At 37.2% G+C, this 72,089-nt stretch overlaps 1 protein-coding gene and 3 pseudogenes across 3 annotated transcripts; all 4 read right to left on the bottom strand.

Annotated features, from left to right (window-relative positions):
* Positions 1 to 25,908: 25,908 nt before the first annotated feature.
* On the bottom strand, positions 25,909 to 26,418 carry LOC149172686 (glucan endo-1,3-beta-glucosidase 9 pseudogene; annotated as a pseudogene).
* A 7-nt stretch (positions 26,419 to 26,425) lies between these two features.
* On the bottom strand, positions 26,426 to 27,316 carry LOC149172685 (UTP--glucose-1-phosphate uridylyltransferase pseudogene; annotated as a pseudogene).
* An 8-nt stretch (positions 27,317 to 27,324) lies between these two features.
* LOC149172684 (putative protein phosphatase 2C 11 pseudogene) lies at positions 27,325 to 28,263 on the bottom strand (annotated as a pseudogene).
* A 17,250-nt stretch (positions 28,264 to 45,513) lies between these two features.
* Positions 45,514 to 62,327, bottom strand: LOC149172683 (uncharacterized). 3 transcript variants are annotated; one of them, XM_089424408.1, is made up of 7 exons: positions 61,975 to 62,327; positions 48,827 to 48,911; positions 48,341 to 48,412; positions 47,583 to 47,834; positions 47,267 to 47,465; positions 46,810 to 47,079; positions 45,514 to 46,708 (listed from the first exon to the last, which is right to left on the bottom strand). In XM_089424408.1, exons 4-7 carry the CDS (start codon positions 47,782 to 47,784, stop codon positions 45,841 to 45,843), a joined length of 1,539 nt encoding a protein of 512 aa, XP_089280534.1. In that variant the 5' UTR covers positions 47,785 to 47,834; positions 48,341 to 48,412; positions 48,827 to 48,911; positions 61,975 to 62,327; the 3' UTR covers positions 45,514 to 45,840. The 3 variants fall into 3 exon arrangements, with proteins under 3 accessions (XP_089280534.1, XP_089280533.1, XP_089280532.1); XM_089424407.1 differs by lacking the exon at positions 48,827 to 48,911; XM_089424406.1 differs by lacking the exons at positions 48,341 to 48,412; positions 48,827 to 48,911 and having other exon boundaries at positions 61,975 to 62,326.
* Between the last annotated feature and the right edge of the window lie 9,762 nt (positions 62,328 to 72,089).

Raw genomic sequence — 72,089 nt, 5'->3', positions numbered from 1 at the left:
AACAATAAGACCTGAACCAATCATATTGCAGATAAATAATTTTAAATATTAATAAAAAATAATAAAATTCAATTTATATTTTTAAATTATAGAAACAAATTTAGTCTAAAACAAAATAATATAAAATAGAACGAAAAAATAATACTTAATAGCATGCCTAATAAACAAAATATAAATAATAAACTTCATTAATTTTTCCATCTAACATTAAAACTAACCTTAATCTAAATTAAACATAATCATAGTTAAATTATTATTTTTCTTAAAACATCCTTGTCATCATAATGAAAGTCCTAGATGAGTTATTCCAACTACCCTACTTGCTGGTTCTGGCGGTGATAATGGTTACACTGTTTTCGGATAAAAGATACCTTGTGATCAATGGTGGCCGATGGATGATTTGCGGTGACATGGATTGGAAACACTTACATTAGTACGAGATTTGTGATAGAGTCACACAGTATCAATGCATTCATATATATTCCTTCCAAGAATGCAAAACATAATTTGCGTGATTTTACAGGTGTGAATTTTAACTCATATTTGGAGACTTACCTATGGACAATCTCTGTTCTAAACTAATAATCAAAATTCATAATGGTATTAGGGAACTATAGAATACCCAGCAATAACTCCAAACCATTGACAAAATTGTGAAAATAGAGACAATAGGGACAATTATATAATGTTGATATTCGTAGATAAGTTTCTAGTATTCTAACTAGAGATAAGAGTCAAACTAGTTTAGGGGTGCCTCAAGAATTTATTGCATATGGACGCCATCTTAAGAAGTTGCTTGAATTAAAGAAGGTGAATCATTTATTAATTTTTATTTTTATTTTTTTCGTTTTCTATTGAGATTGGGACAAGGTAAATTATTAAACAAAGATTATTAGACATCTTCTTAATCACCATGGCTGAGGAGGTTCTATGCAGACAAGCAGCTTAAAACCATAGGGCCTTCATTTCATAGGATATATATATATATATATATATATATATATATATAGTGAATAATAGAATATAGGTAGATGTATATAAATAGTTTGTGTGAATAATAGAATATAGGTAATGGACACCTATAATACTAGATCCGTTCACAATTTCAAATTATTTCTCCAACTTCTTTTCCAAAATCCAAACTTGGTTTTGTTTTATATAGGTGGAATTCAAATAAGCATCCCTGTAACACAGTCAATCTACAAAATAGGGTATGACATTGTTGTGCAAAAGAGGGAATGACACCGTTGTGCAATGAGGCGCCTAGTACCATTAAGAAAATCAAAAGCTAATAAACCTTGTCATACTTATCATGCTAAGGTAGGAAAACCTTTGCAAGAAATATGAAATGTTGGGGATATCACCATAGCCAAGTTCCACTGGCTGCCGACACTTTTTCGCCAAGACCCACGATCAATATTTAGGTGTTTTCACACTAATTAAGGTTTAGGCAATGAGCTGGGAACAAATTGCAAGTGCATCACAAGTTGATTGATGTAGGCAGCTACTACTTTCACTGACACTATCCTTCAAACCATGATATTTAACACATTTATTCATAGATAAGCCTATGCCACAAGTTTTAAAGCTTTGGAAATAATACAATTGATTATGATAAAACCCTATACCATAGGTTTCAAATATTTTAAAAAATGCGGTGTTTTGAACATTTCATTGAACCTTTCATTCAAGCTCTTTCAGTGTAAGACTAGAAGTTCTGAAGTGCCCTCAATGGGTTAATTTCTTTCCAATGTGATGTGAAAAGGAAATAATGTTAGCATGTTTCAAAACATTTAGCTTCCATTCTTGATCGATTCTTGATCCGCGAATCTTGGTGAAACATCATGCACAATCAATTCTTTCAACCAACCTTCATTCTTGGGCTGTCATCACTCCCACGCTTCCGTATGTTGTTATGAACGCCCAAGCACATCATATTATCTATTGTCATCTCATGTACACTCTAACTTAGATCTGAAATGTGCACCAGTCAAAGCAGACATCCATATTGAAGCTTCCTATGCACCTCACTTGCCCGTGTGTCCTATCATTCATAGTGCATCAACATGCGTCAGAGATACTCGGCGTTCTCTTGTTTCTTCATCTTATGAGTTATCTCCTCTATCGACACAAGGCAATGAGGTTGTCCATAATGAAAATAGTCTCAACACACAGGACTCTTCCCACTCGTCATCATCTTGTGTGTTTCATGAGGACAGCTCATCAAGTCAGCTTGCTGAAAATTTTGATGAAGCCTGTGACAGAGATTGTTGTCATCCTAAGAGCAATTTTAAAATCAGTAACAACAGCCATCCTCAAGCCATGCATGATCTGGTTCACATCTCAAAATGCAAATTTTCAATTCTGGAAAGTTTGGGGACGTGCTAGGCAGTCGAGGCCCTTCAACATCCATTGATGGTTATGTCAGGACCTCGCGACTTTGATAAGCCTATAAAACCAAATCAGATCTCATTTCTGATGCACAATCTCTCTATCTACATGGTTTCACTTGACGTGAATCCCCGTGTAAAGAATATTTACTATTTTGGGTATGATATTTCAAAATTTCATATTTTCTCTAATGATCAAATCCACAAGTTCGTTACAGCATGTCCACCTTCATGCAACTCTCTTACATCCAATTCAGGTTGGGAGTGTCCATCCCTCATGCAGCCATGGGACAACGAAATTGATCATCTCAAAGAGTATCTTTATCCAGAATCATACTTATCGGATGTTCTCTCTCGTAATCAACTCCTTTGTCTTTTTACAAATTTTGCACGTCAAATTTTCCCACTCATCACACTAGCAATCTACCAATGTGATGACAATCACACAACCTATCGCGCAAATCAAGTTACTCTCATTTCACCAAATCCCAACTAGTTTCACACATTCATAGTGCTGGCATCCTTTCTACATTTCTGTGATGACCATGATTCCTGTGCACTTTTTCACCAGTTGCAGGTGGGTGTTCTATCGTGTCTAGTGAAAAACGAACTTGGTTCCCTCATTCAGAGTGTTTTTAGGATTGTTCAAAAATTTTCTTTGTTCATGTCAAACTGGGAATCTGGCATCTCGATCGACTGGTCTGATTTTTCTTCTATCTTGGGTGGTTATCATGTAGTTTATCATTTTCCCAACATTACATCCAATGACAGTTGCTTCGCACACTATGACATCTTTATTCTTAGACTTCTGTCAAGCAACTGAGGCACTTCAGCCTGCGTTGATGGCTATGGCAAGCCCTCACTATCTTGACATGACCAACAAGGATGACCAGATCTATCTATCCGTATCAGATTCCCATCATGATCCCCTATCTTGAAATCGAGAATCCATCTTCTCAAATATCACGAATCTTCCAAAACGTCCATCACGAATTTTATGATCCAATCGCTGAATGGTTGGAACAATCTTACTTGGCGAGTCATGTTGCAAGTAACAAGCTTCAGTCCTTCCTCACACTCTATAATAAACTTGGTGTAGAACAACACACACTCGCAAGAGGCCTCTAAGGTTTGTTGAAAAACGGTAGTCATGGAAGAGGTAAGCATGTGGGTTGGGTGGTTGTGACACATTCTTCCGCCCACAGGCGATACCTTCTCTCTCATGTGCAAGTTTGTCAAGTTTTTTCATTTTCTGTTGCACACTATTTTTTATTTGTTTTAATCGCTCATATCTTTGTGACTATAGGTCGTTTGTGCCTATGGTAGCTTCATTGGAAATTTCATTTCACGTAACCCCAACCGTTTAGCGTAGGAGTAGGAGTAGTGTTTGCTTTTTTGCTTGTCTTTGCTTTGTGGCTTGCATGTTTGTTTGCCTGCTTACTTGGTTTAGTTTGTGTGCTTGTTTGCTTGGCTTGCTTGTTGTTTTGTTGGCTTTGCTCACTATTTTTGTTTTGTTTTGTTCTATTTTCTTAGTATCATGCTATTTTTGGTTTTTCAAATAAGTGTTTCCCTTTACTGAGTTATGGCTTTTGAATGAGTATGCGGCTGAGATCTAAGAGTCTTGTGACATTGTAGCACTTGGCTAGTCTTGTGTTTGTCTTCTTTGTGCTTGGTTGTAACCTTCAGCTAATGAAGTCTTGATAGGAAATACAAGGCATGTACAAGGGGAGCTTGGGTCCAACCATGAACCTATGTCTACACTGGGAAATCCCATGCCTGTACTCAACCTTCTGCACTACGTGTTTAAGCTCATCCAACTAGTAGAAATGGAGAAGGGGAAAATATAAATGAGAAAACTTATTTCAAAGGTATTACATGCTTCTCTGAAGGAAGAACCTATTCTACTCTCAATAAGTTGGGATCCCTCTTCCACCCCAAAAATAAATAAGTGCCTATGCGCAGTCCTCTTGAAAAAAATAAAAAGGGGAAAGAAGAGAAAAGAATCCTACGTAGAGAGTTAAAGCATGCAAATCCATCGGAGCACTGACCAGGCTCACTAGAAGTGGAGCAATGCATGTGTTCTTGCGTGACTCCACCGAGGTACTGTCCAGGCCTGCTGGCAGCGAAGCAATAACAAAGATGAAAACTTATACTCTAAAAATTTTCAACTTGAAACATTGTGATCAAGCTGAAACTTTTGTTGTGTTTGACTAAGTTGGTGAAAGGCGAACCACGTCTATCCATGGGGTAAGTGGGGAAGCCAAAGTAACCCACACAATGATTCAATACCCCCTGAAAAACCAAGGCCCTATGTTGTCAATGTACCAAAACAAAGAAGTTGGAGTTCTACTATTATGTCGCCAAGTATTATAGCAACTGCAACACCCTCCAAAATTTTGGCTCGCATCTAATTTCGGAGCCTCCCTTGAGTTTTTACTTGAGCATCATCTTGAGTCTTTGTACCCACCTTTCTTGACCATTCAATGGACAACTTTTGCATGTTGGGAACAATGTCTCGCTGGCGACCATGTTCTGGTCATGCAAAATGTCTTAGATTCGTGTGTACTTGTTCTATTCGCTATGTAAACATCCACCGTGCTCACACACAAAGTTGTATGCACTATCGCACAAGCATCGTTGCGGTCATCCAACGATCAATCACAAGTGTCATGCTTGTCGATCGCACTGTCAGTCGGTCATGTTAAGCATGTGCGTCTTGATGTTTTGAGGCGTCTTGTCGTAAATTCATGTGAGTGTGTGTTTTCAAGGTCGCATATGCACCATTTCACTCACTCACACACTTATTCATTTTTGCTGAAATTATGACGACCAGATCACCCTCTCACAACCAAACCATCACCCCATCATCGACTTGATCGACTATCACCAGAATAGCGCAAAAGCACCAAGCAAGCCATTTCAAGCTACGCTGCCCACAAGCTAATCAATCAACCCTCCTGTTGGTCAACAAGAGAGTTTGACCGGGCGGTTAGCCTAGGACTGAATCCCCTCAAAAATTGCACATAGGTTGCAGACAATTCCCACTCCAGACAGACACCCAGTGCACGTCCCTGTCTTCCTCATAAAATTGCGCATTTTTCCCATCCAACCACTAGTCAGCTTGCTCACTGCTCACCCAAACAATTGCAAAGATTTTATGAGCAAGCCCTCTATAGCCCAACAATCCTCTCAGCTCATAAATTGTGCAGAGGTGGTCAGCAGGTCAACCTCCCATCAACTGCAAATTTTTTCCCGCCAACAACTCCTGACTGCCTACTACCAGCTCCGTCCAGGAACTGCGCAGTTTTGCTGCCAAGATCCTGCAGCCCGCTGACAGCTCCCTCCAGGAACTACGTAGTTTTTGTTTCGAAGCTCCTACTGCCTGCTCACTCCAGAAATTATGCAGATCCTACCTGCCTAGTCCTTATACAACCCACACTGCTTCTCCTAAAAATTGCGTAGATTTGTCCTCCAGCCAAGCCAGATCCCATGGAGAATCACTGCCGATTCAAAATACTTGTCTTCATCTCCTAGTGACTTCTACGCAATTTTCATCAGCAGTGCCTAGATCCTGCATCCCAGCTCAAAACTTGCCTCGTGCAGTTTCGTAACCTTGTCCTCTCTCTCGGTCACCTACATCCGAAAATGATCATGCATCATAGTAAAATAGGAGGTTTATGGATTTGATGTCGCCTTGTCATGAGTGACTGCAGATATAGGTACATGAATAGACATGACACGAGAACGGATGGGATGAACAAGGAGAGTACATGCAAAAGGACATGTCCATGAAAGGACGAGAAAACGATGCATGTGAGGATATGTGTTCGTGAATGAATGACCATGCGAAGTTGTCTTCGTGGACAAACGAACACACGAAGATGTGTTCGTGGATGAATGCATGGATGAACATGCAAGGATGAGTTCACAGATAGATGAAGGGACGAACATGCATTTTCGTGAACGGATGAAAAAATGATCCATGCAAGGAGATGTGTTAGAAAACGAATGACCATGTGAAGATGTGTTTGTGGGCGGATGGACATGCGAAGATGTGTTTACGGATGGATGGACAGACGAATAGACCAACATGAAATTTTTGTGAATGGACAAACATGTCAAGCATGCCAAAGTACAAGCAAGGAGCAACGTGTGAATGCAACATCAAGCGAACCCAATGACCATTGAAGACTCTGCACACCTTTCCATGCGAAGGTGAAGTTGTGATACACCATGAGGACATCCATCACTCAGCAGCACTGCAGCTCGACATGCACACCAACAGTAGCATGAACGTACTAGTACTATCATGTCGAGTCGTGTCATGAGTCATGTCAACCACATCACTACTGTGGGCCATACTGTGTCAATCAATGTAATGTAACGTGGAAGTCCAAGAGACCCACTTGTAATCTGAAGAGTCATGTAAAGTTGAAAAGTCATGAAAGTCAAACAATCATGAGGGAAGTCGAACAGTCACAAGGGTCAATTTTACCCTTGGCTATAAATAGCCCTCATTTGTACATGTAAAGGACTTTACACCTTGGTTCCTCCCACATAGCCTTGAGAGTTTGTAATATTTTCTTTGAGGAGTGATTAGTGGCTCCAACGTCCCACCTATGGGGTTAGTGATGTTTTGTGTATCGATGTGTCTTGGAACTTTCGCTTAATTCAGAAGCTTGTTAACAGGCCAACACATTTTCATGCATGTGTTGTAACTGTTTGTAAGATTCATCTTGAACACTTGTAATACATGTTCCTTTAACCTGTGTTAAACATTTGAACTCATTCAGTTGTTCTAATACATCTATTAATGAAAATGTTTTGTATAAGTTGTTAACGTTGTCCTGCCCGTGTTGGTTACCTCCCCAGACATCAAATAGAACCTTTCATGTAAAATTGCCGTAACGACCATTGCGCTCGTGTGGATTTACCCGTTGAGTGTTGCACATGCTATATTCTCTTGTGTGTTGTGACTGCTGAATCCGTGTGGATTTATCCTCCAGAAGATGCGCACATCTTGTTATGTTGTATGTTTCTTACAGAGATGGGACTTCCTCCCATCTGACTTGAGACTCACTCCCACCCTCTCTCTTTGCGGTGAAAGAACCTTGACACAAGTAACACTAGTAGTCACCAGGCACGCGAACCTCGTTGTTCGAAGACAAAGCGGACCACTCTCACGTGTTGACAAGTAAGAGCTAAGGCATATCTTTAAGATAATGGAAATCAGGCCATCGTACTGAATGGTACTCCTAGACCAAACGGTGTGAGTTTTAGTTGGGACTTCATACCGGGGAGATCCCCTGATGTTCGCGGGTCTAGCACCATTTTGGTGCTAGAAGGAGGGCCAGATGACAAGCTGAGCCCATACATCTGGGTTAAATATATTACCTAATGAATCATACAGAATTCATGCTCCCAGGGTGTTCCTCTCATTTCTCCCTTAATCAGTTATCAATCCCCGATGAGCTTCTTGATCACTTTTCCTTGTTAAAGTTTGACGGTGAGGACAGAACGTCTGTAGCTGAGCACATGTCTGCAAATCTCATGAAATCAATAGTGATGAGCTTGTTTGCGTACTCTTCTTCCTTTCCCGTGAAGTTCGTGCTAATTGGTGGTGTCATACCCTGCCACTTGCTTCCGTCCATTCCCTTCTCACTTTCCTCAAGGAGCTCTATCAAGCCTTCGATGAGTGTGACCACCAAGATGTCTATGAAATAATTTTTCATTTAAGAATGAATCCTGGTGAATCAGTTGAGGACTTTGCTACCTGCTTCCTTCACCTCTATCATGAAATTCCTGAATGGTTTGTGGACCTTGACTTCATGAGCCAAGAGATGAAACGCTTGTTTCATGTCTCCCGAAACGGTGAACCTCCTAATCTCCCTTCTTCCTCGACTCTTACGGATCACGAGACACCTCATGTCTCGAAGAGGGTGCCCCCACGCAACAACCACAAAGCTAATAAATCAAAGTAGCGGGTATGCCCTCGTAGCAGTTGTAAAGCTGAGAAATTTGTGCATCATGTACCCCCTTGCAGAGGTTGAAAAGATGAAAAATATGTGTAGCCTGTTCCCAACCCATCTGCTTCATTGTCTCCTGCCCCAACGGAGGAAATTCCAGAATGGCTAAGAAAGCCTATGGTGAAAACTCATCCCTCCATTTCACAAGAGGACATCACCAATCATAACCCAAGTATTGAGTCTAATCTTCATCTCTTCCATCCTCCATCATCTACAAGCCATGACTCCTTGCACCATGACTCGCTTGAGCAATCTACTTCACAAGCTAGTTGTGTGAATTCTCTTGATTCTCGAGCTACTAGCTCAAGTTGCAGTCATGTGCAAGGCAGTCTCATCATACAAGCAGAGGAGCAAGATGGTGAAAACACAATAAATTCCTCTCAAAACATTGAGCTTCCATTCTTGATCGATTCGTGATCCACGAATCTTGGTGAAACATCATGCACAATCAATTCTTTCGATCAACCTCTAGTTTTTGGTTGTCATCACTCCCACACTTCTGTATGTTGTGATGAATGCCCAAGCACATCATATGATCTACTATCATCTCATGTACACTCTAACTCAGATTTGGAATGCGCACCGGTCAAATCAGACATCCATATCAAATCTTCCTCTGCACCATGTGTCCTATCATTCACAATGCATCAACATGCATTGGAGATACTCCACATTCTCTTGCTTCTTGATCTTATGAGTTATCTCCTCAATTGACATAAGGCAATGATGTTTTCCATGATGAAAATAGTCTCAACAAACACGAACATTCCCACTCGTCATCATCTTGTGTTTACATGAAGACAACTCATCAAGTCAGCTCCCAGAAATTTTGATGAAGCCTGTGACAGAGATGGTTGTCATCCTAAGAGAATTTTTAAAATTAGTAACAACATCCATCATCAAGCCATGCAGGATCTGGTTCACATCTCATAAATGCAATTTTTCAATTCTAGAAAGTTCTGGGACGTGCCAGGGAGTCGAGGCACTTCAACATCTATTGATGGTTATGTTAGGACCTTGCGACTCTGGTAAGCTCGCAAAACCAAATCAGATCTCGTTTCTGATGCATAATCCATCTATCTGCATGGTTGCACTCGACGTGGATCTCCATGTAAAGAATATTTACTATTTTGGGTATTATATTTCAAAATTTCAGATTTTCGCTAATGATCGAATCCACGAGACCTTTATGGCATGTTTGTTTTCATGCACCTCTCTTACATCCAATTTGGGTTGGGAGTTTCTGTCCCTCATGCAATCATGGGACAACGAAGTTGATCATCTCAAAGACTATCTTTATCCGAAAGCATACTTATCGTATGTTCTCTCTTATAATAAACTCCTTTGTCTTTTTGCAAATTTTGCACATCAAATCTACCCACTCATCACACCAACAATCTCCCTATGTGATGATGAGCGCACAACCTATCGCGTGAATCAAGTTACTCTCATTTCACCACACCCCAACTCGTTTCACACATTCATAGTGCTGGAATCCTTTCTACATTTTTGTGATGACCATGATGCTTGCGCACTTTTTCACCAGCTGCGGGTGGGTGCTCTATCATGTCTAGTGCACATCAAACTTGGTTCCCTCATTCAAAGCATTTGCATGATTATTCAAAAATTTTCTTTGTTCATTGCAAACTGGGAATCTGGCATCTCAACCGACTAGTCTGATTTTACTTCTATCTTGGGTGGTTGTCATGCAGTTTATCATTTTCCCAACATTACATCCAATGACAGTCGCTTCTCACACTATGATATTCACCGTGTAACATATTTATTCTTAGACTTATTTCAAGCAAGTGAGGCACTTCGGCCTGCGCTGATGGTTATGGAAATCCCTCACTATCTTGACATGACCGACGAGGATGACCATATCTATCTATCTGTATTAGATTCCCATCATTATCCCCTCTCTCTAATCAAGAATCCATCTTCTCAAAGATCACAAATCTTTCAAAATAGCCATCATGAATTTTATGATCCAACTGCTGAATGGCTGGAACAATCTTACTTGGAAATTTGTGTTTCAGGTAACAAGCTTCAGTCCTTCCTCACACTCACTAAGAAACTTGGTGCAGAACAACACACACTCGCAAGAGGCCTCTGAGGTTTGTTGAAAAACGGTAGTCACGAAAGAGGTAAGCATGTGTGTTGGGTGGTTGTGAAAAATTCTTCTGCCAACAAGCAAGACCTTCTCTCTCATGTGCAAGTTTTTCAGGTTTTTTCATTTTCTCTTGCACACTATTTTTTATCCTTTTTAATCACTCGTATCTTTGTGAATGCAGGTTGGGTATGCCTACGGTGGCTTCACTGGAAATTTCATTACACGTAACTGATGAGCCCCAGAAATGGGTAGTTATATGGGCTCATTTGGCCTCCTAACTCAGCCTAACCCACCATTCTCATTAGTTTATTGCATGTTTTTTATTATATTTATGCTAATAGAGTGAATTGGGTTAGTCATTATGCCATGAAGTCTAATGTGTTCTTTATGCATATTTTCAGTCAATTTTGGGACAAAGTCAAAGGATTAATGAGCATTTGGTAGCCAATATTCGAGGAAAACAAGGGAGAGGATTTGTAGGAGGGTGACCCCCTCATTTAGGACTCCCTACCTCAAATCCTCCTTTAGGAAACTCGGAGCACAAGCAACCACATTGATGCATCAAATGGGCAACTGAGCAAGTGAAGAAGAACTGTTGTCTATCTCTAGTCTTGGGAGCCGAGCCTCCTTGATTTTAGGAGGGCTATTGGAGGTTCCAGTTGTATAAATAGGAGGGCTTAGGTGCTCAGTAGTTTAGTTGGTTGTTAGTCAAATTTTCACACTTTTGTTTCAGTTCTTGCTTAGCTCATTTTCGAGCTTACTCTTGTGAATAGTTTATGTAATGTGACTATTATTTTTTATAATGGAGATGAAATATTTTCTGAGCCAGCACTGATTTCTTTCAGAGGGCTGAATCTCTTGGGTTAGGGCCCAACCCAAGCTACCCAACACCTCTTTCTTTGTACTTATATGTTTTTGCTTCAGTTCATGAATTAATTTCTGTTAGATAGATTCATTTTTCCCTTGGTTAGAATAGGTTGCTTTTGTTGGTTTACATAGCTGTTTCCATTTCAGTTGCTGAAGTAGGTTAAATAGTGGTAAGAGAAAGATACAAAAAGGCCATCAACAGAGCCTGACCTCCTTTCCTCCTTTGGGGACCATGAATTGAGGTCAAGATTTGCTTGCTGCCATAAAAACACAGTTTTGCTTCTTCCATGCAATTTCTAGTGTTACAGTTTGATTCAAAGGTTAATTTTTTGCTTCAGATCCATTTTTCCATACTCATTTATGTTTCTGCAATAAATCTCTTTCTATGCTTTCCTATTCAGATAGCACTGTTCAACATTTTATTTTTCTAGGTCAGAATTTAGGTTAACATAAGAGATACTTCTATTCTTTTGGTACAACTAGTTCTTTTCTTGCTCAATTTCAGTATTTTGACTTGCAACTCTCTTACAACACACCTTTGCTCATGGTACATCAATAAAGTAGCCATCATCATCTCTTTTCTCACAAGTTTCACAAATCATTCACAACCCTTCATGAATCTGCCCTAATTTCTGCATTCTTCTCATAAGCTTCCCTCTTGTCTCTTGAACAAATCCAACCATCATTTTATTTCCTAATCATCCTTGATGAGCTTCAGACACCTTGACACCTCCCTCTAATCTTCAGCTACCCTTTCCCACCATTTTTCCACCTTTAAAACCTCTAAAAACAGCTCTCAGCATCCTCCTGTAGATCCTCTTGCAGATCCCCTACAACCTCCTGTAGAATTTCTTGAAAGTGACTTTTTGAAGTGCAATTGTAGAGGAAGTCTCCAGAAGGTTACTAGAGGCTTCATAGGACTCCCCCATACCTTCCTACACCTTTGCAAACCCCAAGGTCGCCTTCCATCACCGCCAAATCTCTGCCACAACCACAAACAGATAAATTACAAGCATAGTAATTTCACATAAAATACATAAAAGACCCAAAAAGATGTTTTTTCTCATTTCCTTTCAGAAGTAGCTTGAATAGATGTAGTTTCCCTTCTTAGTAGTCAATGGCACTCATTTCTATGTTTTTCTGCAAAAGTAGGGTTGGTTGGAAGAATTAGGGTTTGCTAGGGTTTGCATTACACTCCTTTAGTTGATTTCTGTGTGACCGACCTGACCTTTCTCCGAGTTAAGAATATAGAGTTCAGCCCAGAAAGAACCTTGAAAATCAACTCATCCCTATCCACCTCCCAGGAGAAGGAACTGTGTAGTTTATTGAGAACCCATTTGGATGCCTTTGCCTGGAGCTATAAGGAGATGAAGGGAGTGCACCCTTCAATTTGTACTCATCACATTTACATTAAGGAAGATTGCAAACCAGTCAAGCAGCCTCAAAGGAGGATGAATCTAGCCCTTAAAGACATTGTCAAGGAAGAATTGCAAAAGTTACTGGATGTAGGATTGATCTACCCCATCTCTAACAATGAATGGGTCTCTCCTTTGGTGCTAGTGCCAAAGAAAAATGGTAAGTGGAGAATCTGTGTCGATTATCGGGAACTGAACAAGGCCACCAAGAAGGAAAATTTTCCTTTGCCTTTCATAGATCAAGTGTTATATGGTCTGGTGGGGAAGAAGATTTTCTCCTTCCTAGACGGGTTCAGCGGGTACAACCAAATCCAAATCAGCCCGGAAGACCAAGATAAGACCACTTTCACTTGTCCTTGGGGTACCTTTGCATATCAGGTCCTTCCTTTTGGTTTGTGCAATGCTCCCACCACTTTCCAGAGAGCAGTATTGAGTATATTCTCTGAACTAGTTCATGATGCAATGGAAATATATATGGATGATTTTATTCCTTATGGTTCTAACTTTCAGGAAGCTTTATCTAACCTAGGAAAAGTTTTGGACAAATGTATTGAAATGAACCTGTCCCTCAGTCCGGAAAAATGTGAATTCTTGATGACTGAAGGGACTGTGCTAGGTCATGCAATCTCTCAGCAAGGATTACAGGTGGACCCCAACAAAATTTCCATCATCCAAAGGGTCCCACCTCCTCAAAAGGTAAGAGATGTCCAAAGTTTCCTAGGTTTAGCAGGATATTATAGAAGATTCATTAAAGATTTTAGTAAGCTATCCTCTCCATTTTTTGGTATTTTGGGGAAAGATGTCAAGTTCATATGGACTGACAACTGTCAAGAAGCCCTAGATACCTTGAAAAGTAAACTTGTGACTGCCCCAATTTTGAGAGGTCCAAATTGGGCCCTACCTTTCCACATTCATACAGATGCCTCGAACAAAGCGATAGGAGCAGCCTTAGGGAAAGTTGATGAGAAGCTACCTTATGCCATATACTTTATAAGTAAAAACTTGTCAAAGGCAGAGTTAAACTACACTGTAACCGAGAAGGAACTCCTAGCTTTAGTCCATTCCTTAAATAAATTTAGACATTACATCATAGGCTATTAGACCTTCGTACACACTAATCATGTTGCAATTAGGTATTTAATTAACAAACCAAATGTAAATTCTCGCATCATTAGGTGGTTGCTTTTATTGCAACAATTTGATTTAACCATTGTTGATAAGCCTGGTAAGGAAAATGTTGTTGCTGACTTTTTGTCTACAGTAAATATGCCTGCAGGTGGGGAAGGAATAGTAGATGATCAAATGCCAGATGAACACCTATTTTCTATCTCAGTACTCTCTCCATGGTTTTCTGACATAGCAAATTACTTGGTTTCAACACAATTCCCACCACACCTATCCTCAAAGGAGAATAGCAAGGTCATGAGGAAAAGTGCCCCTTTCACTTGGGTTGGGGGAAATCTCTTCAAACTTGGCCCAAATCAGATTTTGAGATGATGTGTTAGGGAGGAATAAGTTTTTGACATTCTCCTGACCTATCATGATGGGCCTTGTGGAGGCCATTTTGCAGCAAAGAGGATAACCTTCAAAATTCTACAAGCAAGATACTATTGGCCCACTCTTCATCAAGATGTGAGGAGATATATCAGTCAATGTGATCGGTGCTAGAGGATGGGGAAACCTACTCCAAAGGATGAGATGCCCCTGCAACTTCAAGTGACTTTTGAGCCATTTGAGAAGTGGGGTATGGACTTTGTGGGTCCTATCAACCCTCCTTCAAACCAGAAACAATACATCATTGTGTGCACTGATTATCTGACAAAATGGGCAGAGACAAAGGCAATCAAGGTAGAAACGGAAGAAAACGTAGCTGAGTTTTTAAGAGAGAACATATTGTATAAGTTCGGGTATCCAAGAGAACTTGTTACAGATCAAGGCAGTCAATTCACTTCCAATCTGATTGAAGACCTGCTCACACATCATAAAATCAAGCACAGGACCTCAACCCCATACCATCCACAAGCCAATGGACAGGTGGAAGTCACCAATAGAGCTTTAGAGGGAATTTTGATTAAGGTAGTGAGAAGCAACAGGGAAGATTGGGAAGATTGATTGGTTGAGGCCACCTGGGCCTACAACACCACATGGAAGACCACCACAGGGTTCACACCCTATGAGCTGGTCTATGGGAAGAAGGCTTCACTATCAATAGAATTTGAATACAATACACTAAGGATGGCAGCTCAGCTGGACCTAGATCTCAGCCATGCATAAAGAGAAAGGTTACTCCAGCTAAATGGATTGGATGAACAAAGATTGCAGACCCTTCTCCACACAGAATTAATCTAGCTTCAGAGGAAGATATGGCATGACAAAAACATCAAGGAGAAGCAATTCCAATAAGGAGATTGGGCACTGTTGTATGACTCAAGATATAAATATTTCAAGGGCAAATTGAGGACAAGATGGGTGGGACCCTACATAGTAGAAAAGTGCAATGACAATGGTTCAGTTTTGATCAAGACCATCGATGAGGAAGCCATCCCCATGCTTCTCAATGGGCATAGGTTGAAAATCTACAAAAAGCCCCTCTCCAAGCAAGAATTTATTGAAGATCTAAGTAAAACAGTGTTGGTAGTGGAGCAAGTCTCTACCTCCACTCCACCCACTCAATAAAATAATAATAATAATAATAATAATAATAATAATAATAATAATAATAATAATAATAATAATAATAATAAGGACTCCAGTGAAGACCTATATGAGGCACTTGAGTCCCATCGTTAGGCTAAAAGCTTCTTTTGAGGTGGCCCAGTGATGACATAAACAAAAAAAACAAAGAGAATAAAGATCCCTTGGAGGTGCCTAGGGCAGGCAGGTAGGGTAAAAAACTCCTAGAGATGCCTTAGTTGTCTTTTCAAAAAAAAGAAAGAGAGAAAAACAGAAAAAGAAATTTGACTTTTTGAGTGCATTGCAGGTCGCAAATGGACCCTAGAAAGCAAGGGGACGTGCCACCAAGCCTATTACGCATCCTCTAGACTCTTCTCCATCGTCTCTGCTTTTTTTCCATCTCTCGATGTTTTTTCTAAAGACTGTGCATCTTACAGGAAGACCTGTGTGTTCTACAGGAGGCTCCTATAGAAATCACAGAGAGCTCGAAATAAAGCTAGAAAAATGATTTAAGAGCTGGGAATTTTCACAGAAAGCCTGTAGGCCATCCTACAACCATCCACCATCCTAACCCTCCATCCCACACCTGCACCATCTCATTTCCAATTATTTCTCTCCTTCCTGCAAATAAAGCACAGAAACCTATTTCTCAAAAACAAATTCGAGGAAATAAAAAAAAAACACCGATACAACTCACCTATAGCCTACCAGATGCTTCTCCATTACCATCAGATTCTTCAAGAAGCCTCCTCACAGCCCCTTGCATAAGCCTTAGCTAAAAATTTTAGGGGGAGAAGCAGCTACAGGATCTCTTGTAGGACTCCTGTAGCAGCTGATCCCCTTAAAAATCAAGCTCCAATAGCGGAATAGGTGTAGCCACAAGTATGCAGAAGATGTCTGAAGCAAGATCCAACAAAGAAGCACATGTACAAAGCAACTGAGCCACATATCAAGAAGCCACAAGCATATGGCAGTAGGAATACAGATATGCAGCACTAGAGTCTGAGCATGCAGCAGCAGCAAAGCCATGTAGCACTGTATCACGAACATTTCGACTTGTAGGTAAGTGTCTAAGCCCATTCCTCTATTGCATCTGTATGATTCGAAACTGCATAAACAAATGGAATGGTTGGGATTAAACCAGAAAGGTGGCCAGTTAACTGGCCACCCTCGTCTAGTTCGATCGTGCTCATCCGGAGATCACACTACACGTGTGTCTAGTCAACTCACGAAAAAATCTAAAAAGACAGGTAGTGGCGGATGTTTTGAACTCCAGTGCCAATGATGGGAAGTGATTGTGGGCAGGAAGCATAAAGTCTCATGATGACACTGTAGTGGGGACCAACGGTCCGAATAATGGTGATGTACCCTTTTCGTGACCTCACCTCATCACCGGAAACCTCTCCCGTAAGCATAAGTACGCTCTCTCGAGCTTATTCACCACCTTTGTTTCCATTTTTATTGTCGTACCCTCGACTGCAGTGAGCTCCCTACCACCTCCAGAGCATCGAAACCATCACTCTATGTCATTTTCAGAACTCCTCCGCTTATCGAGTTCTACAGGAGCAGTAACAAGTCCTACAAGAGCCCTTTTTATAAGAGGACCAGTAAGCAGTCTTGCAGAGAAAAAAAAAAACAAAAACAAAAAAAAACAAAAAAAAAAAACAAAAAAAAAAAAACAAAAAACAAAAAAAAACAAAAAACAAAAAACAAAAAAAAAAAAAACAAAAAACAAAAAACAAAAAAACAAAAAACAAAAAAACAAAAAAAAACAAAAAAAAAACAAAAACAAAAACAAAAACAAAACAAAAAAAAAAAACAAAAAACAAAAAACAAAAAGCAAAAAGCAAGAAACAAAAAACAAAAACAAAACAAAACAACGGGATTTTCATCCAAATTCAGGCTTGAAGAGGTAGGCTCGGTGAAAATCCACTTTTCATTTTCATATATACGAGGGGTGATGTGATTTTAAGAAGGAATTGAGCCTAAAAAGGAAGAGGAATTGCATTCAAAAGCTCTATCTGCTTCTTAAGAAAAAACACAGTTTTTGTCTGTTCTCTGTTTCTGAAGTATTGTCTCCTTCTCCACCTTGGTACTCACATATACAAGGAGTGATGCAATTTTAAGGAGAATTAAGCCTAAAAGAAAGAGAAATTGCATTAAAAGTCTGTCTGTTTCTTAAAGAGAAATATAGTTTTTTTTCCTCTGTTTCCTGGTTTTCGAAAATTGTTGTCTCCTTCTCTGCCTGAGACATTCCAAAGAGTCTAAACATAATGATAGGAGCATTTATGCGGAAGGAACCTCTAAACTCAACCAAGCTACCTGAACACCCTGAGGTAGTAGCCCTTTTTACCAGAGCCAATTAGATGCCATTCTTTGAAAAACTTCATGGGTATGGTGAAGAAATAATGCAAGAGTTTTCCCTGTCCTTGATACCTCACTCAAAAACCCATGCCACTGTTAGTTTCAGGGGTCTCACCAAGGAAATCACCCCAGAGTTCATCAGTAGGGTTACCAATCTCCCACTTGGACTACCTTGGAGCAAGGAGGAAAAACCACTGGGTAAAGTTGGCAAGAAAACCTTCTTCTAGCTAGATGAGCATCTTGTAGAGGACAAAAATGGCATCAGGAGAAAAAGCATACCTTACCCTTGGGATGAGGTCAGTTATCAGATTATCAAATGCATCTCTTGTGAAGGAAGGTACAGCATAGTTTATGGGTACCATTTCAGACTTTTGCATGAGTTAAGATATGGCATGGATCTTCCTGCACCCCAAAAACTCAATATTCCCTATTTTCTCCTCCAGTCCCTAATAGATTACAGCATCAAATTGAGGGCAGGAGTTCCAAACAAATTGGCTCACCATGGGCTAATTAAACTGCTGGTGGAAGAGGCCCTCCGCACCTTCACAATACCTATAGCCTGGGAGATTTTTAGAAATATGACAAGGGAAGATGATGTAAAAGCCCTCACATATGACCTTAGTCCATCTGAAAGTGAGGGAGAAGAACAAAAAGGGGAAGATGAGGAGGAAACCAGAGAAGAGGAAGAGAAAACACAAACAGAGAAAGAGGAACCTGAAACAGGGAAGGAAGAAACCCAAACAAAGGAAGAAAAACATGAAACAGAGAAGGATAAGACCATAACAGAGAAGAAGAAGGAACCTAGGACAGGAGGAAAAAGGACTAAAACAAAAAGGAAAAAGACTAAATCAGTGAAGACAAAGACTACAGCAGAGAGGGCAGAAACTAAACAAGAAGAGGAGGAAATTAAAACAAGGATAGAAGAAACAAAACTTGCAGAGGCAGAAAAGACAAAAGAAAAAGAAACAGAAGCAAAGAAGGCAGAAGTGTCTCCTGAAACACTGGAAAGGGAGGCAACAGCTATTCTTGCTACACTCAGCACCCCAGTTAAGCCCAAACCAAAGAGAAAAAGGCAACCATCCATGTATTTCAAGGCTCGAAAAAGCACCAGGATAAAAATAGGGAAGCCACAACCACCCTCAAAAGAGCCTATCACCATTGAAGATTCTCCTACTACCAAAAAGGAGGAATCTCCATCCAAAACCCCCATCACCTATGAAAGAGGAAGCCCTAGATCTTCCACTTGGAAGGAAAGGATAAAACTATAGGACTCTAAAACTGTCCTACAGGAGGCACAGAGCGCTCTACAGGAGACCTTGACAAAGCCACAAGAGTCTGAGAAACTGGAGAAAAGGGAAGAAGAACAAACCAAGGGGAAGGATGAAACAGTAGGGATACCATAACCTGACCCACAACCTATTTTAGGGTCTTATTACAACCATTAGGAAGAAGGGAAAATCATCCCACAAAAGTTTGCAGTCCCTCTTTTCTTTGAGCTGGAAAAAGAAAGGGTTTTTCCCACAAATGGATTCAAATTGCAAAGTCCAAAGGGGTGGAAGACATTGGCCACATGGCGAGAAAGCTTAGAGAGATGGGCAGAGAGTTGGCCATTGTAAAACATGCAGAAGCAATCAAAAGATCTCACTTGGAAGTAGAGAATGAAATGTTAAGAAAACAACTGCAAGAAAAGGAAACCCTGGTAGAAACTAAAATGTTGAGAAAACAACTGCAAGAAAGGGAAACCCAGTTAGCATGCATGTCCAACTGGGCTATGGAGGCACTTTAGTGCAGGTAGCCAGCCAAATCATATGGAGTATACCTCAAAGATTAGTGGCTCCAGTTCCAGATCAAGACTCTGGCCCAGAGAGGCACCATACCTTTTAGGATTATGGAAAATTCATGGATCTATGTGACCACAGTTCAACAGAGGACAAGGTGAAGTTGGCAGAGTTTTATTTACATAACATGGCCCTTACTGATATGAACCTATGGGACACAATGCTGGGTTAGGATACTTGCAGCTGATGGCCATGGCATCTTGGATGAGTCATGAGGAGAAAAGGGCAACAGAAATCAAGAAGTTAATGGCAAAAGAGATAAATGAACCCTTAATGATCCGAGCTAAGCCAGTAGACCCCATGGCTCTCATCAGTGCCCACCAACACCTTGCAGATAATCCTCAAAGTGTCCCTAAGTATATCAATGAGCAGGCCCAGGCTATTGGACATTTTGAGGACATGGAGAGATTGTTTGGAGATGACTGCATTCATGCCTGCATGAGAAGGTGGAACACATTGCCACACAGCCTACAGATCACGGAGTATCACTCCCCAAATAGGATGAGAGAATCCTTGAGGAGAGTGCCACGGTATAAGCACTCTATGCAAAGTTTGAAGGCCAATTGGATTGGCCTCAAATTCAGTCCTCCACTGCTGCCAGGACTACTGGAGGGTGTAAAAGAAGAAGAAGAACAAAAACAGTGGGAAGAGGTGGATGGAAAGGCAAGATTCCATGATAAGGAGGAGGATATCACATCAGAAGCATGGGATGTCAGGGAATCCATTAAGGCCATCAAGGATGAGGAGATAGACTAGTTGCTTAGAGGATGAGCAACCCATTCAGTAGGGGGTGATGATGAGCCCCATAAGGGCTCATTTGGCCTCCTAACTCAGCTTAATCCACCATTCTTATTAGTTTATTGCATTTTTTTTATTATATTTATGCTAATAGAGTGAATTGGGTTAGTCATTATGCCATGAAGTCTAATGTGTGCTTTATGCAGATTTTTGGTCAATTTTGGGACAAAGTCAAAAGATTAATGAGCATTTGACAGCCAATATTCAAGGAAAACAAGGGATATGATTTGTAGGACGGTGTCCCCCTCATTTATGACTCCCTACCTCAAATCCTCCATTAGGAAACTCAGAGCACAAGTAGCCACATTGATGCATCAAAGGGGCAGTCGAGCAAGTGAAGAAGAACTGTTGTCTATCTCTAGTCTTGGGAGTTGAGCCTCCTTGATTTTAGGAGAGTTGTTGGAGGCTCCAATTGTATAAATAGGAGGGCTTAGGTGCTCAGTACTTTAGTTGGTTGTTAGTCAAATTTTTTCACTTTTGTTGCAGTTCTTGCTCAACTCATTTTCGAGCTTACTCTTGTGAACAGTTTATGTAATGTGACTATTATTTTTGATGATGGAGATGAAATATTTTCTAAGCCAGCACTGATTTCTTTCAGAGGGCTGAAGCTCTTGGGTTAGGGCCCAAACCAAGCTGCCCAACACCTCTTGCTTTGTACTTATATGTTTTTGCTTCAGTTCATGAATTAATTTCTGTTAGCTTCATTTCCTTTCAGAAGTAGCTTGAATAGATGTAATTTACCTTCTCAGTAGTCAATGGCACTCATTTCATCAGTTTTCATCTATTTTTCTTCAAAATTAGGGTTGGTTGGAAGAATTAGGGTTTGTTAGGGTTTGCATTACACTCCAGTCTTTTTTTCTCTTTCTGCAAGTAGAATAGCCTCTTTAGAGTTAGCTTTCTTTCATCATAGCTAAAAGCTTCTTCTGAGAATTCATAGAAGTTGGCTTAAGCTCCTAGTGAACTTGCGCCAGGTGACCAAGTGACAGCTTGTAGTAAGAGCTAGTACTTGTGCATACCTCACCGTCGCTTCCAAGTTTGCTACGAACTACCGGGTTGATAAAAGTAAAGTAGGAAGCCCCAGGAGTTGCAACATTCTTGCTACAATACTGGTGCTCACCAGTAACCCCAACCGTTTAGCGTAGGATTAGGAGTAGTGTTTTCTTTTTTGCTTGTCTTTGCTTTGTGGTTTGCATTGTTTTCCATGGGGTAAGTGGTGAAAGGCGAACCACGTCTATCCATGGGGTAAGTGGGGAAGCCAAAGTAACTCCCATAGCGATTCAATACTCCTGAAAAATTAAGGCCCTGTGCTATCAATGTACCAAAACAACGAAGCTGGAGTTTTATTAGTGTGTCGCCAAGTATTGTAGCGGCTGGAACACCCTCCAAAATTTTGGCCTGCATCCAATTTCGAAGGCTCCCTTGAGTTTTTACCTGATACTTTCAAGCACTCGGGCTCACCCCGTGGGCTCATGTTGAGTCTTTGCACCCACCTTGCTTGACCATTCAAAGGACAAATTTTGTATGTTGGTAACAATGTCTTGCTTGCGACCATGTTCTGGTCATGCACAAGGTCTTCGCTTCATGTGTACATGTTTTGTTTGCTATGTAAACATTCGTCGTGCTTACACATGAAGTTGTATGAATTGTCGTGCAAGTGTCATCATGGTCGTCCAATGATCGATCGCAAGCATCGTGTTTGTCGCTTGCACTGTCAGTCAGTCATGTTGAGCATGTGTGTCTTGATTTTTTGAGGCATCTTGTCGTCAAGTCATGTGAGTGTGTGTTTGCAAGGTCGCGTATGCACCATTTCACTCGCTCACACACTTAGTGATTTTTGCTGAAATTCTGACAACCAAATCACCCTCTCACAGTTGGACCATCACCCCATCATCGACTCGATTGACTGTCACCAGAACAATGCAGAAGCACCCATCAAGCCATTTCAAGATGCACTTCCTACAAGCTCATCAATCAACCCTCCTTCTGGTCAACCAGAGAGTTTGACCAGGCAGTCAGCCCGAGACTAACTCCCCTCAAAAATTGCGCAGAGGCTACAGACTATGCCTACTCCGCTGACTGAGAAAATTTCATAGGTAGGCCGGACAGACACCCAGTGCCCGTCTCTGTTTGCCTCAGAAAATTGCGCAATTTTCCCATCCAATCACCAGTCAGCCGGTTGGCTACTCACCCAGAAAACTGTGTATATTTCATGAGCAAGCCCTTTGTAGCCCAACAGTTTGCTCAGCTCAGAAACTGTGCAGAGGTGGTCAGAAGGTTAGCCTCCCGGCAACTGTGAAGGTTTTCTAGCCAGAAGCTCCCAACAGCCCACTATCAGCTCCCTCTAGGATTTGCACAGTTTTTCTTCCAAGCTCCTGCAACCTGCTACCAGCTCCCTCCAGTAACTACACAGTTTTTGCTACCAATATCCCGTTGCCTTCTCACTCCAAAAATTGCACAGATCCTGCCTACCCAATCCTCCTGCAGCTCACACTTCTTCTCCCAAAAATTGTGCAGATTTGTCCTCTAGCTGAGCCAGATCCCATGGAGAGTCATTGTCGATCCACAATGCTCATCTTTGTCTCCCAGTGACTTCTACACAATTTTCATCAGCAATCCCCGGAGCTCGCATCCCAGCTCGAAAATTTCCTTACACAATTTCATAACCTTGTCCTCTCTCTCGGTCACCTGCATCTGAAAATGATCATGCATCATGGTAGACTAGGAGGTTTATGGATTTGATGTCGCATCATCATGAGTGACTACAGGTACAGGTACATGAATAGACATGACATGAAAATAGATGGGATGAACAAGGAGAGTACATGCAAAAGGACATGTTCGCGAACAGATGAACAAATGATGCATGCGAGGAGATGTGTTCACAAACGGATGAACAAATGATGCACATGAGGAGATGTGTTCACAAACGGATGAACAAATGATGCATGCGGGGAGATGTGTTAACGAACAGATGACCATGCGAATATGTGTTCATGGATGGACGAACGTACTGTAGAAATTTCACTTGTAGAACAAACCGATATATGCAATGTCCTAAAGCATAATACTTGTTCTACTTCTACAAAACATTAAGCGGAAGCATAATTGAATTCATAAGCAACACCAAGTAGAAACATGCATAACTGATCAAGAGAAATAATCACACATAACAAAAGATATCTCCAAGGGAAAGCACCAGCATAAAACCCCAACCATGTATTATCAATCAAGTGTAGATCCTCAACAACATACCAAAAGAATCAGCTCAATAGCTATCCTGCTCTCTCTGTAATTAGAAGATCCTGATGATCTTCAATCAGAAGATGAAAATCATGGACTACCTAGGCCTCAATATATAGGCCATAAGTCCTCCAATCTCCTATAATAGATCCTTCTCCATGCAAAGAATACTTACTAGAAACATCCAAGCATCTGATAGTACACTGCCCCACATCTGATCTCAACTGGGTCTCTGACAGAACTGACATGCAACAGTTATCCATGAGTGAATTCTCAGTTATCTAAAATAATAGTTGTCACATGCATGCAAGCATTAACAAACTATATTTTATTATTTTAACAACTTGTTAAAATAATCTAACCAGACTTTACTAGTTAGAACTAAGTCAACTGATTCTCTCATTATAGTGTTATCTCAAAATCAAGCCGTGGAAGGTTGCAGACCAGGAAGACTTCAAGTAACTGTTTCAAACCAATCTTTAGCTAAGGCTTAGCCTCCTTAGCCTGAGAGGGCTCTCTCAAAGGATTAAAGGTTTTTGATTATGATCAAGATGGCTGACTCTTGTGTAACAAATAAAAATGAAAATGGTGGAAACACAACTAACAAGTATCCATTGGGCTTATGGAGTCATATATGATTCAGGATTAACAGTAGGGTTGGCTTTGCACAAAAGTCAAGGCATTCAGATTTCAACATATGTAGAGCACACCAAACACATAGAAGGCAGTTTATGAGTATATGAAGGAAATTAGAACACTGCAAGTGATTTCTAAATAATCAAATATTCATAACACTGTAGATAACATGAAAAGAAAACCAAAGAAACTCATACATTGAACTCTATGATTCTTGAGAAGCATAAGCTAGTATTGTATTACCAAAAAAAATAGAGTCTTTACATAAGCCAAATATCAGAGCTTTTTTTTATTAATTTCCAACCTCTATTACGTTGCTCTTTCTCCTATATATATAGAGCTTTTCTACCTAACTGAGATTCCTCCTCAAGCATGAGGGGAACTCGAATTCTCCTTATCATGACACCTATTGAACTTTAACTACTTATTAAATACAACAAACTACTAACTAGAGTTTTTAGAAACCTAAGACAATTAGGAGTCTAACTCCTTATCAAGCTGGTAATGTCATTAATTACAATCAAATCTAGTTCCCTGACAAGTGGTCTTTTTTAGTTTGGCTGTGGTAGGTGTTTGTAGCTGCCTGCTGGCCCTTAATGTCACATCTTCTCCATTGCTCCTGAAAAGTAGGAAACTGCCCTGTTTATCTGCTTTTGGTTTTCCTCAAAGATACTCGAAACCAATGAACCATGCCCTTCTTCTTTGATTATACAAAAATATATTAGGATGCTACGTCCTTGATGTGCTGTCAACCTTTTCCATGTGTGAAGACAAGACCTCCTCCAAGCTGTCTGATATATCATGAACTATAGTAACTTTGATCACTTTATAACAAAAAGTTTAGAGTTCGAATATAGGTCTCTTCCACCTGTTTCTTCCTTTGTTGAATGTTGACACCTATTACATGATCCTTTGAAGAGATTCCTTTTCAAAAATTTTCCCTCGGTCCCTCCAAGTTGGTTGACTGGATTTTAATTATGTAGCTACAACAATTTCGTAGCGCGCTACGAAACTGCTATGCGTTAGGCATCATCTTCAGCAGTTTCGTAGCGCGCTACGAAACTGTTGTGTAATCACCAAAACACAGCTTGATGTGTGACTTCCTTAAGGACATTTTTTCTGCTGGCTTAGCTGCATCTTTAAATCCTCAATTTTCCTTTTCATAACTTTGATCCCAACTCTCAGTTGCCTGTTAACCATTCTGATGTATCTCGCCTCCTTTTTCTTGAAATCAACCTAGCTTTGGCTTGGTATCTTCTTATCGTAGCTATCAACTACTATAGTATGTTTCTGAATTAACTTGTCCTGCTTTTCTTTCTCTTTATGAATCAACTCTTCTACCTTGGGCAAAATATGCATCATCAAAATTGTAGGCCTGTGGACACTGAGATCACCTTTAAGAATACATTTGGCCATTGAGTAGCTGTTCGGCAAAATAGGTGCAAATCACAACCTGCATTGTTTTACCATTGGCCATGAATAAGTAGAACAAGATATCAGAAACCCTGCAGTTAGAGACAAAATAATAGATAGACGGATAGACAGCTATCAGGCACAACATTTTAGAACATAATGCCAAGAAAAAATCAGAGTACATGATAGAAATGTCCATTGGACTATCCAATGCTTCTTTACGCTGCTGTATAGGCTAGAAGCATATGAGTCACTAGTTGCAACCAAAATCCTGCAATCTCCTATTGATGGATCTACAATTGTTATCATCCCAAGACCATCAAAATTGCAGCCATCAACTGATTGATTGTGAAATTGATAGTAGCTGTTAAAAGCATATGAGATATTTCCTGGTGACCCAATATGATTGCAAGAACCTTCGGAAAAGAGGGTTGTACAATCTAAAGTTGAGCAGGCCTGTTCCACATGCCTTGACACATTTGTAAGATCATGGTTATCATTTGCAACACACCACCTTGAAGAGAGGTATCGAACATTTTCTGCATTCACCAGACCCGCATCTTGCCCTATGTCAATCTCATATTTAACCTGACCATCAATTGTAAATATACCCCAATGTCTTTCAAAATTTCCATGCGGAATGCTCCTTTAGACTATCAAGATCAATGATGCTAGGTATGGACTTGAAACACTTTTAGAAAGTTTCCAACCTTCTTGAATTCGGACCCAACTCAATGGAGGGATTTGCAGGGTTGAATCTAGCAGGATTTCGGATGACAAAACCTTCCTCCACAGTGTAAATATCTGACTGCACAAGTAGTAAATCTGAAGTTGCCTTCACTGGGAGAAAGCGTGATGTTGGAACATTGACACAAATTGCACGATAAAAAAAAAACTTATAGCAGCACCTGCAGCCGTTTCAAGCTGAAGCACCTTTACCCCATCTACTTCCTTTGGATTTGGAATTATCTCCATTTTAAGAGCATCAGCCTCCACAAGCCTCTTAATCACCTTCAAGTTCACCCATAAATTATTGGTAGAAGATTTTGAACTTTTCGATCGACTTGAACTCGCCAACATGCTCCTCTGGAACCTGTGCAATCTCTAGAAGCTGAACTTTGCCTTCATAAGAGATAAGCGTACCACCTTTTACATCTGCAAGCGTTTTAGGAGTGACCTCCATGTAGTATTCATTTTTATTTTTGACCAGATGATTCAAAATTTTGAGATCAACTATTGCTCCCAAGTTGTCTGAGTTAGCTATAAACACATACTCCTTACCCTGTGAGAGTCGTTCATCAAGCTTCTCACTGTTCAAAAGAGCAGGGAAAACATCTCCGTTTGAAGTCTCTGTTCCATCCTGCCCCTCGCATATTGTAAAGCGTGTTTGCTATAATAGGACATCGATTGGATTTCAGGCTAGAAACTCCACAAAATCCATCAGCGAGAACACCAAGAGCTCTGCGGGGAGCATTGTGTAGCTATGAATAGGCAGCAGTAGTATCTAAATAGTAAATACATATACATGAACTCTCAATTTCATGATAAATTTCAAGATGATAATTCAGGGTTTCCACTGCATTTATTTTCAGATCTCTTCTTGAATTGCGCTATGATGACAAGCATGTTATCACAACCCTCACCTAAAGCTGTTGATGGCGCAAGACATTTGGCAAGCACTTTTTCACAAATTGTTGAATGTTTATCATCAACATTAATGTGCTCATGTATAAAGTCCACAACTTGTTGGCTGGACATGACATCCCAGACTCCATCGCATGCCAAGACAATGAACTCATCATCCTCGCATATCTCCACAACATTTATATCTAGATTTGCAGTTACAATCTGTTTTTCAGCAGGGAGAAATTTGTTTTGTTTGAATTCCATATCTCCAATAGCCCTCGCCAAATTTAAACTTCCATTGATACGTCCAGCATGAAGGAATCCTCCAGCTCGAAGAATTCGACCCCTTTCGATCTCAAGCTCTGGCTTGTGATCTCGTGACATGTTGTATGCCTGACCCTTTCTTGAGAGGACACAACGGGAATCACTAGCATTTGCCACAATAAGCTGATTCTTTTGAAAAAGTGCAACACATGTCGTGCTTCCAGAAGTTGGCCCAGAAAAATCAACATGTGGTCCCTGTTCAAATGCCCAGTCATCTTCTTGATCTTTATCTTTGTTCTCTATGTTTCTTGGAGAAGAAGACCAAATAAATCCCTCTGATAAGCCAGTGAATTTGTTGAACTTATCCCCAAGTATAGCTAATTTCCTCCAGCCCCTTTGCCCACGCATCATCTCATCCATCCTATAAAATGCTTTTCGAAGACTTCCACATAAAACACCATTTGTGTAGGCCTCACTCTTCAAAACTTGTGCATGAAGATATTTTAGAACAACCTTCTGATAGATAGTTTCATCAAGTTCCTTTTTCTTAGTGAATTTCAAATTCAGGATACCTGATAAGATGTTTCTGAGATTTGGCATTTGTTTAAGTAAAGGCAACTGGGTGAAATTTGTGAAATATGATACCAATGATAGGCTAAAGCAGAGAATTGACCCCTTTTGACATACCAACAAGATTCTAAAACAAGATGAAAAGACTGGACCCAAAACTGACACCAACACTTAGACGAATTAAAAAAAATTGATGTTCCGAATTTAAAATATTTTTCCTTGAGTGATAACATATAGAACTCATGCTTATTCCCTCAATCAGTGGAGGAAACTCATGCGCATGCTCACAAAGACTTCAAATTCGAATTTCCTTAATTAATTAACTCAACTGAATTAATTAATTAATATTTCCAACTGTTGTTAAGACCAAAATTAATTTTACTTCCTATAGATAGATTAGGGACTGCTATAAATAGGAAGGGACCCAGAAATTCTATTTTTAGAACTTTCTATTTTTAGCAGTTTCACCTCTCACCCAATGTGGCCAATGACCTCACTGGCCAAACTGCTATTTTTAGACATGCTATTTTTAGCAGGTCTATTTTTAGCACATTCTAAATTTATCATTTCTTGTTGCACATTTTTCAACACTCCCTCTCAACAAGAAAGGCTTTCTCTCGAACCCGATCCTATAACTCTGGAATGTTCTGCATGCAACACATCTACCTGGTCCACTTGCTCCAACAACACTTGGAAGAAAACACTCCCAAATGACCACTCTGTTGGGCTAGGAACATACTCTGGTACTAAAGCTCTACCTGCTGGTAAAAAGTGCTCCCTCTATGACATCTGCACTACTGCAACATCTCCCTGCATCTCGCACCATTGCACACCTCTCTGTGCCACCTAGCACTGTGCAAAACACTTGTGCCTCTCGCATTGTTGCAGCCTGCTAGCTATGCGCTGTCATGGGATTCCCTGCACTGTAGCTCTCTCTGCCGCTCCATCTGCATCAGTCTCTACCCAATCAGTCAGTTCCTGCTACTCCACATAGGGGCTCCTATAACAAGGTCTCATCCAAGAGGTTAGGTACCTCAAGGATCTTTCCCCTCCTCCTTGAGACGATCACTCTATATCGCCCCACCTCCTACCTAGAGGTATGGCTGCATGTGATCCCTCAGCCCACCTGGCTCGAATTTTCCCCCTACTAGAGGTCTCTGCATGAGTAGATGTCTCTACTCAATCTCCTCTCAGCTTCTCTAGTTGTGGCTGCTCCACAACCTCCTGAAGCTGTTGCACCAATCGTGGCTCCCCCACAATCGTCTGAGACTTCTTCTGGCACTGCATGTTGAGAGGTAATTTACTCTCCCTCTCAACCACCAAGTATCTAACATTTGCCTTGCTCCTCAAGGCTTTGCATGCATCTTGTACCTCAAGTGCATACAGGTTCTTGGCTAGCACACCAATGTATTTCCACTTTCTAGTGATGATGTGCCTAAGGAAAACATTTCCATTACTGAAGACTACATCATAGCCTCTGTCTTCCATCATCACGATCGACACCAAGTTTCTCTTCAGTCCTGGTACATACTTGACATCGGTCAAGGTAAGGTGAGCTCCATGCTCACTCTGAAAAATAACCGTGCCTACACCTGAGACACTATACTTCTCATGATTACCCATCACTATGAGTATCTAGAGATCTTTCTCCTCCAATGTACGAAACAAACTCTTGTCGCCAATCATGTGGAAAGAAGCTCCACTGTCAAGAAACCAACCACTTCCCACCATGGATGAAACCATGCATGCGAAGAGTGTGAAATCCAACTCAAACTATGATGCAAGTGCCTCACCTTCATATCCTTCCTCAGATCCCTTCTTGGATTTCCTCCGTGGACAATTTGCATCATAATGGCCCACCTCATGACAACGAAAGCATCGCACTTTCGATTTATCAACCTTCTTCCCATCATTGGAAGAATTGGATTCAGAAAGATAAACCTTCTCCTTCCCCTTCTTCACCTTACTCTCTAAGGCATAGTTCTCCTCATCATGCATGGATGAAGAACTGTCTCTAGTGCTCCGTCTGATCTCCTCTTGCATCAAATCCGACCATAGCCGTTCCCAATCTGGTAGTTTCTCCCTTCCATTCACCGAGTCCTGGTAGCTATGCTAGCTCTTAGGAAGGCCAAGGAGTGCTAGACTCACCATATCCTCATCAGATGTCACAACCCCTACACTTGCAAGCTCATCCATGCAGGTGGTGAGCTTGTTCAAGAATGTAGAAATAGAGTCACCCTTCTCACACTTGATCTTTCGAAGCTTGTCCTTCAGTGCCAACTTCCTTTAATCACTGCTATTCTGATATAAATCTTTTAATGTTTTCCACATTACAAACGGAGACTCCTTCCCATGGAGGCTTGAGAATATGTGATCTCGAACACCCTCCAAGAGAATTCTCCTAGCTCTAGCCACAAACTTACCCCATTTCACCAGCTCAGTCTTGTCAGTAGGCTTAAGGACTTCTTGATCAATGAAATCCTTAAGACCATTATCTTCCAAAACTGCCTCTATGCAATCCTTCCAAGCTATATAGTTTGAGCTGCCATCAAGGGCATACTGAAGCCTCAAAAGATTGAATGCCATGAATCAAATAGATGTGATAAGAACTTGAGATCTATATCAAGAATAATAAACTTTGAATTTCTCCTGCTAGTATATTGTTCTTGCTTGAACACCTGTGCTCTGATACCATGTAGAAATTTCACCTGTAGAACAAACTGATATATGCAATGTCCTAAAGCATATTACTTGTTCTACTTCTACAAAACATTAAGGAGAAGCATAATCGAATTCATAAACAACATCAAGTAGAAACATGCATAATTGATCAAGAGAAATAATCACACATAACACAAGATATATCCAAGGGAAAGCACCAACATAAAACCCCAACCATGTATTATCAATCAAGTGTATATCCTCAAAAACATACAAAAATAATCAGCTCAATATCTATCCTACTCTCTCTGTAATCAGAAGATCCTGATGATCTTCAATCATAAGATGAAAATCATGGACTACCTAGGCCTCAATATATAGGCCACATGTCCTCCAGTCTCCTATAATAGATCCTTCTCCATGCAAGGAATACTCACTAGAAACATCCAAGAATCTAATAGTACACTGTCCCACATCTTATCTCAACTGGGTCTCTGACAGAACTGACATGCAACAGTTATCCATGAGTGAATTCTCAGTTATCTAAAATAATAGTTGTCACATGCATGCAAGCATTAACAAACTATATTTTATTATTTTAACAACTTGCTAAAATAATGTAACAGGACTTGACTAGTTAGAACTAAGTCAATTGATTCTCTCATTATAGAACTCATGCTTATTCCCTCAATCAGTGGAGGAAACTCATGTGCATGCTTGCAAAGACTTCAAATTCGAATTTCCCTTAATTAATTAACTCAACTGAATTAATTAATTAATATTTCCAACTGTTGTTAAGACCAAAATTAATTTTACTTCCTATAGATAGACTAGGGACTGCTATAAATAGGAAGGGACCCAGAAATGCTATTTTTAGAACTTTCTATTTTTAGCTGTTTCACCTCTCACCCAATGTGGCCAATGACCTCACTGGCCAAACTGCTACTTTTAGACATGCTATTTTTAGCAAGTCTATTTTTAGCACACTCTAAATTTAACATTTCTTGTTGCACATTTTTCAACACATATGAACACACGAAGATGTGTTCATGGACGGAAAAATGGACGAAAATGCAAGATGAGTTCGCAGACAGAGTTTGTGGACAAACAAACAGATGAACATGCATTTTTGCAAATAGACAAACAAACGATCCATGCAAAGAGATGTGTTCGCTAATGGACGAAAATGGGAAGATGTGTTCACGGACAGATGGACATGCGAAGATGTGTTTGTGAATGGATGGACGGATGAACATGCGAAGATATGTTCGTGGACGGATGAATAGACGAACATCCAATTTTCGCGAATGGACAAACATGTCAAGCATGCCAAAGTACAAGAAAGGAGCAACGTGTGAACGCAACATCAAGCGAACACAATGACCATCGAAGACTCTGCACACCTTTCCAGGTGAAGGTGAAGTTGTGATACACCATGAGGACATCCATCACTCAGCAGCACTGTAGCTTGACATGCACACTAGCAGCAACACAAAGGTACTAGCACTGTCATGTCGAGTCGTTTCATGAGTCATGTCAGCCACATTACTACTGTGGGACATGATTTTTCAATAATTATAATGTAACGTGGAATTCCAACACACTTGTAATATGAAGAGTCATGTAAAGTTGAAAAGTCATGAAATTCAAACAGTCATGAGGGAAGTCAAATAGTCATAAGGGTCAGTTTTACCCTTGGCTATAAATAGCGCCCATTTGTACATGCAAATGACTTTTCACCTTGGCTCCTCCCACATACCCTTGAGACTCTGTAATATTTTCTTTGAGGAGTGATTAGTGGCTCCAATGACCCACCTACGGGGTTAGTGATGTATGGTGTATCGATGTGTCTTGGAACTTTCGCTTAATTCAAAAGCCTGTTAACAGGCCAACACGTTTTCACACATGTGTTGTAACTATTTGTAAGATTCATCTTGAACACTTGTAATACATGTTTCTTTAACCTGTTTTAAACACTTGAACTCATTCAGTTGTTCTAATAAATATATTATAGAAAATTTGTTGTATAAGTTGTCGATGTTGTCCTTCCCATGTTGGTTACCTCCTCGGACATCAGACAGAACCTTTCACGTAAACTTGCCATAATGACCATCGCACTCGCGTGGATTGACCCATTGAGTGTTGTATGTGCTATCTTCCCTTGTGTGTTGTGACTACCGCATCCATGTGGATTGATCCTTCGGAATCTGCGCACATCCTGTTGTTTTGTGTGTTTCTTATAGAGTTGGGGCTTCCTCCCATCTGACTTGAGACTCACTCCCACCCTCTCTCTCTGCGGTGAAAGAACATAGACACAAGTAACACTAGAACTCACTAGGCACGTGAACCTCCTTGTTGGAAGACAAAGCAGGCCACTCTCACGTGTTGACAAGAAAAAGCTAAGTCATATCTTTAAGATAATGGAAATCGGGCCATCATACCAGATGGTACTTCTACACCAAACGATGTGAGGTCTAGTTGGGACTTCATACCGGGGAGATCACTTGATGTTAGCGGGTCCAACACCATCAACAACATCTTACCTTACTTGAACCAAATGAATATAAATATTTGTATGGTCTAGTTATGTCTAACGCTAGCGTCTCCATAATAGCCCTGCGCATTAGATTGTGTGAGGCTCCAGAATCAAGCATAGCATTGTGTAGAATGTTATCATGAATATTCAAGCTAATGTAGAAAGGGGTCACATTGCCATCATAAGATTTTCCTTCGACCTTGGGTCCAAACAATAACTCAGGTTGGTCATCAGTCAAATTGACTGTGTCAGTCCCTTCCCCTATCTTCAAGGATTTTATGACTTGTGATCTATATGCATTTTTATTGATTAAATAAGTGAGGGGAATATAAATTTTTACTTTAGCCAATTCATTTTCAATGTTAAGAGATGTAGGAGGTTTTTCTATTTCTTAAGTAGTTGCATCTTGTTTCTTAGAATTTTCCTTCTAAGAATCATATTTAGGCTGAATAGTAGAAGGAGTATCAATTTAGGTCTTCTTGGGAGGAGTGTCAGTACTCTTTTTACTCCTCAAGTTATATTGTCTATGTACTTCCATAATTATGTTTTGATATCCTTTCTTGTAGTCTTCAGACTCTAATGGAATGGCTTCTAGTTGTGAGAGTAGGGAAATGTCTGGCTCTTCTATAGTGAGGAAAATATGGTCAACTTCAGTTTCCTCAAACAAATTTATTTGTTTTTCTTTAGGATATTCAAGTATGTCATCTTCCTCATCTACATAGTTTTCTTGGAATGTAGATCTAATATGTTGTTGGTCATTTTTCCCTCTCTGCTCTCTTTGTTTAATCTGAGGTTGGTTTTTACTGAAATTTGGATTTCTAATTTGGGAACAACCTTTGTTTTTCCTTGGAGGGGCTCTGTCAGCTATATTAATTATCTCCATCATTTTATCCATTTTTCTTACTAAAGTATCCAACTTAACATTAGAGGAAGAAGACGCATGTTCCTCTTTTATTGTAATTCTCCTTTTGGCCTTTAGTCTAGCCCTTTTTGCTAACAGATTAGCTTCAACACTAACTGCATTTCTCTGCATTTCCTCAAGGGTTGAAGGGTTTCTTTCTCTTCATTGGTAAGACATATCAGGGTTAAAACCATCAGGGAATTTAATTAGAGCTAGTCGTGGAGGGGGTTGTATTGATGTAGGGATGGAGTTATAGATATTGTTAAATTTGATACAATAGTCCTAGATTGTTTCACCAGGGGCTCTTTTGATACTTTCATACTCTGCTAGGATTTGTAGAGGGTTATTCTTCACTTCCCATATTTTAAGGAAGGTTTCATGAAATTGAGTAAGGTCTGGGATAGAACGAGTTGGTAATCCTTTAAACCATTTTTTAACCTCACTAGTGAGACTTTGAGATCATTTTTACATCATCATCATCTATCTCTTGGAGGTATAAGTAGTCATTCGTTTTATCAATATTTTTTTGAGAAGTTAAGGGCCCAGTGCTGTCAAATTGAGGAATCCTACTCTGGTAATCTTGAGGCATTGCATTGAGTTGTGCGGGTAGGACCAAGGGGGCATAATGAGCTCCCATGATTGGTAAATGAGAATGAGAAGATGATGAAATTATAATAGGTGTGTATGTGGGAGGGATTAAAGGAGGTGCATTAGAACTCTGTTGAGTTGGTGTAGTAGTAGTGGAAGTAGATATTGTAGTAATGAGGGAAGTTATTAAAGGAGAAGTAGAAATGGGAGGAATTTCTAGTGGGATAGAAATACTAGGTGTAATTTTTGGTGGGGTTGGGGATGAAGCAGTAGAAGAAGAAGGTGAGGGTTTAGGTGACTGATGGATCAGGGATTTATGCACAACCTGATCTAACTAGATTACTAGAGCTTCAAGCTTGTCAAATTGTTTGAGTTCATCATCAACATAATTTGATTTATAGGGTTTTAGCAGGCTTTCATCAATCACAGTTTTAGGCACAAAGCTGTCATATTTACTTCTAAAAAGACTATGTTCAAAAGATAAATCAAATTCTATATCTTCTAAAGTGACACAATTCTCAGGAAGAGAATTAAACTTAGGCAGAGGACCTTCACTTGATTCACTCTCAGATACACTTTTATTTCTAATTATTTTTTCAAGATTATTTACAATTTTCGGTGGATTTGGATCTGGATTAGCTCTAGTGTATATTCTTTTAGGAGCCAAATCTACTATTAAGTATTCACAGATAAAAAATATACAACTTTTAAAGTGGAAAACAAGCAGAAACAAATCGATTTCAAAGCCACAAACCTGAAGTAGCTTTAAGGTCTAATGAAATCTTTACCAAGGAAAAATAAATTTTTGTGAAATATGTTCTTCCCTAGTATGGTCGCCAGAATGTTAGCACTCCGTAATTTCTCAAGTTGTAAAGGAACTACAGAGGTAACCAAAAAACCACTTTTAAGTTTAGAAGCAAGCCCTTCTAAACTCAGAGAGGGATCTCTCTGTCATATTTAGCTTTGTTGCTTTAGGATTTTATGGTAGATGTAAGGTTTAAAATTTGGTCTTTTGAATTGTTTGGTTGAAATTGCAGAGAAAGGCCATTGTGCAAATCGAGTCAAATGCCTTAGGTTGATCAGATGCAGAAATATCAAAACATATGTAACAGGGAAAGGTCGGCAGGCTATTGGATCTTCGTAGTTCGATGGAGTGATAGAGAGGAAAAGTTTAACGTTCAATTAAATATAGAATTCTTAACTACTTTATGTTTAATTGAAGCTTAAACTTTTCCTCTCTATCACTCCATCAAGCTATGAAGATCCAATAGCCTTCCTACCTTGCATCTTACATCTATTCTGATATTTTTGAATATGATCACCCCAAGGCCTTTGACTCCATTTACACAATGGCCTTTCTCTGCAATTTCAACCAAACAATTCAAAAGACCAAATTTTAAACCTTACATCTAGCCTAAAATCCTAAAGCAACAAAGTTAAATCTAGCAGAGAGATCCCTCTCTGAGTTTAGAAGGGCTAGCTTTTAAACTTAAAAGTGGTTTTGTGGTTACCTCTGCAATTCCTTTATAGCCTGAGAATTTACGGAGTGCTAACATATTATATAGTAGTTAGTGTGTGTCACTTAGTTTAAATATAGTTAAGTTCGTGTTAAAGTTTAGAATCTAGTAAATTTAGGTTTTATTGATTGGTATATTGAGGTATTTTGTTAATTGTAATTCTGCAATGATGTGGTGGAGAATATAATCCTACCCAATGTCAATAATAATATCATATTGTAGTGATAATGTTTTTTTTTTATTGATAAGATTGTCTAGAATGTTTTAGATTTTCTTTGTGAGTATAGATAAATATGTTTTATAGGTTGAATATGTTCCTTAAAAAATATATGAATATTAAAAATAGAGTTGCTTTATTTACTTGGTTATTTGTTGTTTGAATTGATAAATTATATAATTTTTACTATAATTTAACTTATTTGTTAAAATTTATTTCATTTTTAAAAGAAATAAAAACAAATAAAACCAATAATATAATAAGACTAGACGCGTGAGAACAAAGTCATTGCAAAATGGTTGGAGGTGAGTAAGTGGAAGACAACAAGTTTGCCAACGTTTTGGTAAGCAAAGGCATTGGATAAGTGTAGACTATTTATTAGATTTTTTGGAAGGTTTTTTAGCCTATTGAATGTGGCACATGTGACCAGCAACAACATCCTGCAACAACAGAGCGAGTAACAGTTCCCTTTTCCATCCATTCCCCACATTCTCCACTTCTGCACACTTCCTCAATATCGTTTTGGTCCTCCATATCTCAATTTCCATGCTTATCTTCATCTTATTATTTTTCTTTTCTCTCAATGTCCATGGCCGAATTATGCAAACCAAACTTTGTTCAATCTAAAATATACTCACAAACCGAAGCCCCAGATTTGCAATGGGTTAGCAGAACAGATGAACGCAGAGAGGTCAAGAATGAAGACATGGGTAAGCATGTCATGGTCTGCTAATGGGTGGCTAAGATATATGTCAGAAGCTTCTAGTATTTTGTGGTAGTGATATGATGAGTGACCAATAACACATGTAGTAGTGACAGTAATACCCAAAATAACAAGACCTGAACCAATCATATTGCAGCTAAATAATTTAAAATATTAATAAAAAATAATAAAATTCAATTTATATTTTTAAATTATAGAAACAAATTTAGTCTAAAACAAACTAATATAAGATAGAACAAAAAAATCTAATACTTAATACCATTCCTAATCAAAAAAATATAAATAATAAACTTCATTAATTTTTCCATCTAACATCAAAACTAACCTTAATCTAAATTAAACCTAATCATAGTTAAATGATTAATTTTCTTAAAACATCCTTGTCATCATAATGCAAGTCCTATATGAGTTATTCCAAATACCCTACTTGTTAGTTCTGGCTGTGATAATGCTTACTCTATTTTCGGATAACAGATACCTTGTGATTAATGGTGACCGATGGATTTGATTTGCGGTGATGGAAAATGGAAACTCTTACATTAATACAAGATCTGTGATGGAATCGCACAGTATCAATGCATTCAGAGATATTCCTTCCAAGAATGCAAAACAAAATTTGCATGCTTTTACAAGTGTGAATTTTAACTCATATTTGGAGGCTTACCTATGGAGAATCTTTGTTTTAATCTAATAATCAAAATTCATAATGGTATTGGAGAACTGTAGACTACCCAGCAATAGAATCCAAATCATTCCAAATCATTGACAGAATTGTGAGAATAGAGGCAATAGGGATAATTATATAATGTTGACATCCCTAGATAAGTTTCCAGTATTCTAACTAGAGATTAGAGTCAAACTAGTTTAGGGTTGCCTTGGGAATTTATTGCATATGGACGCAATCTTAAGAAGTTTCTTGAATTAAAGAAGATGAAGCATTCATTAATTTTTATTTTTATTTTTTTTCTTGTTCTATTGAGATTTGGGTGAGGTAAATTATTAAACAAATATTATTAGACATCTTCTTAATCACCATGCTTGAGGAGGTTCTATTGCAAACAAACAGCTTAAAACCATAGGGCCTTTATTTCATAGTGTGTATATATATATATATATATATATATATATATATAGTGTATGTGTGTGTGAATAGTAGAATATAGGTAATGGAGACCTATAATACTAGATCCATTCACAATTTCAAATGATTTCTCCAACTTCTTTTCCAAAATCCAAACCTGGTTGTGTTTTATATAGGTGGAATACAAGTAATCATCCCTGTAATGCAGTCAATCTACAAAATAGAGGATGACATTGCTGTGCAAAAGAGGGATGACATTGTTGTGAAATGAGGCGCCTAGTACCATTAATAAAAGAAAAAGATAAAAAAAATTGTCAGGCTTATCATACTAAGTTAGGAAAACCTTTGCAGGCAATATGAAATGTTAGGGATATCACCGTAGCCAAGTTTCGCTTTCTTCATACACTTTTTCACCAAGTTCCACAGTCAATATTTAGGTATTTTTGCACTGATTGAGGTTTAGGCAATGAGCTGGGAACAAATTGCAAGTGCATTGCAGATTGATTGATGTAGGCGTCTACTAGTTTCTCTGACACTATCCTTCAAACCCTGATATTTAACACAGTTATTGATAGATAAGCCTATGCGACTAGTTTTAAAGATTTGGAAATAATACAATTCATTGTGATAAAACCCTATACCACAAGTTTCAAATATTTTAAAAAATGCAGTGTTTTGAACATTTCGTTGAACCTTTCATTCAAGTTATTTCAGTGTAAGACTAGAAGTTCTGAAGTGCCCTCAGTGGGTTAATTTCATTCCAGTGTGACATAAAATAGAAATAAGGTTAGCATGTTTCACAACGACATACATAATATATCTTATCCTATGTTGAATCTATGAAATGCCTACACTTCAAGCATTTTCTTGTACTTCAAGCTTTGATTACTGATGGGTTTGTCTTTTTTTCAAGATTAAACTCCACTGATACAACCAAACTACCAGAGTGTTATTTAAACTACAAACCTTCATATCTTTGAAGGGATTTACTTCGATCATTGCAATGGATCAATGATTTACAACCATTACTTCTTAATAATATTCTCTAAAGAATTGAGGAATGAAGGATTAGAATAATAATGTTGGCTCAAGATCAGATCTCAGGTAGTATTAATTCAAACATTTGAGAGAACTCAACGAAGTATTTCAAAACACATATTAGGGCAAATTTCATAAAATAAATTGTCCATATGAGACCATAAACCTTTTTCCCTATATGTTTTACATCATCAGTGGCATCATTTCCCACAAGAGTACCATGCTACACCCCAAATTCCTATTGAACATCATGTGGGTTGTAGGTCAACTCTACAGCCAATAGAGCATTCTATTTAAGCTGAATCTGCTTGCTTTTCACTGTTACATTTGGTTAATCTAGAAAACTATGGCTTTTCTACCACTTTGTTCGCCAACATACTCTAAAAAAATCTTTCATTACTTCATTGACAGATTTCAACGATATTTAAACCACTAATACGATTTATTTCTTTCCTTTTTCTTTCTCTTCTGTGCTTGGTTGAATGCTGAACCAGTGAACTTAAAACCTCATATTCTTATCAGTTACCAAATTTTGCAATACAAATGTCTCTCATTATATGGTCAACATTCAAACCTCTGAAATATGTTATGAATATTTTAGCTTTAGGGATGTAAATCAACTGATAATATAATTGCTTTGTATTTTTCCATCTCAAAATATAGACAATTGAATTTTGTTATGTTTCAAATATATATGTGTTTCTTTGTTTCCTCTCTAAGCTTTTTTGAATTCCTAATACCATCTTTTAAACAACATTATCTTTTGCAATGACAAGCCCACAAATTCCTAACATCTACTCTAAGCCTCTAAATGTGACATTTAATTGGAATCCTTTAGATAGCCAATCCGTTAGCTCCAATTTCAATATGCTCATTGACATTATTTCCACACTTTATAATAATTCCAACGGCCATGTTGGTTGACTAGTTCTTGAATTATTTCATTTGCTTTCTTCATTGTTACATAGGCGTTGGAAGCTAAGTTTGTAAGGTTGATGTTCTTAAGATTCCCACTGGTAAAGGTCCTTTTGGTATCAAGCTTGCCTGTAAATGATTTGGTGTCGTTAATACACATTGGCACTAAAATTTGACGTCCATTGCAATGACCGCTAAACTATAAAATACTACTAGTGTAGTCCCTTATTGTTATTAGTGCAACCCCCTTATTATATTGGTGTGCCAATGTAGTCCCCATATTGTTATTATTTTGCCCCATAGAAGCCCATTATTCCTATTGTTGTGCCCTTACATTATTATTGTTTTGTGGTCTCTAATTATATTATGACTCCTTAGACTCCTATATATAGAAAGGAGGTTGTGTCATTTGTACCATCCAAGAATTATTCATTTGTGTAATGTAAAGGAGGTTTCCCCCTCGAAGAGGTTGATTTTGAATTCGTTGATATATATTTTCTTCTATTTTGTGAGTTGGTTGCATAACATTTGGTATCAGAGCTTTGGATTCTAGGGTTTCGTTGCTTCAAACAGGTCATCGTGGAATTTTCGCTATAAAAATTTTGTACGAAGCTTCAAAAGCTGAAAACAAAACCCATTTGAGATAAAATCGTGATGAACGTTGTGTTCGAATGTCAGACCATTTTGCACTATATTTTCTGAGATATGGACTGAGGAAGTTAGGGTTTTTGCAGGTTCCCGAATTCCATCTCGAACATGTGACCTTGGGAAAATTGTCATAACTTTCTCTCTGAGCATCAGATTCAAATTTCATAAAAATTGACAAAAATAGGATGGGATGTAGTTTGTTGGATAACATTTTCAGGGTAGGGCCTAAGGTCGAAACAGTGATATGGGGCACTTCGTACAAGTTCGCTCTACTGAACAAGTCTATAATCAGGTCATTGTTGAAGATTGGGTATAACTCCTTCTTGGAAAATCCAATCTTGATCAAACTTGTGGGGTTAGAAAGAGGACGCAGAGGGCTACCACAAGGCGTATTTTTAGAAATTAGAGATCTAAAATTATAGAGTTACATGCGTTTCAATATTGGGATCCTGAAAGCAAGAAAAAGAGACATGAGGAAGCTTGATGGCAAGGATCCAGTAGCTTGGATACTACATATGGACCAGTATTTTGATCTACATGATGTGCAACTGTTACAAAAGGTACATATTACATTTTTATATTTAGAACCAAATTATTTTGGATGGTATAGAGGGCTTTGTTCTCGTAAACCACGTGTCACTTGGTCAATTTTCATGGAGGAAATGATAGCACATTATGGGGATACAGAGAGAAACACTTGCTTTAGCCAATTGATAAATATAAAAAAAAGGGTTCAATGGAAGAGCACATTAAGGACTTCCAAAAATTGAATATAAGGGTAAATGATATTCTAGAGAAGAAGAGGATTGACGTCTTTATAAGGACTTTAAAGGATAACATTCATCATGAAGTTAGTCTTTGGGAACCTGATTCATTGGAGAAGGCATTCGAGTTGGCAAGAAAAATTGAAAGAAAAATTATGGAAACAAGGAATCCTACCACTCACAGCTAAATATGGAAGTGTTATTTCTCCTAGCCTTCCAAAACCTGCAAGGTTGACACTACAACAATTGGAAGAAAAAATAGAAAAAGGGCTTTGTTATAGTTGTGATAGAAAATACACTAAAGGTCATAAGTGTGCTAAGAAGAAATTATTTTACATAGATTGTGAAGAGAAGGAAGAAAGGGATCAAGAAACGTCAAAAGAAGAGGATATACACTAGGAACCAACCCCAGAGAAAGAATAAATGAATCTGACCATATCTTATAGTGCATTGGTAGAAATTACCACTCCTCAAACTCACAAGATAGATGGACAAACGGAGATAGTGAACAAAGGTTTGGAAGGATATCTTTGTTGCTTTGTATCTAATTAAAAAACAAAATGGGGTCAAGTGGTTGCCTCTAGCTGAATGGTGGTATAACACTTCCTTCCATACTGTAGAAAAAATGACCCCATTTATGGCACTTTATGGATATCATACACCATCCATCACATCATCTTTAAGAGAAAATTCTAAGGTTCAAGCAATGGAAGATCACATCAAGCATAAACAAAAATGTTATCCAACCCTTAAAGGATAACCTTACTTTGGCACAAAATCAAATGAAACAACAGGCAGATCAACATCACAATGAAAGAAGCATTGATGTAGGCAACTAGGTATTTTTATGGATACAACCATACAAATAAATGTCCCTCAAGCAAGATAAGAAGGATAATAAATTATCACCAAAGTACTATGGTCCTTACAAGGTGTTGCAAAAGATTAGTACTATGGCATACAAATTGGAGCTTCCTGCATCTTCCCGAGTGCACCCAGCTTTCCATGTTTCATGCTTAAAGAAGGTTATAGGTGACAAGCTCCTAGTTCAAACAATAGTGTCGGAACTTGATGAGGAAGGAAAAATCATATTGGAACCTGAAGTATTCATTGAAATAAGAACACAAAAGTTATGAAATCTACCAATTTTAGAGTATCTCATCAAGTGGAAGAACTTAACTGCTGAAGATTCTGCATGGGAGGATGATAATTTTATATAGAAGCGTCCAAAACTACTCAAGCATTGAGGACAACACTTTTGAATGAGAGGGGCATGTTAGGTCCCTATACTGCTAGTGTAGTCCCTTATTGTTATTAGTGCAACCCCCTTATTGTATTAGTGTGCCCATGTAGTCCCCATATCGTTATTATTGTGTCCCATAGAAGCCCATTATTCTTATTGTTGTGCCCTTACATTATTATTGTTATCTCGTCTCTAATGGTTATGTCATTTGTATCATTCAAGAATTATTCATTTGTGTAATGTAAAGGAGGTTTCCCCCTCGAAGAGGCTAATTTCAAAGTCATTGATCTATCTTTTCTTCTATTTTGTGAGTTGGTTGCATAACATTTGACCTTTTTGAAACTAGACTTTTTACTATTACAGGAATCTACAAGGCAAGATTAGATAACAATATATAAATTTAGGCAAGATCAAATAACAAGGTATCAAATTTATAATATGTTGAGAAATGTAATTAGTATCGGTCTTCATAATTGTATTTGAGTCATAATGTAATGTATTTGTCAAAAGAAAGAAAAATGAAATTATTTGTAAAAGAAAATGTATTCACTGCCATGCGTTTCATGCATTATTTATTTATTTTGTTTCTAGGTCAAAACACCCATTGTGTGCTTTTAGGGTTGAGTTATGAGTCTATGTCCTTGTCATTATGGTTTAGACCCTTATTGGGCATTTTGTATCAAAGAAATAAAATTATATTGATGTAATTTGGTCATCTACTCCACCACCATCAAGTCAGCCTGCTCACTCTACAAGTCAGCCTCAAAGAACAACTTCAAACCTAAGTTGCATTGAAATGGATACGGAAACAGGGTTTCAAACGAATACGACGAACTTTAAAAAAATCCGGATACAACATGACAAGGAAACGACATATATATATATATATATATATATATATATATATATGACAAAATCTAGGGAAAAATATATATATGACAAAATAAAACTTTCATATTACCATTCATCTTTTAGAATCTAGATTCTCTATTTAAAAATACATAATCATCGTCATGAATTCCACACAAATAAATCATCATCACCAATTCAGCGTAAACATTGTCATCATCATTAGAGATTATTATAACATTCAACGTATCATCAAGTTTCCGTTTCCAATTTCAATGATCAACATCATCACCAAAATTAATAATTGTAAATACACACTACATAGTACAAATTACAAAATTGAACTATGGTCTACTATCATATGACATATTATGGTATTCAATGTCCATTGCTCAAAAGTAAAAACATCATCATAAATTACATTTAAATATCATCAAATATGTTTTCATCCATGTAATTAAGATTCACATTATCATTTGGACCCTCTCCATGAGTGGGAGCATTGCTGCCATGTCCACTCGAAGATGCAATGATTGGTGCCTCCTCATCAAACAAAATCATATAAGACATGGTATTCAATATGATATCCAAGTCAGGAAACTCCAGAAATGGATCCAAAACCCTTAAAAATGCCCGAAACATTTCAAATATAAGATCTTGTGTTTCCAAAAAAAAGGAAATGCTTCAGAATTAAGATCCTACGTTTCCAAAAAACTGAAATGTTTCCATGCCATACTGTACCCATTTCTGAAATGTCGAACAATGTTTCTGGGGTTTGGGAGGGACGTTTCTGGTAACTTAGCTTCAAACCACTATATATTGTAGAGGATTTGACCTAGCTTGGAGACAAGGAAGTGGAGATTCAATTTGCAATTTTCCAAGGTGAAAAAGAGAGTTCGAAGAGCCTAAAAGAGAAGAAAGATCACAACGAAGAAGAGGAGACTCTTGTCCAATAAGAAAGAAGTCAAAATTCTGTCATTCTGCCACATGTGTGAAGTAGACTAAGGCATGTTGCAGGGCTAAAGGTGTAGGCTGAAAATCTCAAGATTGCAGAGAGGGCCGAGACCCTAGTTCACCCTTTTTGGAGAACTGATCTAGGTTGACTTTTGAAGATTTGACTAAAGTTTGGTTTGTCATCATGAGAGGCTGACTTGGTGAATGGTGGAAGCTCTTGGTCTTGGTCAAAAGGTCTTGGTTGTCTTTGGCTTTGGTTCTTGAAAAAGAGAAGTTTTTTGAGTTTTCTCTTCAAAGAGGGGTTTTGCCGTGACTAAGAGCTCACATCTTGTGTCATTGATCTTCATGTTTGTTTTAGCAATTAGGATGATATGTTTGTTTTAGCAATAAGGATGATAAAAAAACACAGAAATTTTAAAAAACCATAAAAAACTAAGAAAATCACAAGTAATTATCCAATTAAGAAATCTTTCTTCCTTTATGATTTTACCGGCAAAAAAATGCATAGATAATGACATGGATAACGTGTGATGGAAGACATGTGAACGCCTATGGGCCAATGTAATTTGAATAGTTTATAAATTATGAGCATGTGTGCCATTATCGAAAAACAAAAATCATTTTAAAAATGCATTAAATCCAAAATAACGATTTGTTCGAATGCACATTTGTCCTTTGTTAACTCTATAATTGAAAGTCAGGGGACGCAGCAAAACCCAGCTACAGCTGTGTCCAAATTACAAACAAAATTCAAAACAGAGAGTTTTGCTACAGCTTCCCAAATTACAAACAAATATCAAAACAGAGAGTGGGATGTCGGACTCTGTTTGTTCATCTATATTTATCGAGATTTCAGGGCGGTTCCATAGATTTAAAAAATAATTTTTACCTTTTTAAATTGTGGCTGTGCCTGTCCCTTCGGAATTTGATGAGTTGCCCTTCAAATCCAGAAGGATTTAGGCTGCTGAGGTTCAGCGGGGCTGAGGGGGTGAAAAAATATTGAAAAAAAATATAATAGCCAAGACAAAAGATACAACTTTCGACTTCCATACAGTCCTGTCTCTCTGCTTAACTGCATCCACTTGTAATCTTAAAGCTTCTTCAGTTTGGACAAGTAGCTCATCTCTTTGCTTCATTAATTCATAATTTCTATTGAGTTCCCTATTTAATTTCACCTTCAAATCCTTTAGTGACATCTCTGAATCAGCTTGAGCTATTTCGGCAGCCTCCCTTGTCCGTCTTTCAGATTTAAGCTCTAAATTAACCTCCTTAAGGCTTTTCTCTATTTTTTCCTTCTGATGATCTTTGTCAGCCATTTGTCTTGCAAATTTATCGCTTTTATTGAGTTCCTCATTTAATTTCACCTTCAAATCCTTTAGTGACATCTCTGAATCAGCTTGAGCTATTTCGGCAGCCTCCCTCGCCCGTCTTTCAGATTTAAGCTCTAAATTAACCTCCTTAAGGCTTGTCTCTATTTTTTCCCTCTGATGATCTTTGTCAGCCATTTGTCTTGCAAATACAACGCTTTTATTGAGTTCCTTATTTAATTTCACCTTCAAATCCTTTAGTGACATCTCTGAATCAGCTTGTGCTATTTTGGCAGCCTCCCTTGCCCGTCTTTCAGATTTAAGCTCTAAATTAACCTCCTTAAGCCTTGTCTCTATTTTTTCCCTCTGACGATCTTTGTCGGCCATTTGTCTTGCAAATTCATCGCTTTTATAGATTTCTTCATTTGCAAGTATGTTCAAGAAGTTAAATATGGTCTCTGAATACGCCCTTTCCATTTCACCTGCAGTTCTCTGTTTCCTTTCAGATTCAGGTTTCATAAAGTCTTCTGGACTGCAAAACGAAAGTTTCAGAGTATAAGGAAACTATGCAACAATACAAGCTTTTAAAGGAAAATATCAAACACAGGGAGCATGTTGTAAGGATACTTTTACCCGAGGACAAACTTATAGGTTCGACATTCTCCCAGTGGGAAAGTGCGACCAGCGCTTCTCCCAGATCCTTTTCTATTAGTGTACCCAGGATATTCAGATACTGTAAAGGGAACTGATTCTTTCAAAAGCAATCCACATTCTTCTGCTTGTTTCACCAACTCCCATTTTTTATATGGGTCACTTTCTTTGTGAGTAACATGAATTTCTCCATTTATGCTAAGAATAGTCCTTGCATTCATGAAAAACATCTTCAACAGGTAACGGTGCTTTCTGCCAAGTATATCAAAACAGATTTCAGCTACTGTAGTCTATAACATTTCTGATTTCAATTGTGCGAGATGCTCCAATTCACAGAGTTAAAAAAAAGTACCTTTGATTAAAAAAACAGAAAATAAATAGTTATTTCGCTTTGATAAATTTTTACAGGACAGGAAAATATAAGGGCCAATAAACTTACTCGATTACTGTCTCAGCAGATTCCTGTCCATAGAAACCTGCGTGGGGAAAATTGAAGACAATTCTATGGAACCTCATTTTTCTTATGATATGGTGCTTCTCCATTGTTGTTGCATCAACACCAAAAATTACATTGGCTCCCAGCTTCTCCAAATTTGAGAGCGTTTCATGGGCTGATTTATACAACTGTAGTACCGTATCTGTATCAAGGGCATAAATATAAAGACAGAATCAGAACACAAGGAAAGCAATAGCAAATACACAGGACAAGAACAACCAAAGCCAAACAGAAATTTGTGGGAGAAACTGTTTGAGACCTTTACTGTCAAGAGAGGTGGTAACTATGTTTTCTGCAGATCCAAATGCATTGGCCAAAGCTAACGAAAATGAGAAGTCCCCTTCCCCAACTAATAAAATCTGATGGAAGTTTGAATAGTGTTTGATACTCCTCTCCAAACGTAGACCTCGCAATAAATGGATGGACATTTTGATATCTGGAATTTGCACTGCTGACTCCATATTTGAATACAAGATTAGAGAATCCACAAAAAATAATAGAAATTAAGTCCCTGCCATCACAAGTCAATTATAGGATAACGTCAGGAATAGATAATTGTAAGCCATTAAAGCATTAGAGCTCTCAACTTGGTATCATTCCTACTTTTGAAAACTCAATTCAGGTTCCATCAAAACACAATATACAGTCCTGACGAATAAGTACTTAACCCTGGATCCTCTGTATTATAATATTACTCCAGTACTTCACATGTGCTAAATTTATATGTTTTTAATTGGCAAAATGCAGTCATACAGCCAAAGTCTAAATTATATGTTCTTAAATAGTAAAATGCAGTCATATGACCAAATTCCTTAGCATTTGTCATTCAATTTACTATACTTCTTGCCATCCATGAAAATTTTGAAATCCGCTACGTTCAAACACGGAACAGAGCAATAAAACCTTAGAGAAACGCAGTTTCAAACTTAATATGCAACCCTTTCTGAAACTTTAACAATGAATAAACATATTACAATATCCAAACCATTATAGAGCTTTAACAATGAATAAGCATACTTTATTTGTTCAACACTGTGTCAAACAAAGGATATGAGGAATGATGCCCCCTGCTTCAGCTCTGTTGTTCCACTGTAAGTCAGAAATGTAAAGGTGGTCATTAGTATTGGTTTAAGTCCACAGGAATAATTTCCTAATTAAAATGTTAGGAAAATTTTTAATTTTAGAGTTTTGTCGGTAGAACTATTTATTGTGATTTATCAATAAATAAATAAGTTAAAAAAAAAAAAAAAAAAAAACAAAACAAAACAAGATAACTTAACTTTATTTTATTATATATATAGAAACAATGTAGTAGTCTTTTTTTGGAGGCTTTTCCGGTGGGTTTTTCCAGTCAAATTTCTCTAAAATCCTGCAGCAATTTATTGCAATCGCAAGTTTGATAGGTAATTTCTGCACAATCAAAGCATCCTGGGTTTTTCCAGGGTACTGAAGCCAAATATGCAGTTAAAAAACCATTTTAAATAATACAAATCAAGATTTAACCTCAATTTTTTCCGTCGGATTCCGTCACCGAAATCTCCAAAAAATCCCACTAAAAACAACTCCAACAACGATTGCTCCACTTCAACTGCAAAGTAAATAAATAGTCAATACTATCATAATTGATTTGCTCCTCTGGCATTGATCTAACTTTCAGTACATACATTTTTTATTCAAAGCCATCTCAAACAAAGGAAATGATCATTACTATCGTTTACACTTCTCTATCGTTAGGTTTTAACACAACTGCTTTTCATTTTCTGGTTTTTACTAATTAACAGACAAAGTTATTATGTTCAAAACTATGGCAAACAAAAGATCCAAACAATGATGTTTTCCTCTGTTCTGACCCTTCTCTTCCATTACAGTCGAGAAATAAAATTATCATTAATGTTATTTGTTTATCTACGAACTTTGTTTTTTTCAGAGGAAAAAAAGCTATATTTGTTATATTGAGATCATATAAGCTGTCTGATAATTACATGATTACAAGTATGCGCGGGCAATAAAAGGCCATCGAGCATATTGGATGCATAAGCCATCTGAAAATTACCTGATTACAAGTATGCGTGGTCGATAAGAGACCATCGAGCATATTGGACGCTTCGTAAGATATACAAACGATGGAGCACAATGGAAAGATATAGATCTTAACAGATCAAAAACATGGAGCGAAAAATCATTAAATCAGATGGTATGAAGAGATCAAAAGACATATGGAGCTGCCCATTGGAGAGACCGGCAGCCAAAAAAGAGCCGTCGTCAGATGTAGGCTAATCTGGAGGCAAGAAACTAGTGATCAATCTACGAACTTTGTTATCAGTCTATCCGGTAAATAAACCAAATAATTCTCATTTGTTAAAATTTTCAAGTTTAAGTGATTAAGATTTATAGCATTTTATTTGAAAAATAATTATAGAATTTAATTAATGCAGAAATAAATTTTAAACCATAATGTTAGTCGCAAAATAGTTAATAAATTTCAAGAAATAATGTTAATTACGGAATAAGTGGAATTAAATAATACAAACATGAAATCAATTTTACACGTGCACAATTAATTACTGTTTTATAATTTGTTTTTCATTTTTTCACAAAAATCTACTAGGAAACCTACAAATTGCTAGAAAAAAAATTGCATTGCACAGTTAATGAAATCAACCCCCTGAATTGAGTGGAATAACCTGCTAAGTGAGAATGGCTTGATGTATAGATATGCGACCTAGACAACTGAGTCTGTCCTTATTGATACACATATCGATGTTCATATAATTGTATCACTATATGAAACTATTCTATATGGTTATACAAAATTGTATGGCACTTGTGTGGAATTACATATGATTGTACGTGTGTTTGTATAGTCTGTCCTTATTGATCCATACAGTTATGTCCATACAATTGTTTGACTATATGAAACTACTCTATATGGCTATACAAAATTGTATGGCACCTATATGGAATTACATGCCGTGAAAACACCTCTTTCCTAATTCTTACTCACTTGTTTAACCTTTTTACTTGTTCAATGGTTCAACTTAGTCGAGCATGGATGAGATACACTTTTTTAGATTTAATGGCGGAAATGTAAAACTTTCACTTTTTTACTAAGTGAACTACAAAATATAATTACTTTTCACAAATAGCTTGATTTACTTCCTGGATGTTCACCCTAAACCTATGTAGAAGTTTATATTTGATATATAATTTTCAACATTCTTTAGTGAGAAAAGAATTCTACACCAATCCAAGTTTGTTTTCAAAACCCTCAAACTTACCACTTGCCAAGGGCTCATTTAGAATATCAACTCCCTATTTATAAATGGAAATATACTAGAGCCTCATTACTTGCATTTGAACCTTCTTTCATAGGAAGTGATATATGATCTTTATATGCTTGGACTTGTCATGAAAGACTAGATTTTCATAGAATCTTTTGATACAACTTTGATTATCACAATACACGACTATAGGTTTGAATTTTTAACCAAACAAACCAGCGAGTAACTTGTGAAGCCAAATGGCCTCACAAATTGCAGTGCTAGATGACATGTATTATGGCTTTGCTTCCTACTGAACCATTCTATATTGCTAGTCACCGGCATAGAGTGGAGAACCACACAGAAGGCACAGTGCGTGAAGTGGCTAGGCAAGAATTATTAAGTTTGAAAGTATCAGTGTATGTGTTTTTTATTCGGTCTAGTTTAAAAGTTGTAGCTTATATGCCCATGGTAATGGCATGCCTAGGTTTTTCCCATGGTATTTTCATCTGTGTAATTCGGTATAAATCAACAAGAGATGACAGGATTGGGGTTGGTAAGTTAGTTGGTTGCCTATTTGGTTGATCTTCGTAAGTCTATAATGCTGAAATTAGGCTGGTGAGCCGAGGGGAATACTGTGGTGAGGTTGTATGTATTGCATCTGACACTCTTTTTTGGTAATAATGATAATGGTTGGAATTCTCCATATTTGTTTTCCTGTGTTCATACATTGATGATTTTATTATGTTACATGTTTATTTGCAATGTTAATATTTATTTGGATGAATTTCCTTGTCAAGAGTAATCAATGCACCCCTTTCCCTGAAAATTCTTGTTGTTGATAATGACACACATTTGTTATGAGTATCTGCAAGCGGGGTTAGTATTTAAACTTGGTCTTAAGCATGGTAGAATGATAGCCCATATTGGATTCCCATTCCCCTCGCTGCTACAAAAGCCTAGTTCTTGCAGCGCTTATCAGTGTCTTAGGTTAGACTTAGTATGTTCTACAGGCGTTGCCGAAAAGGGCTGGTATCTAGTGGGGTTTTTGTTGGTTGCATCTGATGCATTAATCCCAGTCATAAATGAAAAGCCCCAGCAAATGGTTCCGCTGTTGGGATCAGATCTTATGATTGAAGGGGATGTGGCTTCCTACAAAGGAAGAAATTGGGCAGTGGTTTCAAGCAAAGCTACATGCAGTTTCTATCGGTGAGATCAGGAATCGACCAATCAATATTGACTAATGGCTGTAGTAGTATGCATTCATCGATAATCTCTACGAAATTTATTTACCAAATTCCTAGGGTTACTAGTGAAGTGAATCCAGAAACTTAATGACCTTAATAGAAATTGGCATCAAATTGAATTTCAAGGGTGGACTCCTAAGTGATTTCAGATGCTATAGTTTGTGAACAAAATAACCCTATAGCAACCAACTTTTGGTTTGAAAGTGTGATTGGAGAATATACCACTGGGTTCGCGATCGAATCAATCATTTCTTATAGTGTTGTTGAGAGACGGTTTTTGAAGGGCCTACAAGGAAGGTTTATTCGATCATTACCTACTTTTTTCAAATTGTTGTTGTGTGATAAAGGCGTTTTGAGGGTGGAATTCAATACCATGAGCAACTAAACCCCTTATGTGTTGAGCTCGAGTTGGGGGATATCTAGGGGATAATATGAGGGAACAGGATAGAGATTTAGTAGTAGAAGAAAGAAGAGGATGAAGGAGCTGTGAAAGAGCCTTGAATGAGATTAGAAGAAGGTATTCCATAAGAGTTAAGATAATACATGGGAGGAAAAGTATGACATATTTTGAGAGCGGTATTTTTCACAATGGAAGAAGGTTTTGAGGTGGTAGTGATAAGGAGAGAGGTTTTCAATTGTTCCAGTAGTTGATTGAAGCGTAATGAAGGATATAGAGAGAGGTCATAGGAGGAGGAGGAGTGGAGACCAGAGAAGTTTGAACATAGTACACCTTAGCATACCACATGCAAGAGAGGGTGGGAAACCTTCACAATTTAGTCCAAGAATAACATAAAACATGCATCTCGATGATCTTGTTAAGAGTATGCCTTGTGTCGAACCTGTGACCCTGCACACACCTATTCATTTAGAGGTAAATTCCCCACGTAATGTTTTACATACTTTAGATAGTAAAGAGAGTAAAGGAATTCAAATTAGTAGTTGGAGTCGATGTAGTCAATTGGGAGGAAGTGGATTGCAAGAGATAATAGTTGTATCTAGTGGAATATAATCAAGAGTTAATAGATAGAAAAAAATAGAAGACACCTCGAAGATGTTGGTTTTTCTTGGTTCTAGGAATGAAGATCTCAAACAATGCTTATTTGTATGTGAGGTAGCATGGGCTGCCAATAATGCTCGTGATGACAATGCCAAGATTATAAAGTTGGAGACTAATTTTAGAGATCATGCCTTAACTTGGTAGTCATGAAATACAAGAATATTTCTCCACCAAGACAACCAAGATCATTATGGAACATCAAGCAAGGGATATTGAAGGAGTTTCACAGGCCTAAGTCTGCATCTTAGTGCACAACGGAGATGAAGGAGATTAATCAAAGATGGGACAAATCCATTTGGGATTATGATCAATGGTTTAAATTATTGTTAGGAAAGTTGTTATTCAAAAATATAATGATGACAGATTACATGGTGACTGGTGTAGCTAATCTGTTGGCGTAAGCGAGAGGATTATGGTGTGAATTTTGCAATGTGGATACACAAACCCCAAACTTGTCCTATTTATCTGAATGTGGATTAGTTTTTTATGCTAAGATCCTCATCGGAATACAAAAATGTGCTTGATATTTGTACTAAAAAATAGCAAGTAAAAACATGAGTTTTTATGTGTTTTCTTATGTTAATTTCATGAAAAACTTAAAACATGAAATTAAAACATTGAATCGAAGCATGCATCAATCAGTAATACACCAACCATTGTTAAAAGAGTTCACCCCTTCTGGGCTACATCTCCTTGGATCAGCTCTAATGGCATGACCCCTTCTCTTTATGCTCAATGTTTAGAAAAGAAGAGTACATAAAGTGCTAAGAAATGGAATGGTTAGTTTCTCCTTCAAAGAAACAAATTTCTGCAAGAGTTATCACTCCATATACATGTTAACCTACAATCAAATATGTAAACTTTCAACAAACAAAGGCATATTGCACCAAGACCCCATACTCCAACTTCAAAGAGCATCAATAGTACCACAATCCAATTGAAGTACATAAACAAGTCTCTTCTCCAAAACACAGAGAAAAGAGGAATAAAAGCTACAAAAATGATATAATAGTTGTTGCAGAAAGCACATGGAGGCTGGAAAACCCCTGCAAGGTCATCTCCATCTTCAAACTCCTCCATAAACTGATTCAACTCTCTAGTTTACCATGGCACCCATAGACTTCAATCTGCAAAAAACCTATCTAGAAGTATTGTTGAGTTGTTTGACACCCGTCATCAAACTTATGATAGTGCAATAATAGGAACCATTATGGGAAATCTGTCCACTGGATGCCAATATGGAACCATATTTCCTGACTATTCCATTAGCCTGAATGATGCACATTTAAAAGATTGCTGGAAACTGTTGACTGGAGTCCAAGGTCTTGATATGGTTGAAGATAGTGAGTAGAATCATTGGTAAGATTTGCTTTATAAACCTTTGACATATAGTCATTACCAAAATGATCCAAATCCTTTAAATCTTTTAATTCCATTCTTGTTCAATCTGTGATAAGTTTCTTTTTCTCATCTACAGGTTCAGGAACAAATTTTGTCAGCAATAAAACTTCTAATGTGGCTAAACCCGAAGCTGCAACATTTCTCCTTTCTTCTTCTGTCCCACCCATCCACCAATCATACACAATACCGGCCATTCTTTTTTCAGCTAGAAGGAAGATAGAATAATTATCTTGGACAATTGCAGAAAGGTATTCACTATCTTCAGCCATATCAAGACCTTGGACTCCAGTCAACAGTTTCCAGCAATCTTTTAAATGTGCATCATTCAGGCTAATGGAATAGATGGACTCAGTAACTTACTTGAACCTTTGAAGTGGATGCAAAGGCGAAAGCTTCCTCACATCAATCTGAGATATATGTGGACTAACGCGACACCTTTCGCTTCTTCAACGCGCTTTACAATCTCAACCCCTTGAAATGATCTTGGAACAAAACTGTCCTCAGACAGGCGGCCCACCAGGCTTCAAAATTAATTCAAGCAAAATATTACATACCAAGTTAAGCCTCAAGATTAGAGCTTGCTAGTCTCTGGTCTTTGAGAGCTCAGATTACAACACACACTCACACTCCAAACACTTGATGCCTAAACTATCTACAACACACTTATTTATAAGACATATAAGAATAATTGAGGGTCCTTGTCTGACATTACTTAGTCATGACGGTGTCTACCCAATATTCTCGAGTACAAATAAAGCAAACACACTCATAAAAAGAAAACACACTACCAAGGTCCTATCGGACTTCTGTCACTATCATAATCTGAAGCAAACTCAGAATCTGGCGGGGTCCTTTGTCTTTCCCAAGTAAGCCACGATAAATAATATTTTTCCCAAGTGGGGTCATTTTGTTCTTGAGCATCTTGGTACATGTCTACGAACACGGTTTCTTTTTCCTCGGATAGTTTCTCTTTACCTTTTGAGCTGGTTATGGCTATTGAAGATTCCTCTTTGAGTGGTGCCCGTGATGATTGTCCTGTGTCAAACTTTACCGTATTTGTCGTGACTCTTAGATTATTTTGAGGAAAGAGATAATCATCTTTATTCCATATATTAACATAAGCAAATGGATTAATCTCAATATTAAGAAAAGAATCTTTTTTACTTTTCCAAAAGTCGGGCAAAGACTGAACTGACAACTCCACTCCATCCAATAATTCCCATTTGAAGATCTAGAACATGCTGACTGATTTCTCGATGGCTACTTGTACCCATACTTTACAATGATGACTGAAATTCCCTCGTTCTTGCCAATTTACTTCAAACATCATGGATGAACATACTCTATTAGATAACAACAGATTGATCAGGCATACTACATCATCGGACCAATTACCTGAAGAAACACTAATTGTGATTAGTGCCTTTTGATTGATTATCAGCCTCATTACTCCATGTCTGCCTTGCAATGATTCTAATGTTTTGATTAATGAGACTTTTTCTGATAGTTTCAAAGTATGAAACTCTTTAAGCCAACTTGACACTTTCTTAATTTCTTCAGAATTAGTAGCAAGAGTGTTTTCGCCCATACTGTCAGATCCATAGACTTGTGAAAAAGGATTAGGAATTATGGGATTTCTAAATTCCATGCTTTGATAATCCCATGGTGATGAAAAGGTTCTCAAATATTGAAGTGTTCTCTCAACACATTGAGAGGCTCGAACCTGAATCTTCTTCTGACATCGTCCTTCTTTAAATTCCCAATCGGCGAAGGATGCAAACAATTCGTATTGTGGGAAGGAATCAGTAGCTGCAAAATTCTCATCATTTCATTGCAGAAAAGCAGCTTCTAATTCTTCAAATAAATCAGGGATTCTTAAAGATTTTAAGAATCGTTCAACTTGTTCATGCATATTTATCTCTTCCAGATCTAGCATTTTTTCACTAACATAAACAGCAATAGAAAAAATCAACTCTACCAATGATTTGATAATAATTCAAGATTTGCAAAACTCTGATCATCTCATCTGTGTAATGCCTGGTCCAAGAATCATCTAGGGTTTTGAAATATAGTTTTACCTTCATGTTTGGTAGAGGATAAACCTTTACCAACTCTTCATCCATATTTAGAAAAACACCAACATTTTTATGTTTCCATGCTTGGCATCTTTGGATCCATTGGTTTCTTCTTAACCTTAAACCAACAATCTTTTTAATTTCTTGAACCACATCGCCTAGAATAAAATTAAGAAGGCGAAATCTTTGAACAAATGTTTCGTAACTGTCATCGGCAGGGGTCTTACCAGGAAGATGAAAAATATCATTTCTGTGGACATGAACCTTGTTCATTTCTCTAGTAAGAGAATCAGCTAAAACATTAGAATTACCAGGAACCCATTCAACTTCAAACTCATACATATAAAACCACATTTGCCATGCCAAAAGTCTTCCACGCGCAAGCTATTTTGAGATTTTTGTTGTCAAAAAATATTTGAAGTTCATAGAATCAGTTCTGATTAAAAACTTGGCGGGAGCTAAATAGATTTCAAATTTTTGAATACCATTAAAAATGGCAAGGGTTTCTTTTTCTGCAGGAAAATAGTTTTTCTGGTGTTTCAAGAATTCACCAGAAGCATAAGCACATAGGATTTCTTCAATGTTTTCTCCTTCTCCCTTTCTTTCAAAAAGTATTGCTGCCCAAAAATTATCAGAGGCATCAGTCTGTAAAATAAGAAAACCATTTCCTGGGGGTTTTAGTTCTGGGAGATGCTGACATTCTGCTTTAAGAAGCTGAACTGCTTTGGTAGCTTCAGATGACCAACTAGAATGAAGATGTTGACGAATAGGAGCAGTTTTTTCAGAAAGCCTAGGAATATACTTATGTACATCATTCAAAATTCCTAAAAAGCGTTGAATCATCTTCACATCTTGCAATTGATCAGGAAATTCAGAGAGTTTAGTTAACACATGTGGCTGCATCTGAATTTTTCCACAACTAATATGAATTCCAAGAAAATCTATGCTATCTTGAAAAAGACACATTTTCTTTTCTGACAGAACAAGACCATGAGTTCTTGCTTCTTCCAGAAACACTTGTAGATGTTTTTGAAGTGTTTCAAGATCCGGGCTATGTACAAGAATATCATCAATATATACAACAATAAAATCATATTTTCCGAAGATATGATCCATCCTTCTGTGAAAGAATGCAGGAGCATTCTTCAATCCAAATGGAACAACTCTTCATTGAAAGAAACCAGCAGGACAAGTGAAAGCAGTTTTATGGCGATCTTCTTCCTTGATCTGAATCTGATAATAACCAGATTTCATATCAAACTTACTAAAGATCTTAATTGTTCTGGATCTTCTGCATTATTGTTTCTTGACGAGGCAGAGGATAATTAAAACTTTTAGTGATCCCATTCAATGGTTTATAATTAATAACCATCCTATCTTTTCCTCTGACGATTTCGGAATGATTTCAAACTAGGAATGCAGAACAAGAGTAGTGAGATCCACTACATTCAATGAGTTGAAGATCTAGCAATTCATCAATCTACTTTCTGATTTCTTTTTCTTCAGCTAGAGTACAGGGTATTAGCTTTCCAGTTACCCCATTGTCATGTAGAGTAATAATCTCTTGTTGCGGACTTTCAATACTCCAGAATGCTTTAGGATTTTCAGAACAACATTTTAATAATTCTTCATACAAACTTAATTGTTCTGGGGACCAATTAGGATTTCTATTAGCTTTTTGTGTAGGTTAGTTCTTCTCATATATCTGCAAAACTTCTTTCCAGTCATGAGATGCATTCTTTGATTTTTCTGATACCTATTTTCTTTTGGCTCTGTTCTTTTCTTGCTTCAGAATTTGCCATAACTAGCCTTGGGACTGCTATTGCCCTTTTCTTAATGTTACAGATAATTTTATCTTCGTTGATAGTCATAGGCAATACTGAATTAATAAATGGCATTCCTAAGAATAGACTTGCAGAGACATCATAATGTTGTATTGCAGACATTTTGACAATACTCCCCCCAATTTTTAAAGAAACATTATCAACATAATGGGTGAGATTGACTGAACCACCAATAGTTTCAGATACCAAAATATGCTGTAAAAGTTTCCATAAACCTTTAAACAAAGATGGACGAGCAAGATTGTTAGACCCACCCGTGTCTATGAAAGCATCAACAGATATGCATTCTCCTCTTCTGGGATATACAGGAGATTGTTAGACTTGACAATCTTTTTAAGAAAAGCATTTTCTTCAGCAAGAGCAGTAGTATTTACAGGCAGTGATGAGGAGGATGACGCGACTGTTTTTGGATATGGAAAAAAAGAATTCAACAGAGGTTGTGAAGGCAAGGAATCTAAAACGGGAATTTAATTCTTAGAGTCAGTTGTGGTCACACTGTCGACAGAGGAGTCATCTGAGTATTCTTTTGTATAATCTTCTGAATCATATTCATCACTATAATGAAGTTCTTGATCACTAGGTTCACTTTCCCATGCAGAATAGCAAAGATTCATTTTTTGACTGACATCAGGAATAGATTCATTATCAGACAAAGAAGCATCTGTCAAAATATATACATCGGACACTTCATCTTGAGAATCAACGACTGACCAATTATCTACAAAATCTTCAATTTCTATACAAGCTTTTAACTTATTGGAAGAACTCTTTGGACATTTACGAGCAAAATGACCTTCTTGCTTACAAATAAAGCAAGCGTTGTCTCTCTTGGGCTACCTTCTCTTTTTCAGATATTTGAGTTTCTGAATGGTCGCCTTGGATTTGCAACACGCTTTGGTCTGTATTTTCCATACTTTTTAGATCTTCTCTTCTTAAAAGGGGTCCATGGAAGTACAGAACGACATACATTCAGATTTGGAGAAACATCATGGATTTGTTTTTGCCAACATAAATATTTGACCTTTTCCTGACATCTGAATAAAAGATCTATCCAATAAGTCTGTTCTATCATTTTACCTTGGATTTCGAGATCTTTCATTATTATGTCACCTAAATCTCCTGGCAACTTAGACAAGAAGGAAATATTTTGAGTAGAATCATTGGTAAGATTTGCTTTATAAACCTTTGACATATAGTCATTACCGAAATGATCCAAATCCTTTAAATCTTTTAATTCCATTCTTGTTAAATCTGTGATAAGTTGCTTTTTCTCATCTACAGGTTCAGGAACAAATTGTGTCAGCAATAAAACTTCTAATGTGGTTAAACCCAACGCTGCAACATTTCTCCTTTCTTCTTCTGTCCCACCCATCCACCAATCATACACAATACCCGCCATTCTTTTTTCAGCTAGAAGGAAGATAGAATAATTATCCAACTTTGAAACAACTTGCATCTGGTAAAGAGCACCAATCCAGACTCTAATGGATTCTATTGGATTTTTGGATTTATCCAGATCTAGAACATATCCAGATGAATTAGTAGATTTATCCAAGGGTAGAAGAAGATTTATTCCCTAAGAAAATTTGTTCTGTCTGAGGAACTTACCCTGTAAATTCCTACATGGTATCAGAGCACCAAAGGACACCGCTCACAACCAGATCGCAGATCAATGCACCAGTATTTTTGACATGGTTAAAACCTTCAAAGAGGGAAACAGTCCACGGCCTGAGCCAACGCGGCCACTTCAGGCAATTTATTAATAAAAGAATGAAAATTTACATATGCTTCTCTCATAGACGAATTACCCTACAAATGACCCTCCATGCGCTTTAAATAGAAATCATGGACCAATCGGGTGTTAAGCCACGGATCAAGTGTCGGTAATACCGAGGAGAGAATGACCCGTCGGATCACTACATATCGTGACCGTCGGATTGTAAGTTACAAAATGTACAAGGTAAAGAAACACACTTTAACCTATTATTTGAGGTGAAGTTTTGAACTCTTGGAAGATTTTTTTACAATCCCTTAATAAAAGGATAAAATTTTGTAAACAAAGTGTTTTTAAAGGAGTTTTGTCTAAGATTTATTGGCAAGTTAAAGGATTGCCAAAGGAAGGGAGATTATGTAGGCATGAATCTAAGAGGATTAATCATCACCTCCCTTCTATATGTAGATGATATCCTTTTATCAAGGAACACTTATGGCCTTTGAAAAGAAACCTAAATTTTCAGATGTAATTTGTTGGCTTCACCATTGGGGGTTAGTAAAGGAGGTTGTGTTTGGAAATATTAATATCATTAAAAGTGCTATCATAATTAAATCTATTAGGAAAGTTACTCAAGGATCAAAAGGTGTTTCACTAGGCATGTGATGTCTTGGCTTCGTCATTGGGGGATAGTGGAGGATTTTTAAAAAGTGTTATGTTACTAAACCTATGAGAAAAGTTACTTGAGGATCAAAATGTGTTAGACTAGAGATGTGATTTCTTTGACTTCACCATTGGGGCATAGTGTAGTAGGTTTCTTACGAAAGTATCATTGCTATCTTAACTAAAGCTAAAGAGAAAACTTGTATTGGTAATCATTTAGTACAAAGAAATCATTAACCCCAAGTTATATCTTTATATTGTTGATAGATTAAAGAAAAAACAGGCTTTAAGGAAAACATAAAACATATTGATAAGTAGGAATTTTTAAAATCTATGTAAGACTAATCAAGTAGAGAAGGAAAATCATTTCTCCATTTTTTTTTTTGGGGGGGAGTGTTCATTTTTTTTTCTTCTAGGCAACATATTTTTGGGGAAGCCCTTAAACACTTCCCCTAATTTCTAGGATGATGCCTAAGGTAAGTCCTAGATACTTGAGAACATAAAGCTACTCAACAATAGAGATCATAACTGCTTGAACAATATATTTGTTTTGAGTTTAACATATGGGAATATAACCTTGGTGGGCACTCTATCCCACCACCATTAAGACTAAGCCCAATTAACAAGGACTATTTTTATTTTTTTTACACTTAGGAATGAAAGCATGGGAAATCTCAGAGTACTTCCTCACATTTCTTGGATGATAAACCAGTAAACCCCAAAGGGAATCTAAGAGAGTCCAACCCATGATCACCAACAACTAGCAGCAATATCAAAGAAGAGAGTCAAACCCATGATCATCAACAAGTACCAACAATATCATCAACAACTACCAACAATATCAAAAAACTTCATATCTAACTCTAAACCACGTAAACTCACCCTTGGGGATTTACAAACACTAAAACTAAGTAAACATTAATTTTAGCTTTTAAAAACCAAATTTAATAATAATAAAAAAATGTTAAAACAATATAAACATTGTTTTAATTTTCAAAATCTAAACCCAATTAACCAGTATTGTGAAAAATACATAAAGATTAATTTTAATTTTCAAAATAATTATATTACACTAGATCTTCCTGCCTTACTAACACATAAATAAAAAATTACTTTTAAAACTTGCTCCTTAAAAGGAAATTCATTCCCCTAAATCCAGAAGTGAAATCAAGCCATACTAATTATATCTTTAAGCTGTAAGTGTTCTGAAAAAACAGATCTGGGTGTATTATCCAAGGTAAAAGGCTGGCACGGACAGTTTCTGTTGCAGTGCTCAGGCCTTTTGTCTTGGAAAAACACACTATCAGATCAAACCCCACTCTGTTTCTCTAATTATAACGGTCACTGCAGACACCAAAAGAAACGAGGAAATAAAAAATGTAAAGCTGCTCACCTTGAGTGTTTGCAAGCTTCTTCATTTTGCACTCTCTGCAATGGATTTTGAAACCCAATGTTGTGATGATTCCAAATTCCCGATGACAGCAGCAGCAATCAAAACTGTGAATTAATTCAACAACTGTGAGAGATACCCAGCCTGCAGAAAACTGAACTACATAGATGCAATCAAACATTAATTTATTTTGGAAGGAAAGCTTCCACTGCTGCCCGTAGTTGTAACTTTGGCTTGCAGAGGAAGAAAAGGAGAATTTATTGGATGAAAGAATAATTAATTAGTTCACTTTTGGAAGGAAAGCTGCCACTGCTGGCAGTAGTGGTAACTTTGGCTGGCAGAGGAAGAAAAGGAGAATTTAAATGTTTTTCTAGATGATTGGTCTATTATTTTAATTCTTCCAAAATAACTTCCAACTTCAACTTCTCTTATACAAACTCCCATACACTTTAAACTTAGAAAAATAAAAAATTAATCAATCTACATCTCGGGAATAGAATTGTATACGAAAACGAAGTTTGTAATGCTTTTGAATAAGCAGACCCACTTTAAGATGACCAGCCTGGCCGATCAACGAAATTCATAAACGATACCTCTGCTCGCCTTTTGCTAAATCGAAGAGACGCGTTTCACTAAAGCGAGAGCGATGGCATTCGTACGGAAGTGGAATATGATGTACGTGACTTTCTTTTTAAAGGTGATTATTAAGAGAATATATTTATGAGGAATAAATGTTTTTTTGCTACAGCTGCAGGTTTGGGTGGATGTGGTATCTACTTTACAATGATAGGTTTGGGTGGATGTGGTGTCTCTTTTACATACAATGCTATAGTTATAATAGTCTAACATTTATAGGTATTTGGAACGTGTAGAATTATGATATAGTTATAATAGTGTAAGATTTATAGGTATTTTGAAGGAGTAGAATTAGACATATTATATTATAGTTATAATAGTGTAAGATTCATAGGTATTTGGAAGGAGTAGAATTAGACATATTATATTATAGTTATAATAGTGTAAGATTTATAGCTATTTGGAAGGAGTAGAATTTGTCTTTAATGAAATTTATAAAAAAAAAAAATTGTAGGTTGATATAATATTTACATATGATTACATTGTTCATTTAGGGAGGACTTAAATCTAGAATTTTGGGGGTCAAAGTCCTCACTCACACAAGCATGGTCGATCGGGATGCCTCATCTAGGTTTATGAAATATTATGGTAAATAATATATTTTAAATGATTTTCTATGGAGTGTAGAGTGGGATTCCCTTGCCTTGATTGAATGTTATCTTCAATGAAAATTTATTATGACATGTAGATGACATGACACCTTGCATGTTCGCAGATCATCTCATTGCATCACACAAGTTTATAGTCTAAGCATCAACGTTGGTGGATGAAAACACAGAGCATCATGCCACACAAGTGGCGTTTATTACGAAGGGTTGTGGTTGGTAAAGCTCTTTGCAACATGATAGTTCTTGTGAACTCCTTGGTTCTCCCTACTAACACTTCCTGGGAAATAGTCACAAGGAAAATAATGAGTGTAATTATCAAACTCATTTGGGATGGGACTCTTGTATCTCTTATATCAGCAAGCTCCTCCTAATTTTGGTCGATATGAATCTCCTCGAATTTGGAAACTTTGAGCATATCAAGGCAGGAAATTTTGGTTATGTTGTGCTTCACCAGTTCTATTTGGTTCTTTGCCAATGAATTCTTGTCGACTTTTCTCAGTTTCCATGGAGTTGACCTATTTATATGCTTCACCTCACTTAGACTAAGTCATTTCGTCATCAAGCTCTGTATTTTCCCAGTTTTTATGCATATTAGCAAGTTAAATAACTTCATTTTTGGATTTTGGACTCACCTTTCTTTTGTGGGTACCATAATCAGAATAGATCTCCCATGCTTGGTATATCCTTGGTGACTCTCTTTCCATCTTTGTTTAGTCGTTTGAATTTGGCTCTGCTTTTTCATCCCACATATCTAATTCGTTCCGGCCTCATTATGTTTCATCCATTCTCAGCCCCTCCCAATCCTTTGTTATTCACTTTGCTTTGTGCCTCGCTCCTGAGTCCCACTCTTGTGTCAACATTTGTTAGCTCTTATGGATCTTCTCACCTAGTTAACTATGTCACATGGGCATTTTGTTTCCGTTCGTCACGGGCAAGGCATGGGATGCTCCTTTCCCTATGGGCCCACTGATAACAACATTGTTTTTACATTGTAACGACATGCCCAAGCACAAACACTAAAATCCTTGGCTTGATATGAGGAAATGATTCTTGAACTACTTCATTGAGAGATCAAGATAATTGAAGGTGAGGTCCACCATGAGAGGTGTCGTACTAATAAGCATCATGTCAATGCGGATACTCGGGATTGGATTCCCAACACTGGCACTTCCATCCGCTCACGCTTCTCAAGCTATATGAAAGTTGTCAATTCTTATTGGTGTACCAAAGTACTTTTGGTTGTGTCCTCACTAACAACAACAACGAACAACAGGAAAACGACATAAGATTTTCAGAATTGGAGGAGAAACTTGAAGGGATTGATCATAAGCTAAACATCCTTATCAACGGGACAATCAACTGCCCTCACTCTTTCAAGTGGAATGACTCTGAACAAACTCTGTAATTAGTTAATTGAAATCAATAATCTTTATGCATCATTGGTTTTCAGATAGTATATTTTATAATGCTCTCTTCTCATATAGACTATGGCATGCTAGTTCTTGCTACCTTCAACTTATGTATAACCTTTTTTTTTCTATTGGATGTTCTAGTTAGAAGGGGTTTCTATAACCTCAAAACTTTGAATCTTAGCTTTTGGTTTGACTTCCCATTATGTAGACCAAAGAGGATTTTTTTTGGACAATATAACCCGTTGATGTGATAATATAAACTGCATGCCCCCTCTCTCTTTATATATATATATATATATATATAATGAATGTCAAACAATAAGACTATGTATATTTAAATGATTATCTTAATTTTTTATGTGGTTCACAAATGCGAGAGATCAGTGAGTCACTATGTCTAAGAAATATTTGTACCAAGCGATCCACTCGAAGGGATCACTTTCCGTCGAATCAAACATAGAACCTAACCTCGAGAGTGTTGAGAGATTTGAACCCATGAACTTTCAATAACAAAGATGCTTTAATGATGGGGACTTGACCAATTAAGCCAACCCTAAAAACTTAAAATGATTATCTTATTATTAATTTCATAATAAAATTATAATAAAATTTCATATTGTTTATTTAATTATTGTTAAGAAAACAAGGAGCCACTGTTGTGGCGCTAGTCCCTGCCGGTTAATAAAAGAGTTTGGTGAGTTATTATTATGAGATTTAAAATGTGTTTAATTTGCATTATCATCAGAGCTGGTTTGCATTACTAGTGTGTTGTAGGCATGCTTATTTGTATTAAGATTTAGTGAATTGGATAGCGAATTGTTGTATGGACTTTTTAACTTTATGCAAAGAGTGAAATATAATGAACTTTGCGTTTGTTAAATAAGAATTGTGATAAATGTAAGATTAGTTTTAGACGTAATTTTCCAATGTGTCATGATTTAGAAAATGTTTAGATTAATAATTAAAATGTAATAAAATTTAAGAGTGAATCATGGAAACCTTGACGGGAAAAAACTATAAATGGTAATAATAATGCATTATAATGTATGAAGAATTAGAGAGTGTTAAAGTAAGTTATGTATTTTAATAAGCATGGGGTATAAAATATATTTAAATGCATAATAATGAATTCATGGTGCATAAAAGATAGAATTTTGTTATTTTTTTACATTTGAATATTATGGAAATATTCATAAAATGATAATGAGCAAATAAACATTATTATGAATATAAATTTGCTAATTAAATCCGTGGTGGAGAGTGTTCAATATTTAGATAAATGATTGTCGAAAGTCAAAGAAGAACTTAAGCATTTAAAAATTATGGAGTCTTGAACCCATAATTGAAAGATTAGATATCTAGTAACATGTTTGGACATAAGTGATTCCATTCGGGTTAATGTCAATGATTGGGGAATTATTCCATGGTCAAAAGAACAAAAGATATATTTATTTAAAAATATTGTTTATCATAACTTTAGTGTGAACTTTAAATTTGTCCAATTACTAATTAGCAAAGAAAATAAACCCTGCATCTAATTTCTAATTAGGAATTTGTTGCATTTAATTAGTAATTTGTTGTGATGCAAAAGGACATGACTTTTGGTCTTTTTTATAGTTTTGGGTTAGTAAATATAGTATCTAAGTACAATAGCAAAGTAATTTTGATAAGTTTATTTTATAAATTAAAAACTAAAATAAAAGATTAAAATTAAAAAAACATTTAAACTCTACGAGTTGAAATGTAAATTGATCATGACCTGCAAGAAAAAATTCATTATCTTTTGGTGTTGTATACTCTTGCTTTCTGCAATATCTGTGTTCCATTTAAGCAAGTTAGTTTTTTTATTGAAATTTTTTCAAAGTATAATGAAGGCACTTACATCACAGATAAACAGATGCCATTAAACATAGTTGTTTTTCTATTTTGTGATTATCTTAATTAGGGAGTATAGTTTAATATAATTCATTTATTTGGCATAACATAAGCATAGGAGATATGATGACATATAGAATGACGAAATTTGGGATAATTGAAAATAATAAAAGAATGGAGATTGACTATACCACTTCAAATTACTCTATTTATTAGTTAGAAATAATGTTTTGACACTTCAAATTACTCTATTTATTAGTTAGAAATAATGTTTTGACACTTCAAATTACTCTTTATTAGTTAGAAATAATGTTTTGACAGCTTGATTTTTTAAAAGTTATTATGTTATTAAACTTTATACCTGGTGACAAGAAAGGCTTGCCTTGGCATAAGCTAATTATTGCAGGTTAATAGAACTGGGAGAAATGATATTACATGTTATAAATTATGAAAGTCATATTCAATTAATACTGTTTTAAATAAAAAATAGATAACAGTTCATTTCAATGTGGGAATCTTTTTATTCAAGGAATTTTATTTCTTTGTGATTGGAAGTGTAATCTTTAAATTATGAATACTGAATAATAAAAATATTATAGGAAATTTATACTTAGTTAAAACTATAAATAATTTAATAGTTATAATTAAATATGAATGGATAAGCAGTATTTAATATTATATGGGTAATTTAAATCATAAAATGCATTATTTATTTAAACAATGCAAGATAGAGTGTGATATTACAATTAAATAAAAATAAATAATAAAAATATTTTTATATTAGATCAGAGATATTGAAATTTAATTAAACATTAGCATAATGAATCAAGAGCCATAGAGACAAAATAAAAACTGCCAATGCAATTTTTATTAACTAATAATTAATGCATTAAACATTAGCATAATGAAAAAATATTGGATCAGAGATATTGAAATTTAATTAAACATTAGCATAATGAATCAAGAGCCATAGAGACAAAATAAAAACTGCCAATGCAATTTTTATTAACTAATAATTAATGCATTAAACATTAGCATAATGAATCAAGAGCCATAGGGACAAAATAAAAACTGCCAATGCCAATTTTTATTAACTAATAATTAATGCAACATTCGACTAGATGAATGTTCAGATACAAGATGATCATTTAAGAACATAGGATTTGTGCTGTAACATTTTGCCATTTTGTCAATACAATGTCATTTTGTCAGCAATGACAGCACTTCATTCCAAGTCTGCATGTTTCAAAAATTTCAGTTGAAGGGGATCCCATGGAATTTGCGGATATTTATGCTTCTTTATACTAGCTTAACTGCTGAATTTTAAGAAGATCATTTCCAGACTTTCCTAGAATGGCTGCAACTGTGCGTTCAGATGTTACAACTTCAACTGTAGTTTTTGTGATAAGCTGACCAGCTGCTATCACACTGCCAAAGGTGATATACAATGCCAAGGACATTAGTACATAAATACTGATCAACAAAAGCACTATGATAGTAGCAATTGACAAAATTTTGCAAATGTTGTGTACCTTTCAAATCTGGCAGAAGTCTGTTGACAAAGAATTGGGTCCTCAAACTCAGAGAAATTGCCAATACTATTTATATTGCGATTTGACTGAATTTTGAAACAAAGCATATAGTTAGTACTGCAGGGGTTCGTGTTTGCAGACAGATTTATGGTTAATTATCTTAAATAGAAATTTAATTGAATCAAGGAATCTGCTTTTGTTCTAAGAAATCAAAATCAAAAAGTAGCAACAGAGGGACAGTAGACGAATTGTTGGCAAATGTCGGAGGGAGATCAAGAACTGCATACAAAATTGGTGCACTTGTTTGCTGTGGATTGCCTGAAATTTCAATCAGTGATTCAGATTTTCCTGGTCTAACTTCAAGAAGATTAACTTTGGCATCAGAAATCTGACCATACAAAGAAAACATGATCAGTAAATAAAGTGTGTTCATAGCAAGGCATCAACAATTGAGCTTGTTATTTGAGGATGCAAGAGTCCATGGTTATTTGAGCATTATAAGTTAATGGCATTGTGGTTGAATACTGAGGGTTTGTCTTAGCTGTGGTCGGCATGCGCTGTGGTGGTCTGATCGGCGGCCAGCTGTTCCTCCTCGAGATGCTGGAAAGTTCGGCTTGGGTTTTACTGTCTTCATGGCCTTTGGGTTTTACTGTCTTCGCGGCCTTTGGGTTGGTATTGTTACTTGCTTGTTTAGCTCTGCAGTCTGTGTGATTTTTCGTCTGTGGTGGAGTTCCTGGTTGCTCGGATATTGTTACTTGCTTGTTTAGCTCTACAGTCTGTGTGATTTTTCGTCTGTGGTGGTCTTGTGGGCGGACAACTGTCCCTCGTCGAGATCATGGAAAGTTACTCGACTTGGGTTTTACCGTGTTCACGCCCTTTGGGTTATTATTGTTACTTGGTTGTTTAACTGTGCAGTCTTGGCTACTTCGTAGGTCCAACAGTATTGTCTCTTCGTTTCTCTCAAGAGTCCATGGCTATTTGAGCATTATAAGTTAATGGCATTCTGGTTAAATACTGAGGGTTTCTCTTACCTGCATGGCTTTTATGAGCGATATAAGCTAAGTCGAACCAAGGTTTTGGAGGTTGGAAAGGTTGGTTTTGGGGGTGGAAAGTTTTTGGGGTGTTATTGGGGGCCTCGCATCGTTGGAGGTGAAGGGCATGTGGTCCGGTGACTCCCAAGCCGTTGTGTAACGTTGGTATGAATCGGACAGTGTTTGCGCCCTTTGGGTTATTATTGTTACTTGGTTGTTTAGCTCTGCAATCTCTGCGATTTTTCGTTTGTATTTGTTGTATTGTCTGCCGTGAAAACACAATGCGGTTTCTGCCGGCCGTGATGCTGTGGGCTTGTCTTAGCTACATGGGTTTTATGGAAATTTCTGTAAATGTCGGTTTCGACCGGCATTTGGAACGAGACGACCTGAGTCAAGCTATGGAGTGTATTCAAGGTTTTTTGGTTGTATAATTTATGTGTATGTTTACTTTGGTGCATAATGTTTTTTTAAGTTTGTAATTCTGTTATGGATCTATGGATATTCGACTTTGATATTACTCCTAGAACGGAAGGTTGCTTTGTTGACTAAAGTTGTATAAGACTAAAACACATGCCTAAGATGGCTTGTTGCAGCTTTGCAATGTTGACGAGATCTGTTTTGATTTGCAAAAACAATTTATTAGAAAGTGAGTATTGTACATACCTCAACCAATTGATCAGTTTCGAAAGCACACCGAGGAAGCTGTTCTCTTTGTAATATTCTAATATTGGCAGTTGTTGTGTGCCTCATATCAGAAGTCAGTACAACACCCCTGCCAATTAGACAACACAATTTCAAAATAAGATCAAGTTTCTGAAACGTACTTTATCATATGCAATCCTATTACTGGTTACAGAACTGTATCTGCGATCAAACTTCAGATTCACGCTAACTAGCTAAACATGAGAATGCAGAAGGAGAGATCAAAAGTGTGAGGCTACAAAGCCATAAACTTTTGGAACAAGGCTTGTAGCATGTGCTTTTCAATGAGGTCTAATAGAAATTTGGCTGAAAATATTGCACAATGCTGAGGATGTAGGCAATTAAATGCAAATAACCGACTAGAAATTTTAGGCACGGGTTTCATAAAAAGTTTTAAGTCCCCTTGCCGAAGTACTCCAAAGGTAGCTTCTGCATACACAACACTGTGTGTGAAGTGCACTTCAAATGATATAAAAAATGAAATGGGTTGAGGTAAACTTACTGCTTGGACATTCTTTATCATGCTTATTTTAAAAGCTTGCATCATTCTATTTATTATTTCTAAATAACTATGTGTCATGATCTTTCTTTTTTTATTCTCGAGTCAAATGAATGCAATTAAACTAAAACAGAATGCACACAGAATCCAGACTAACACGTAGGAAAGTTTTAGAGACATATATGTAAAACCAAGTGAAGCAGAAAATAAACGTACTTTCACGTTGAACTCTGAGCGGTTTTGTTTTAGAAGACAAAGAATTGCAAAAAAGTCATTTCTATCTATATCTGAATCCAACAGAATTTGATGCGGTGCTCCATGCAATGGAAAAATTTGACAACTTAGGTAAGCTAACAGAAATATTTGGGAAAGAATAAACACATGTAACATCATCATGATGCTCTGTGACGAGTTGCACTTTATATCATCAACTGCACTTGCTCATGCAAATAAACTAGTTGAGTCAAAACAGTAGTCAAATTATGCAAGACTGAAATAACATGGAAGTGTAACCTAAAACATCTCAACTCAATTTTGCATCTAATAATATCTTGACCCATAAATAAAACAAAGATGTCTGGATAAGGTATTTGCAAAAAAACCTGAAATACTTGCAAACAGAAAGAAGCATCAAATAGTTGCAGATTGCACTTGCCTTATGTGAGCAGGGAACAACACAATTTCAAAATAAGATCAAGCTGCTGAAAGGTGTTTTATCGTATGCAATGCTATTGCTGGTTACAGAATTGTATCTGCGATCAAACTTCAGATTCACGCTAACTTGAGCCTCCTTTTACCCTGATTGAAGCTGTTTTTCTTCTAATGCACCACCAAGTAAAACAGAACGTCAACAATGCAGCAGAAGATTCAAACTGATATAAAAGTGGTTTCCAACATTAATGCAATTGATATATCTAGCCATTTAGCTAACCAACGTATGCAAAAGGTATCACCCCATAAACCTCGTTCAGACTCCTTTATATTTGTAGATGCAGAATAACGCATTTTATGAAGATATGTACCAATATCATTAACACCATGTAACTTGTATAGGAACTCAGGTGCTAGTTCATATTGATATGACTGTATTGCTTCAACGTCATTGTTCTTCAAGCAAAAAAGAAAGTGGTCTATTAACCCATTTCGCAATTCATTTGAAGTATAACGAAAATGTAGAAGCATTTCGAACGAGTCAAATAGACAATCTCCTACAGTATATGAAAATGCATTTAGTCTAAAAAGACCATTTCTTTTTAATACACTGTCTACAGTATATGAAAATGCATTTAGTCTAAAAAGACCATTTCTTTTTAATACAATATCAATGTTCTCAGGCAAAATGCATTGCAATCTGAATTTGTAATTGTCAACATCTATTATTTCTTCCATCATTTGCAATTGCTTACCAGAGTTGGATTTTGCAATTGTCTTGTACAGCTTTGCAAAAAATATTAATGAAGTTAGCAAAAACTGAACATGACTGTCATCAATAGGCCACCAAACCCCCCTGAAGCTTCTCAACGCCAAAGTGTTTCCCAAAGAACGATCTCCCTTTTTCAACAAAACTGCCAATGCAAACATTGGCAGTTTCGTTGAAAAAGGGAGATCGTTCTTTGGAAAACACTTTGGTGTTGAGAAGCTTCAGGGGGGTTTGGTGGCCTAATCTGACATATATACATTTAAATATAGATATGTAAAAAGAGGAGATATATATAGTAAACATTAATATTTTAAATAGCAAATAGCATATTTGTATAGTTACCATACATACCTTTTCAAAGCAAGTGGTTGGTTTGCCTTTCCTAATTGAGTTATGTGGTCTA

Source organism: Pinus tabuliformis, chromosome 4_2 (assembly GCF_031772625.1).
Source record: "Pinus tabuliformis cultivar Carrire ecotype Pingquan chromosome 4_2, CPIR1, whole genome shotgun sequence".
In the NCBI taxonomy this organism is placed as follows: domain Eukaryota; kingdom Viridiplantae; phylum Streptophyta; class Pinopsida; order Pinales; family Pinaceae; genus Pinus; species Pinus tabuliformis.
The sequence above is the reverse complement of the archived record's forward strand: the minus strand, read 5'-3'. Positions and strand labels throughout refer to the sequence as shown.

Bases quoted from the DNA above. Each gene is read 5' to 3' on its own strand.
- LOC149172683 (XM_089424408.1), bottom strand. From the start codon at position 47,784: ATGGAGTCAGCAGTGCAAATTCCAGATATCAAAATGTCCATCCATTTA. The intron at 47,466-47,582 runs GTCTCAAACAGT...CCCTTGATACAG, and splicing joins CACCTCTCTTGACAGTAAAG to ATACGGTACTACAGTTGTAT. The intron at 46,709-46,809 runs GTAAAAGTATCC...TTCGTTTTGCAG, and splicing joins ACCTATAAGTTTGTCCTCGG to TCCAGAAGACTTTATGAAAC.